The 55,172-nt window shown below is 40.4% G+C and overlaps 3 protein-coding genes across 6 annotated transcripts; 2 read left to right on the forward strand and 1 right to left on the reverse strand.

Annotated features, from left to right (window-relative positions):
- Positions 1-5,553: 5,553 nt before the first annotated feature.
- LOC307003987 (uncharacterized protein) lies at positions 5,554-31,265 on the forward strand. Of its 4 annotated transcripts, none has more exons than XR_013798900.1 (4): positions 5,554-5,639; positions 7,154-7,485; positions 24,032-25,544; positions 26,917-28,251. XR_013798900.1 is itself a non-coding variant. In XM_079622928.1 (3 exons), the coding sequence occupies exons 2-3, from the start codon at positions 7,215-7,217 to the stop codon at positions 24,862-24,864; spliced, it is 1,104 nt and encodes a 367-aa protein (XP_079479054.1). In that variant the 5' UTR covers positions 5,554-5,639; positions 7,154-7,214; the 3' UTR covers positions 24,865-26,274. The 4 variants fall into 4 exon arrangements, 2 of the variants coding, with proteins under 2 accessions (XP_079479054.1, XP_079479055.1); XR_013798901.1 differs by having other exon boundaries at positions 5,568-5,639; positions 24,032-25,019; positions 27,882-28,251; XM_079622928.1 differs by lacking the exon at positions 26,917-28,251 and having other exon boundaries at positions 24,032-26,274.
- An 8,217-nt stretch (positions 31,266-39,482) lies between these two features.
- LOC307004241 (uncharacterized protein) lies at positions 39,483-41,275 on the forward strand. Its single transcript, XM_079623343.1, has 2 exons — positions 39,483-40,135; positions 40,518-41,275. The coding sequence occupies exons 1-2, from the start codon at positions 39,818-39,820 to the stop codon at positions 40,932-40,934; spliced, it is 735 nt and encodes a 244-aa protein (XP_079479469.1). The 5' UTR covers positions 39,483-39,817; the 3' UTR covers positions 40,935-41,275.
- An 866-nt stretch (positions 41,276-42,141) lies between these two features.
- LOC307004526 (putative nuclease HARBI1) lies at positions 42,142-46,103 on the reverse strand (the record flags this gene model as incomplete). Its single annotated transcript, XM_079623845.1, has 2 exons — positions 42,707-46,103; positions 42,142-42,596 (listed from the first exon to the last, which is right to left on the reverse strand). The coding sequence occupies exons 1-2, from the start codon at positions 43,566-43,568 to the stop codon at positions 42,142-42,144; spliced, it is 1,317 nt and encodes a 438-aa protein (XP_079479971.1). The 5' UTR covers positions 43,569-46,103.
- Between the last annotated feature and the right edge of the window lie 9,069 nt (positions 46,104-55,172).

Here is a 55,172-nt window from a genome sequence, read left to right on the forward strand (position 1 = left end):
CAAGCAGCTCATGCTTCTTAGCTCCCCTCCGCAATGTTACATCAATTTTATAGTGCATGGCCACACTACACAACTGTTTAACACTTAACGCCGCAAGCAAGACCACTGAGGGAGCCTCTAAAAACGCCCCAAGTGCACTCATTTTTACACTTAAATTAGAAGTCACCACTCAACAAACAAACCCGGCTATGGTCTAAAAACACCCAACAGCAATACATCTAGCCAAAGCAACAAAACTAAGCACTTACTTCAACGTCTTTCGGGTTACTACACAAATCCAACCACACAAATCAAATCGGGCGAAGCGGAATGCAGCTCACGTTACAGGACAACAACGGAGTTTCCCCCTAAACATTTACCCCCCTACTATTCTGCCCTATCTTCACACTAAGTCCAAGAACAAGGATCATTTACTCACCAATACCGCTGGAATCGTACTGTCCCGACCGAAGTCGATTCAGCCGGCGCTCCACGGCGGTGCCCTCGTTCAGACTTCAGTGACCAGCAGCCTAAACCCACAACGCCGAAGCGCACTAATTGGGGATAAAACAAGCTCCGTAAAATGCCATCCTGCAACCTAAGTTAACCTACAAACACACTTCGCCACTCAAACTAAACAAACAAAATATGGTTGGCTAAATTGCTCTAATCTGCGCAAATACTCCTTCGCAAATAACTGTTACTCCATCAAAGTATTAAAGTAACATTGAATTCATTTCTGAACACTCGACGCGGAACTCCCCACCAAACAAACACAACGCGTGCCAGCTGATTTGATTACCACCAGCTGATCACCGGTACGTTTCATTCACAAAATGTGAACCAATGACGTAGCACTACCCACGCAACGAGACCTACACACTATTGCGAATTATAGTAGTCTACTTACAATTTGGGATCCAAATGGTCGGACGAGCCCCCATATGTCACGGCTACCTGGCTCACAGTAGCAATGACATAGGGGAGACCACAACGTTTGTTCAGTTAAATCAAAAATAATTTATTAAACATTAAATTATACGATGAAATCATAATTTAAATCAATAAGTGTATTAAGTCAGTAAACTTGAAGCAAAAGAAAACTAACCAAAAGTGTAGTGCAGATCAGTAAAGTGTAGTCTATGTGTAATGCAAAATAGGCAAAAAGGAGTAAGATGATGCTGCCACCCGCCCGGAGGCCAGAGCAAAGCAGAGACGCGCAGCACAGAGCAACCAGAACTCCAGAGCAACTGGAACTCTCGAGCAACTGGCAGGAGATGTTTTTAAACCGTCCCGCCAATCAGCTGCTGCCAGATGGACCGAAAACAGACAGCTCCCCCTTCAGCTTGGAGGGAGAGAGACGGCCCAAACAGTTACTGTTCATAGTGGAGTGAGCACACCCAGCACGGCAAAGCCGGGCGTGACATTCCTTACACGACGCTCCAGAAAAACCAACAGCATCGTTAAGGACTCCACCCATCCCTGCCACAGTCTCTTCCAGCTCCTACCATCAGGAAGACGGTATCGGAGCATCAGAGCATCAGAGCCCGCTCCGCCAGACTGCTGAACAGCTTTTCCCCCCGGGCCGTGAGCGCCCTGAACTCAAACCACCCCGCCATCCTCTGAAACCCCATGCAAACACCTACCGCTTGAAACATATTAGTCACTTTACAAACTATGCTCTAGACACTTTACACACACTGTTGCGTGTACATAAAAAAAGACTCAGCAATATATGTGTGTACATGCTCATGCACTTCAAATCACTATACAGTAAAATGTAGAAGCTATACACAAATCCGACGAGCGTTCTGTGTAGGCTGCTATCTTGAGGCGACGCCATTACTGAGCTGTTACCGGTATGTAAACAAACCTCCGTGATAACGCACCCTCGATGACAGCTACAGCCAGGCAGAATGACTTGTTGGGTTGATGATGTTAAACAGTGGCCCCCAGTCACAGATGAGGGTACAAACGATCTTACAGATTATTTATGAAAATAGCTTGGCAATAACTATGCTAGCTAGGCTAACGTTAGCTAACGAGGAAACTATAAAAAGATCTGTCCATTTGGCAACAATAAATAAATGAATGACATCAAATAAACTAATTCATGTTTTTCATTTGTGTCCATTATTTATCTCATTTTCACATTGCAAAAGGCAAGGGTAAGGTACAGCTAGAAAGTATACATAATATCGACCAATTAGTGTTTTTAAACCATGGAAAGAGGTCAATATAACAGCAGGAGAACAATTATGTCACATAACGTTACATTTAGCTCAGGAAAGCCATTTAATGACCATAGCATGTTAATTGAATAGAAAAAATAGCTAGAGAGGAGATTTTGCTGAGCACTATATTACATATTTATTATATTTTTTTTACTTATGTCATTAAATAATTGTTATTATAACAAAAACTGCATTATATTTAATTTAATTTGTTATTTTAAACCTTTAATAATACCAGCAGATTGGGCCCTCTATGTTTACAGCATTAGGTGAGATTTTTTTTTTAAATAAAATTTAAAATAAACATGTATCCAAATTAGTCAATATTGAATCAAAATCGGAATCAAATCACAAGAATGGAATTTAAATCTTGAAATCTTTGTCAAGCAATAATAAAAACTGTATCCTACCAGTCATTGTACAATGTAAACATTGTAACATGTTGTCACTAAACTTCATAAAATTCTATTTAGTTACCAAATGTTTTGACAATCTAACTTAAACAACTAAAACAATAGGAGGCAATGGCGCAACGCTACCCAGCAACAGCTCAGTTATGGAACCCGCTTACTTCCGGTAGTTTCGCCGGATTCGTCTATACAATAAAATGTAAGAAGCTATACAGTAAAATGTAAGAAGCTACACAGTAAAATGTAAGAAGCTATACAATAAAATGTAAGAAGCTATACAGTAAAATGTAAGAAGCTATACAGTAAAATGTAAGAAGCTATAGAGTAAAATGTAAGAAGCTATACAGTAAAATGTAAGAAGCTATACAGTAAAATCTAAGAAGCTATACAGTAAAATGTAAGAAGCTATACAGTAAAATGTAAGAAGCTATACAGTAAAATGTAAGAAGCTATACAGCAGCCTTTCTCAAACTTTTTTCAGTCAGGGCACCTTTCAAAAGTGCATAAAATCTCAAGGCACCCCAGTGTAAAATATAATTTAAAACACTGCATAACCCAAATATAAATGCAAAAGTCCTGTTTATTTAGACAGGACAGTAATGAACAGAGCATAATACGAACTGTAAATAACAATAATAATAATAACTTTATAGCAACTTTATAGCACCTTTAAAAACACAGGTTTGCAAAGTAATTCACAAAATAATTAATCAGAGACACAAATGCCATAAAACCGTAAGAGGTGGACCGCCCAATACAAGAACCCAACAACAAATCCAGACCAGGAGAACCTAAATGAAGTGCAGAATGCAGTTAAAATAAAATAAAAAGGGGCAGACATGACAAAAATAAATGAAATCAGATACAATACGATAAGAAAAAAATGCATGTTAAAAAATGCACCAGAGATAAGCAGGAATGTGTTTCCATATAGTGCTTGTTTTCATCCGTGCCATATGCGCATGCACACACACACACATACACATACACCCACACACACAAACAATAATCCGCAACGAGAGAGGGAGAAAGATCTACATGCGCGCATGCACAAGCCGGGGGTATTATCCCTATTATTAGGGACATTAATAGTATTAATTATTAATTAATTATTAATATAATTATTATTATAGGTATATCTGACTATACCTACTTCCAAAAAAAGAAAATAGGGGAATGATATTGCATGCGCTTCATGAGGCACACGCGCACGGTCTCTTGCTCTCTCTCTCTCCCTCTGCCGTGCACGCGCTACGCGGTTTGGAGCACAGTCTCTCTGTCTCGCGGGCGCGCTCGCTCTAGATTCCGGGAGATTTTAACGCGGGCATCAGTGAGCCGCTATCAATATGCGGGAGACTCGGGATGTCTGCATTTCTATACTGAAATGGTGGGAGCGGCGCTGTCCTATAACGTTAGTTGTCACCCTGACATAACAGTGCGTAGAATTTGCCTATAATGTTATTTTATTCGAGCTTTCTATCTATTTGCTAAAAAATAAAGTGAAATAGGCATTCATTAGGCAAAATAGCAGCATGTTGAAATGTGCCAAAATGCGTTTTCTATAAATGCATTTGCTACAATGAAAATATTGTACAGTAGCCTATCAGATAAGGTTCAGGTTTGCCGAAGTGCGTTTAATTTAGACTATTTGTTTATTTGTGTCCCTGGCCTGTGCGCCGATCGGAGACGGAGTTCATTGCTGATATTCTGAGGTAAGAGCTTTCTAGTCTCGCGGCTGTCATCAGCAGCGCTTTCTATCGCCCATCAGCGGATGGCGGGCGGGTGCGGTTTTGAAAATTGGTCAAAAACGCTGGTGCGGACGGATGGCGGACAGATGAGTTTTGTGATGCAAAACTTTGCGGATGAAATAATTGCCCATTCGCGTATCTTTAGGGCGCGGGCTCCCTAGGGGGCTAGAGCAACCCCGGTGGGGACGTCATGACAGTTACTGAGGTGAGACAGATTTTTATGGTTAATTTAATATATATAGCTATATATTTATCTAAAATGAATTTACAATTTTATTAACCCGTTCATATGTTTAAAAAGAAGAAGAATGTATTTATGTAAATTAAAATATATTTATATATGAAATGTAAATTATTTTTTTATTTTTTTTTGCCTTCGTAATTTTTTGGCGGCACCCCTGACACAGTCAGGGGGCACCCCAGTGTGCCGCGGCACCCACTTTGAGAAAGGCTGCTATACAGTAAGGTGCTCGCTGACATACTCGGTGTCTCTCACGCTCTGTCACTCGCTCGATGGTGGTAGTTAAACAAACAGGGTTATAGGATTATCTAATTACTCTAAAGATTATTTATATTACCTTTGCATATTTTTATTCATCTAAACTAAGTGCTTAATACGTGTTATACTACATACTGTAATATATGAAATATACACAATTATTATTATAAATAGCCTAAGCATTGCTAAAAGCCAGATTTTTGTCTATAAAGATTATTTGCTATGTAGTGTTATTGTTTTAGTTTTATTGACAACCTTATTTAATGTAAAAATGCATTAAACAAAAATAAAAAAATGGCTTGTTTGCATAAAAAAAATTGCAAATATGATTTCTGCACTGTTGCTTTTGTAAAAAGAATCTCACATATTAGATGTGATACACATTTTCAGCACATTATTAAACATGTATATGTAATTAAAAAATGAATACCTGACACTTGCTTTATTATACACTGCAATGTGTAAACAGGACTTTTTAAACAATATAGGAGTTAAGTTTAAAATTCAAAATGTATTAAAGTCAGACAGGAGTAATCAATTCTATGAAGCCTCTATGCGGGTAAATAAGGGGAATTTATGCCGGTTGATAGGGGTAAAGTAGTACAGGAAAGTGTTAATGGTGCATTTCTGAGATAGGTGGCGGTAATGCACATAATATGGTTGCGATCCGCCGTAAAACAAGAAGAAGAAACGGGACTTTTATTTTGGCGTGGCGGTGTGACGTCATAGAGTCGCGCTCCTGCGTGTGTTGTGATTTGGCTGGAGAAAGGTTTGTGTTTTTTAGCATTTAAATCATTGCAAATTGTTCCGATCATTTTATAGTTTTTACAAGCGATGTTAAATTAATTGTTGTTATTGATTGATCTAACATTAATAAATGTTATTTTTAGTTTTAGAAAAGTGCATCCACACATTAGTAACAGAGACCAGACAGCAAGCCAACATTGAATAACGTTAAATATTGATTTTACATCTAAATAATCATTATGGTTTATATTGAAATTTCAATGCAAAATAAATGTTGAATCACCATTCATATATCGATGAAACCTGACGTTATTAATGTTGATGGCAACAACATTGATCTATAGTTATCTTTATGATTGATTAAGCATTGATATTTGGTTTACCAGGCGATTGCCAATGTGTTGAAAAGTCATTGATTTAGAGTTGACCGGGAAACGACCTGTGGTTGAAAAGTCATCGACATATCGTTGACCGGGAAATATGATTGAAAATCCATCGACTTAAGTGCGTCTCATTTCGCTCCCTGTATCGGGAACTATATCAGTTTATCACAAACACAAATAAGGTCATTGGCAAGATATTTTTAAACCCATTGTTTCCCAAAATGATTTTTATTTATTTAAAATAAATAAATTTATTTTAAATTTCAGTCTCATACAAATACTAAACATGACAATAATCCAACATATAGTGTACAAGTATTAAATAATTATACATGACAACAAATAGGGAATATAGGCTATATATATGTTTAAGAAAATAAGAGGTATGAGATCATCCTATAAATAGCATGAAAGCTTCATATAAAGACCCAAGACTCAACACAATTAGTAACTCAATATAATTTTTCATTCCTATCTGAAATAACAAAAAGTTGGGGTGTTTAGCCCATTTTTGTTTTATGGTATTTCCCCATAATTGAACATAGATAAAGGCCACATTTGGTGGTAATCTTTGTCTGTCTATTAAAATATAAAAATATTTTTCAGAAAAGTAAATTTCATTGCTAAACATTTACAAAGAAAACATTCCAAATCTACCCAAAACATTTAGCTATATAAATGCAATTAAAAAAATAAGTGGACAACATTTTCTTTCTCAATCCCACAGAAATCACATTTCGCATCTATATCAGTTCGAAACCTAAGAAAAAGAGTTTTAACTGGGTGCATCCCAAAATGATTCAGTGAATCGAATCACCGCGCGCTGACGTCACGTGCTGGTCAAAACAGTGTAAATACAACGAGATCACAAACGTGTATAACAACTTTTACTAACAAATCACAAATGTTTGTGTTTAATTGATTGAATGTGATCTACAAATATAAAAATACATACCTAAATATGAATGTCCAATATTATTAAATTGTAGTGCCACTTTTGAATGTGTTTAGTCTAATCAGGTGATTTAAGTCCATTAACTCTCTCTCTGACTGACTCTCTCACCAGTGCACTGAACTAGAGCTGATTGAGACACACACAGAGATTTAGTGTGGATTTATTTATCTTTCTGTTAATTATTCTCATCTCAAACAGGACAAACACACAGAAAAACTCCTGGTGAAGCGACTGAGATCCACGAGACACTGTTATAAAGATGGCGTTGATTAAAGAGGAGAGTGAAGACCTGACGATTGAGGAAGTATTCAGTGTGAAACATGAAGAAACTGAGACACAAACAGATCTGGTGTTTATGAAAGAGGAGAGTGAAGACCTGACGATTGAGGAAGTATTCAGTGTGAAACAAGAAGAAACTGAGACACAAACAGATCTGGTGTTTATGAAAGAGGAGAGTGAAGCTTTCGTGTTTATGAATGAGGAGCGTGAAGCTTTCGGAGTGAAACAAGAAGATGCAGAGGAACAAACAGGTTGGTTCTGTCAGGACCACTATCGTCAAATAGCATTCACTATCGTCTTCTTTTCTTTTTTCCCAAGAACTTTATTATACAATATGAACAACCATAAATGGCCTGGTACAAAAGAGGGATGAGTCACGATATTCGATTAGTTAGCGGACTCATAAAGCTTGCCACAAAGAACCGGCAAAAGTAATGAATGTGTCATATAGCAAGGAGACATTTTAATTGTTTAAAAGTAGACATTTCAAGCATTCTATAGATATATTTCTGAGTTTCGGTTCATTTATGAGACAAGTTCCAGTTCCAAATTAAGATACAATTTATACCAATTCATTTATATTATTTCATTTTATATTATAACAAAATTCACTTTAAAGAAAGGCTTTATACAAAACAAAACTTAATGTGGTCAAAATTATGTCTCCCGATATATTGCGCATCTTACGATTAGCCTACTCATGCTGTTCACTTTCATAAATCAACATAGATGAAATAAAAAAATAACATAATATTTAAACATAAATATGAAACTAAATAAAATGTCTTTAATGGCTGCAACAGGCTTACTGAGAAATGTAATGTCGGAGTGGACTTTGAGCGAACGCCGTTGTGCCGTGAGCATGTGGGGCAGGGGTGCGTTTTTTTGAACAGCCTAATAATCAATAATCCCAGCGATCGTCGAATATTATTTTTGCTTGAAATACGAAATGTCTTAATCAGACAACAGACCAGCACCATGGCATTAGAAAAATATAAATAAATAAAATAAAAATACATTCAAGTAAATAATAAATAAAGGAATAAAAGAGGCTTCTGCAGCATTATATTATATTATTATACAAGCATGTAGTCGACAGGTGTTGTTTCTGTCACGTGACTGTCTGACTAGTCGACACGTGGGGTGATGACATCATCGTTTCACTAAATATACGGATTGGCTGTACACACGAAAACACAAGCGTGTCGTTTTCAGATTTATCCACTCTGGGACCCGGTTTAAAAAAATAGGTTTCAGTTTCTCAAAACGCCGGATCCGTCTGGACGAAACGCCAATATGACACAAAATGTGTACGTATATCTACAGCTAAACACGTCTCCGTGTGGACAGGGCCTCAGACTCCTAACGAAAGAAAATAAATACCAGTTGCTATGTGATATCCAAAGCATTCGAAAAGCACTAACACCTATTTAACAGTAGCATTCAAGTAACTAATAATTAAATGTAAAAACACTGCACAGTCCTCACTGTATGAATTAAATATACTGTAGATTATTAAATATAGATAGATGATACTTAGTTATACTAAATTTATTCAGTGCGGAGCAGTGAGTGAGTTTCTCTTTTTCTTTCGTTGCTTGATTAACATTAATGACAGACAGCACTTTAAGAACAAATGCACGGACCATCCGGTTTCCAAACAGTTAAGCCGTCTTTCCACTGCTCAAGATAACTGATAGCCGATGGACCGGAAGTCATTTGTTTTCTATGGAGAGTCATACAAGGTCTACGCATATGTATATATATTTTTTATCCGATTCAAGCTTTCGATGTGTTAAAAAAAAGTACTTGTGCGACAAGCCGACCAGATGTGAAGTATTTCAGTGTGCGCGATGTGAAATTAATACAACTTTTTTGTTTAACTTTATCAGAAACACTTTATTCATTTAAAAATTCATGATTATTGATAAAATAATGATAATTTATTTAATATTTAATGCTGTTTGCATATGTTCCTTAACTTATAGTGGAGGTCATTTGTCCTATATGCATAGCTGTTTAATGTTTGCATTAATGTAGGCTAGTCATCATCCTACCATGGGGAATAAAGGTTATTGCTATGCATTCATTTAAAATTAATTAATTACTGGAGGAGCAAAAAGAAATATTGATAGTTAGTGTGGGTAAAACACTACCTGGCTTGGAGGACACAACTCAACGCAAGGATCATCGTTTAGTGCAGAAGATGCGCTTTTAACGTGGATTATTGGCGAGATTAAAAATGATCCAAAATAAAATTGAGCAAGTACATAACCAGCCAGTGTTCAAAACTCTCTGCTTGCCTTAGCTCGATTCAAAACGGTTAGCTTGTAATAATGTTTTTAATTCCAGTGGTACTGGTGGATTTCTGCGGGAAATTCGAGCATGTCTTTGCGTCATTACGTCAGATCTGGTCACATGAAGAAGGTGTCTCGGCTAGTAGGCTATATTGCGTGTGAGGATGCTGGAGGTGGAGATGTATAGCCTTTTCTCACAGCACTTGATATAATTAAACATATTCATTTGATGGCGGATCCAGAAAGGTTCAAACGACAATCACCTACTGGAGATTCACTAGTGTTAAAATGCAAAAGACATTGTTTGGACTTCGGAGTGGCTACAGAAAATAAGACGCTACAACCGGGCCCATGCCAAAACAAGGATAAATATCGGAAGGGCATTAAATGTTTTTATTTTATTTTTTTATTTGATGTAGTCACGCAATGCTGATGTTGTTAACATGTACAATTTGAGAGCAAATTATAATTTGCACGTTTTGACGTGATATGATAAGCGATCGTTAGATTTAATCAGCGTGATTTACTGCAATGCTTTTTTCCCCTTAGTTGGACAGAACAAAAGTGCATATTACTTGTTCAGTGACTTTTTCTGGTGGAAACTCTTATGTTGGTCATACTTCCAAAAACTATAATATGTGATTCTGAATGCCAGTATGCACACCGGCGGAGACTGACACACGCACATGTGTCAGTCTCCGAGGCACAACTCGCGTAAAGTTGATAATTCCGCGAATAGCTGCAATTGCAGATTTACAGAGATGGCGACAAAGAGGAAAAACTGCAGACCGCAGCTTTAATTTAAGACACGACCGACAGTGGTGAATATTCTCCAAGGCGGGAATTTGTACACCATTTTGAGTTTCTGGCAGATGCCCGCCAAACCGCAATTCATCAACTGCTCAGATTTCAGCAACACACTCAAGTCACATACATGTAGGCCTACACGTTGTTTTAATATTACCATCATTAATGATTTATCCCATCCGACTGCGACCCACATGCAATCAATCAGAATGTTATTTTTTTTATTAGGCCTAACGTAATTTAGCCGACCCGCCCGCGGATTATCCACAGCACCCACGGATATACCTGCGATCTGCGCATCACTAGACAGTGCACGTCTCTCTTTAGCTAGTAAATCAATTCACAAGTTCTAACTATTTAACGCAAATCTTCTGTAGTAATCTTCCTTCCATTCAGTGAATAATATCTACTGATATTTAAAGCAGTTTGAAAGAGCACAAAAACGGCTGCTTTACTTCTGATCTTGTTTGCGCGGTGGAACAGGAACATGTGATTTTCTTGCATCTTGCCCCAAAACTGTGATAGGCTATTTGGTAGTCCTATTAAGCCTGGTGATTAAAGTTATTGTATATGAAAATAAAATGACATAGGTCTATTGAAGTATTTGAAATACAAAATACAGTCTCTCAAAGTATTTAAAAAAAATAATAATAATAATAATATTTTTTTTAGGGAAAATACAAATTACAAAATACACAAAAGTAATTAAATACGTATTTCAAATACATGTAATTAAAATACTTCCCATCTCTGGATGTAATAATAGAAAATGTGTAAAAGAAAATTGAACAATCAAGCCTTTAAACATAATCTAGTACACCCCAAAAAGAAAATCAAGGCTTTGTAAAAGAGCATAATACCCCTTTAATACCAGGTGTAAACGGTCATAGTTCAAGTTACGCAGTCCGTTAGTGTTCAAGAAGCTCTCCAGCTTCAGCGCATGATGATCAGTGCTGTTATTTGACACAGCAGCTAATATTCATTTTAGATGTTTCTTTTTCTAAAACATTGATGCATTTCTTTTTTTGACAAATTATTTCAGCATATTACAACAATATTATACATTAAAATAGTTACATCTTTTTTTTTTTTTTTTTTTTACATAATTTTAATAATAATAAACAATAATTTATAAAAAAAATAATACAATAATATTAATAATAAAAATAAAAGGTCAAAACCGTTACCTATACATTAACAAGAGTTGGAAATAGTCATGTATACAAGAGAAGCCAATTGTGATATAAGAAGGGGTAAATTAGGAAAAACATTAAATTAATAAATTTTCTTGCTACTAAACCATAAATAATGTGTGTGAAAATGGGAAGGTTATGTTATCTCCTTATACCTCATTCATTATATTACTGAAATCAGAGTTTGAAATAAAGGATTTAAAATGTTGCCAAATATTCAAAAAATATTGAAATATATTCAGTTTACCTTTCATAATATATGTAATCTTTTCCATCGACTAACAAAAGGACATTATTGAGCCATTGCATGATAGATGTTTTTTCCACTTTCTTCCAATACATAGCTATTAGGTGCTTTGCTTGAAGTATACACAAGTCAATGAGTTTACTGTGCTACTACAATGTACAAAAAAAAATCCCCAAAATAAAAATGTCTGGTTTCATTGGGAGATTGACAGATACCATCTGAAAAATTATTAAAGCTATCTCTTTCCAAAACTCCGGCACCTTAGGACAATTTCACATGCAGTGCAAAAGTATCAGCTGAGCATTTGATGCATGTGTCTGGAGTGTTCTGATTAATTTTGTTTAACCTAACTGGAGTAAAATATGTTCTTATAATCCAGTTGTAATGTATTATTTTGAGATAACTGTTAATAGCTTGCGATTGAGCTTTCATACTTTTCCCCCATGTATCTAAGCATGATGCATTATTAATAATAACTAGCACTCTAATTTCTCTCGTATTTATTTAATTAAACCATATTGTTGATGAAAATATTTCATTAATGTCCGTGTGAAACCTATTCCATTTTATGTATGGCATATGCATTTTGATTATTTTTTATGCAAGTAATGTGACTTGTTTGTATTATTTATCCATTGTTTTATTTCTTTGAATACAAGTGGTAATAGTCAGATAAATAGGACTTAAAATATACAGATGTTTGTCCACAAATGCAAACATATTTCTCAAGGTATCCAAGAGAATGTTGTCGTCTATGTTGCCACAAGATCTAATGAGAATAGAAGCTGAAAACAAAACGGTTACTCTGCAAAACTGAACATGGATTAAAGTGTGTATGTCAGGTTAAATTTGCAATTATGATTAACACAAAATAGTTAGGGGAAATACACGTTTGACAAGTTGATGTATTGTTTTGTATGTTCTTCGATACCTAAAGGCAGAATATAAGATGAAAAAGTTCGTTATTTTCAGTCCTCACTTAAAACTGCCCCTCCCCCCAAACGAATCGCCTGACGTCATGAGGGAGACGTCTCCCCAGCCCCGCTGAGTTGTTTTGATAATTGTACGAGTGACGACCAATGGTGCGAGAGAATTAGTGATTAGGACATTTATTTAGTTATTTAAGTTAGGTAGTTAGTATACGCAGGCGTATTTTCACGATGGTGAATTACTCCGTTTGTGCTGGGTGCAAAAACACCGTTAAAACCGGTCACAGAGTCCACTTTTCCGCAAAAAGCAGGTCTGTGTTCCGTGCCTGGGTCAACTTTGTTCGGACCAAACGCGTTGACTTCAGTGCTGCTTCGTTATCCAAGACTTCAGTTATTTGCAGCGCCCATTTCACTGAGAAGGACTAAGCGGTTGGAGATCTCATGAGTTATAAAATGGGATTTAAAACCCGAGTGAGACTGGTAGCTGATGCGGTGGCTACTGTGTATGCTACTAGGGCTGGGCATCGTTCAAAATCTTTCGTTCCGGTGCAATTTCAATACCTCAGTTTCGATACCGGTTCCTAACGATACTTTTTTCGATACCAATTTTATGAAATCCATTTTAACAAGATTACATAACATATTACCTCAGAAAAACTTTTATTTTTTATTTATTTAGTTTTATTTTTTCAGTTTGACTCATGCTCCTTAGCAAGTGCACAAAGGAACAAAAAATGTTTTATAAAGCGCTCATGCTCACCAAAGCTGAATTTTTTAATAAAAAAATACAGTAAAACTTTAGTAATTTTGTGAAATAGTATTACAATTTAAAATCGTATCTAATATATTTCAAAATGTAATTTATTCCTGTGATGTCAAAGATGAATTTTCAAAATCATTACTTCAGTGTCACATGACCCTTCAAAAATATGAAAACAGTTTGCTGCTTAATATTTTGGAAACTGATAATTTTTTTCATGATTCTTTGATGAATAAAAAATTCAAAGGAAAAGCATTTATTTAAAAACAAAATATTTTGTAACATTACACATGTTTTAATGTCACCTTTGATAACTTTAATGCATCCTTACTGAAAAAAAATTCTGACTAACACATTTTTGAACGGCAGTGTACATTCAGTAGGTTATTATTTATTGCAATATAAACACTGTCCGAGTGATCAACAAGGTATCTCTTCATTTACCAGTCGAAGACGGAGCAACTTTCTGCTCTGTTTACTCCGTGCACTGTCAAGGTTTTCATCATATTTGTCGTGGTACCGGTCTTTTGCAGCAATTATTTTACCGCAAATACTGCATCGCGCGCTGTTGGCATCGAGCCTGGAGAAATGTAGCCACACTTTTGATCGACTTTTCCACATCTTTAAGGTATTATGTGTGTGTGCTCGCGTCTCATATGAATATGTGCGCGGAGAGTTTGTGTGTGTGTGTGTGTGTGCTCGCGTCTCATAAGTATGCGTGTCGAGTTCTCTTACGTAGAGTTCTCTCGTACTGCGTCGAAAGACGCTACGGGAAAGATATTTCTTTTTCGAGATTGAAGCCTAAAAATTAATCCTTAATTTTGTAAATATTGTTAAACGCTTTTCTGTAGCATACAACCTTAGGCGGAGCAAATCGCGCGCCCATTGGCTGCTCCGCCAGAAAAGCACAGCCTATGCGAGGCCAGTGACGCTGACCAATGAGGACGCTTCGCGCCCTTCTGCGTCATCTCCCGCCAAAACGGGTGTGGTCCAGGCCTATAAATACAAGCATAGCTGTCTCCCACTCCGATTTTCTAAAATTCACGAAGCTACACGCATCGTTGGATTGGATTCGAGCCGCCACAGCCGTTTGGAACAAGCACCTCAGCAGGACGAGCCCTTTATCTGAAGCCGCCTTCAGCCGCCGTTCCCTGCTGCGCTTCTCCGGCGTGGAATATCCTTTTACATTATGTGTGTGTGTTTTGTGTGTGTGTTCGCCGTCGCGTCACACAGTTTTTCCACCACTAAAAGAGCCGAGCGTCTTTTTCAAGATGCCTCGCACCTCCTGTGGCTCGTGTAGAGCCCCGCTCAGCGACGGGGACCACGTGCTTGTGTTTCCTGCCTGGGTGATGATCACGCAGCTTCAGCTCTCGTCGATGGCGGCTGCCATCACTGTGATTTGATGCCTACAGTGACTCTGCGGACTCGCCTGGGGTTCATTTACTGAAGCTGCATCTTTCTGCCCGCTGTAGTGCCGCGCCGTGAAAAGCGCCGTGCTCAGCGGAGCCCGGAACCTCCCTCCACCACGAGGTGCTCGCCGCTGCTGCCGCCAGCTTCTCCGCCAGCTTCTCCGCCCGCTTCGCTGGACCCTCTGACGACGGACAAGGGCCGCTGTGTGCCGCCGCGTCCGTCATGGACGAGGAAGGTGAAGCCGCGTCTGTGGAGGACGACTGCTGTTCTCTCCTCGCTTCGGGTAGCAAGGGATGGGCGAGCTCCGAGGATCTCCCCTCCCCCGCCGCTCGTGAGCGTCGACGGAGAAAGACCAGCATCGATGCGCTTACCGGCTGGAGGGCTGCTTTTCTGCAGAGGAACGTACGTTACCGTCCTCACAACCCGCGCCTTTTCCTTCCTGAATTCACGAAGAAATCGCGGAGTCCCGGAAAGCCCCGTTTTCAGCCAGGATGCGCACTTCTGCTTCGAGGAAAGCTACAGTGTTAAAATCCCGCCGCGGCCGGATTTCACTAAAATGTCTCGCTCGCACAGTCCCAACATACGCGACCGTGCCAGTGTATTTTGCAGTCACCAAATCGGCATCAATGCCCGTTTGCCTGCACACAGACGCCGTTTTCACGACGCCCCAGGTAAATCTGAAAATGTATTTTCTGGTGTCCCGGCCACGGCCGATGGTGTGATGTGTGTATCCTGAATGCCCACGACCCAGTGCCCATTCGTACACACAAGCACAGCCCTACACAATACAGGGCTTGCACACATAAAATCGACTCATGTCGGTTGTGCATCACATGTAAGTTAGTGAACGTGCCCGCTTTTCAGTGCCCACAATCACTACACACTGCATGTCCCGTGGTTTCTGTAAAAACGAAACGAATGTACGGTCAGTCGGTTCTGATAGACCGTACTCTCTGTGCTACACGGTGTCCCGGCCACGGCCGATGATGTAATGTGTGTAACTGTATGCCCACGACCCAGTGCCCATTCGTACACACAAGCACAGCCCCACACAATACAGGGCTTGCACACATAAAATCGACTCATTTCGATTGTGCATTATATGTAGTGATCGTGCCGTTTTCAAGAATGCCCACAATCACTACAAGCTACATGTCACACGGTTTCTATGAAACGAAACCGATGCACGGTCAGTCAGTTCTAATAGACAGTACTCCCCAGTGCTATAAATGTACCCGCGTTCACGCACCTACATTTATTCTCAAACATGCCGAGCCGTACGGGGCTCGCACCGCGCGCTCTCTCTCTCTCTCAGCTGAGAGAGCTGAGCGCACGCGCGGGCTGCCCGCTCGATTAAGCGCGCCTCCGCATCATACGCTGCAATGGCGCCCATGTTACAGCACACGACTGCTCTCGTGTCGCCGCCATTTCGCGACCAGAGCCCGGTTTTTCAACCCGTGCAAGCACAGCCCTGTACAACACAGGGTCTGCACACATAAAATCGACTCATGTCGATTGTGCTTTACATGTAGTGAGCGTGCCCACTGTCCAGTGCCCACAACCACTACACACTGCACGTTCCGCGGTTTCTGTAAAAACGAAACCAACGAACGGTCAGTCAGTACACAAACACAGTGTCCCCGGTGTTATAAATGTGCCCGCTACCACGCGCCCACATTTATTCACAAATATAACGAGCCCTATGAGCGCGCGCGCGGGATGCACACTGTGTTAAGCATGCCCCCCGCCTCAGACGCCACGCCGTCAATGTTACAGCACACGGTTGCTCTCGTGTCGCCGCCATTTCGCGACCAGGGCCCAGATTACATTCAACCCCTAGTCACGCGTGCAGATGCATGGGAAAGACTTCCTGGGGTCTCAGAATGGGTGCTAGAGACTATAAAAAGAGGCTATTCGCTACAGTTTTATCGACGCCCTCCCCGTCACACGGAGAGAGTCGAAACCACGGTAAAAACAGAAGTAGCACATCTACTTCGAGCCGAAATAGCGAAGCTATTGAGCAAAGGGGCCATAGAGCCTTTATCTCAAGCTCAGAGCGAAGGGGGTTTGTACAGCAGATATTTCCTGGTACCGAAGAAAGACGGGGTCTCAGACCCATTTTAGATCTGAGGCATCTGAACAAAGCGCTAACAAAGCGAAAGTTCAGAATGCTCACGACCAGAAAAATCCTCGCGCAGATTCGCCGAGGAGACTGGTTTATGGCAATAGATCTGAAAGACGCGTATTTTCACATACAAATTGCGTCACGTCACAGGCGATTTTTGAGATTCGCCTTCGAGGGCCGGGCATATCAGTACACAGTCCTGCCATTCGGCCTGTCTCTAGCACCTCGTACATTTACAGTGTGCATGGACGCGGCGCTGGCACCCCTGAGACTCCGAGGCATTCGAATTCTGAATTATTTGGACGATTGGCTGATTCTAGCTCAATCGCCTTCAGAACTCATTCGCCACAGAACCCTAATACTCGATCACCTCGAGCACTTAGGTCTGAGAGTCAATGGGGAGAAAAAGTTCACTGATTCCCAGTCAAAGGATCTCCTTTTGGGACTGGAACTGAACTCGCTGTCTATGACAGCACGGCTGTCATCACAGCGCAGGCGAAACACCCTGCAGATGGCGGAATCCTTCCGCAGCGTCATATAGTGCCGCTCAGGAGATTTCAAAAAAATGCTTGGCCTCAGCCTCGGCAGCTCTACAGTTGGGCCTGCTGCGCATGCGCCCGCTGCAGTTCTGGCTGAAAGCGCGCGTACCGCGCCGAGCATGGGTTCACGGTCGTTATCGCCTCAAGGTCAATCAGGAATGCATTTCAGCCCTGACACCATGGAGAGCGTCAGACTGGTACCGGTCAGGTGTAAGCCTGGGGACTTCCTCGAGCCTGAAGGTGGTGTCCACGGACGCGTCCACCTCAGGCTGGGGAGCACTGCTCGAAGGCAGACCGTTCTTTGGCTAGTGGGCGGAACGAGTCGAACTACCGCACATAAACTGCCTAGAAATGATGGCAGTGGACTTAGCGCTGAGGCGTTTTCGTCCTCGGATAAAGGGACACCACGTCCTGGTCCGTTCGGACAACACGTCGGTAGTAGCCTATATAAACCGCCAGGGTTGCGTGAGATCCCGGAACCTCTTCAGGTTGACGGAACGCATACTGGTATGGGCCCAGCACAACCTGCGCTCGCTGAGAGCAATGCATGTGCCTGGTCATCTGAACGTAGGACCAGACAAACTCTCACGGAACAACGTTCCGACGGGAGAGTGGTCTCTACACACACAGACAGTGCGTCTGCTGTGGGAAATGTTTGGCAGAGCGGAAATAGACCTGTTTGCAACCAGGAAAACGCTCACTGCCCGGAATTCTTTTCGAAGAGCACGAACGCGCTGGCCAGTGTCTGGCCCCGCCGTCCGCTCTATGCTTTTCCACCTGTCTCACTCCTGCCTCAAGTGCTGGAGCAAATCAGGAAAAGCGGATGCTCAGTGCTTCTTGTCGCACCATACTGGACGAATCAACCCTGGTTCCCAGTTTTGATGCAACTGAAGAGTACTGCTCCATGGCCGATTCCAGTGAGGAGGGACCTCCTCTCGCAGGCCAAGGGCTCGATTTTGCATCCTTGCCGGATCTATGGTCCCTACATGTGTGGGCCATAAACGGGTACCCGCTAACCTCCCAAAGGGAGTATTAGACACGATCGAGCAGGCTAGGGCCCCGTCTACTAGACGGCTCTACGCTTCCAAATGGTCGGTGTTCTCTGGTTGGTGTTCAGACCGAGGTCTGTCTCCACTTCAGTGCGGGGAAACGGAGATTCTCTCCTTCCTGCAGGAGCTATTGGATAAGGGAAGAACCCCATCCACGCTCAAAGTCTATGTGGCAGCCATATCAGCGTTCGTTAATCCAATGCTTGGCCGTTCACTGGGCAGAAACGACCTGGTGGTCCGTTTCCTTAGAGGAGCCAGGAGGTTAAATCCTCCAAGGCCTCCTTCAGTCCCCGTTTGGGACCTTTCTACAGTGTTGAACGCTATGAAAGGGGCCCCTTTCGAGCCTATTCACTCAGTTGACATGAAGCACCTGTCTTTCAAGACCGTGTTTCTTTTGGCTCTCGCTTCAGTGAAGCGTGTAGGGGATTTGCAAGCGCTCTCAGTGAGAGCTTCTTGTATGGAGTTCGGGCCCAACGACTCTGTAGTCGTGTTGAAACCGAAGCATGGGTACGTACCTAAGTCCCTCAACACACCGTTCAGGGCTCAGGTCATCTCCCTGTCGGCTCTGCCGGCCTCTGAGGACGGAAATAGCTCCCTTTGCCCGGTCAGGGCATTAAGAGCTTATGTGTCCCGCTCTGCTGCTTTTCGACAGTCGGAGCAGCTCTTTGTTTCGTTCAGTGGGCGCTCTAAAGGGCGAGCTGCGACGAAACAGAGTCTATCTCGATGGGTAGTGGACGCCATTGCGCTAGCCTACGCATCTAGAGGTTTGGAATGCCCCCTGGGCATCAGAGCACATTCTACGAGAGGCATGGCCTCTTCGTGGGCTTGGTATAGCGGAATCTCGTTACAAGATATCTGTATGGCGGCAGGCTGGGCCTCCCCGTCTACATTTATAAGGTTCTATAACCTAGAGGTTCCTGCGTTGCAGGCTAAACTGCTCTCGGTCTAGAAGACTATGTATAGTGTTCCTGCCCCGCGCTGCGGCCCAGGTCACTCCTGTGTTTTAAGCATCACTCACTGACAATGTGTCCCATGAGTAGGGATGGGAACCGAGAACCGATTCTTCTTCAGAACCGGTGCCCAGTGAATCGATTCCTTGGAACCGTTAGCATGCCTGCGTATCGATTCTGCGTATCGGTTCTGCTCGTTGCAAACGTGTCATGACGTCACACACGCGCTGCGTTGTTTTGATTCAGAACGCGGCAAACATGGCAGAGGCAGAAGTTTGACGCAGAAGTATAATGAGGCCTTTAACGGGACGCCACGTTGCTTTCCGACCAGCCATCGCATGCCGTCTCACACGCACACATACACACTCACTGCGCACACACACACACACTCGCGCTCACTCACTCACACAAACGCACACATGTTCACTCACACACACGCGCGCGCACATATACACTCACTCACTAGCGCTCACACGCTATCTCGCGCTCACGCACACACACACACTCTCGCTCACTCATAAGCGCACATACACACTCTCTCGCGCTCACACGCACTCTCTCGCGCTCACTCACTCACACACACACACACACACACACAAACGCACACATGCTCACTCACACACTATCTCGCACTCACTCACACACACACGCGCGCGCACACACTCTCGCTCACTCACTAGCGCACACACGTTTTGTTTCAGGTTGAATCCAAATGAGCACTGTTAATATTCCAAAAGGCACAAGCTCTACCTTGACTGTTTTCAGTCTGTGTTTTTCGTTTTTATGGCAGATAAATGGCAGTTTTTTTTTTTGTTTTTTTTTTGTCTGGACCAATGAATGCGAAGGCACTAAGGCACCCTTCTTGATAATCTTTCAAGGCACACACAAGCGTGCCATGGCAAACTGGTTGAGAAACACTGCGGCTATACTGCCCTACAAAGTAAAAAGGCAGTAACTACGCAGAGTGCAGAACGAAGTCATGAGAAAAATGACTTTAAATTTATCCTGTGTCATCCAGCCTAAGTAGTTGTATGTAGATTATTACCATTTTTCTCCAAAACGACACACATTTGAGATAAGATGTTTTGTCACATAACAAAGGATGCCCTGAATGTCATGAAAAAGATAATAACTCATTTTTGACCAAAAATGCAGTTACTGCTTTTTTGCTTTGTAGGGCAGTATAGGTCCCTGGACTTTCCTTTGAGAAGTAGCTCACCTACTTTTAGGTTTGTTCTGAGGTTGCTACACATAATTTGTGTATATGTGCTCTGTGCTGTGTCTTCTGATCAGATATTAAAGCGAGTTAATACAAACAAACAAATTTGTTCTTATTCCCTCACCCAATGAGAATCGATAAGAGAATCGATAAGGAATCGGATCGATAAGCAATATCGATAATGGAATCGGAATCGTTAAATCCTTATCAATTCCCATCCCTACCCATGAGCATGCTATTACCCCTCATATATATCTATTATTACATATATATGTTATTATGCCCTTAGGGGCACTACTATAGAGGGATGATGCTAATTTTTAGCCGCTCTCCCTATACATTCTTGGTGTAGGCGCTTGTATACCAGGGCGTGCGCGCCCTCGGGTGTCTGTGTCGGTCCAAGAGCACGCACGGCGTGTTACAGGGGTTCCCGTAGCGACTTTCGACACAGTACGAGAGAACTCTACGTAAGAGAACGTACTCGGTTACTAACGTAACCTCGGTTCTCTCTAGGAGAGGGAACGAGTACTGCGTCTCAGGCCGTGCGTGCCCACACTGCGTCGCTTCTGTGACGAAAATCGGAGTGGGAGACAGCTATGCTTGTATTTATAGGCCTGGACCACGCCCGTTTCGGCGGGAGATGACGCAGAAGGGCGCGAAGCGTCCTCATTGGTCAGCGTCACTGGCCTCGCATAGGCTGTGCTTTTCTGGCGGAGCAGCCAATGGGCGCGCGATTTGCTCCGCCTAAGGTTGTATGCTACAGAAAAGCGTTTTACAATATTTACAAAATTAAGGATTAATTTTTAGGCTTCAATCTCGAAAAAGAAATATCTTTCCCGTAGCGTCTTTCGACGCAGTACTCATTCCCTCTCCTAGAGAGAACCGAGGTTACGTTAGTAACCGAGTACGTTTGTGCGTGCGCATGCGCGTCTCATATGAGTGTGCGCGCATTCCGTGTGAATAGAGTTTGCGTGTATGTGCGTGAGCGACTTTATGTGTGTCGTTGTGCATTTCATATGTATTTGTTTGAGCACTGACGTTGACGAGTTAACTCCTTAGGTATCGAAATCTGGAACCGAACAACATGTCATTTTTCGATACTCGATAGTATCGAGGCAATTCGGTCGGTACCTAAAAAGTATCGAGACTCGGTACCCAGCCCTATATGCTACTGTAGTAGAAGCAGTCGATCGCACCCGCGCCTCTCTCTCTCACACACACACACACACACACACACACACAAACCAACATATTCCACCATTGCAATCTTGACACCGCAGCCTGTTCATTGTAGCCACGGAGCTACAGAGCTAAGGCGGAGCTACAGATTAGGTGTCCCTAAATAACCCGCGTATAGTTCCGCATTAATTAATTTGCACGCGAGTTTTATTTATTTTTATACCGTGTATTCTCCGTGTATATTCATGCACCGAACCGTGATGCCCGTACCATTTCGGTTCAATACGAATACATGTAGGGGGAGAGTGGGGTGATTTGTACCAGGGGGGGGAAGTAGTTCCACCCCTTGGTTCTGGAAAACCATAGGAGAAATTGGTCATGTGACCACATAATTTTGAAAAGCAATCAATTTTACTCATCCTCCAAAGAAGAAAGAAACATGGCATGAGTGTAAACACATTTTAGCTCAAAAAACTGTCAAAGTAAAATTTCTATGATTAAGGTTTTTTTGATTGTAGTGTCTGAACAAGTATAGACACGTTTGAAAACATTTCACATATGTTTTAGTGCTTTAGCAGGCTATACAATGAGTCTATACAGTTAGCATAAAGTTAGCTCTTAACTGCTGGATCATGTTAGTTTTTCAAACTTGTGGGTCTGGGGTGATTTGTGCCAAAGGGCCTGGGTTAAGTTGTGCCAGATCCAGACCACCTATACCTACATACTGACAGGGGATAATCTGTAGAAGTGAGGAGATGGGCATGCCTCATCAGTGTTTGACTTAGGCCTACCTACCATTTGTTTAATTTAGCTAACACTGATTTCAGTTTTGAGTTTGCACTATGTTATTAAAGAGAAGTTTTATTAAGTTTTTAAGTGGCCTAAATCACAGGATGTTTAGAAATTAGCCTAGTCATTTTATTCTTATATGTTACATAATTGACAGACAGCATTCTATGTCAAAAGGCATCTATTGCCACAGCCTTTTTGCCTGAAATGATTCACAAATATCATAAATTGTGTTGCTATGGTGCTCTAAATGGTTGCTAGGGCGTGGCTTGATAGCTTCACAATGATCCTTAGAGACTGATTGGTCGTCTGAGTAAAATGAGCCCACCCTCTTGTCTCTGTGACACTGTGATCCAGAGTTATGTTCAATACAAAATCCCTATGCAATTTACCATATTGGAAAAACGCATGCTATGGTATTCTAACAGTTTAATAGGGAGACAATATCTAAATAAACCTTAAATTAGTAATTTTGTATTGAATTTGTCTTGCTTTTATATAGCATTACAGTTCATAACATTAAAATGTTCTGTTTTACTTCAGAAATCACTGGCACAATTTACCCCCAACATATTCCCCCAAAGGTACAACTTACCCCGCACCAGGGGCAAGTTGTGCCACGAGACCACTTTTTTTCCAAAAGCTACATTTCTGAAACAATTTATTTCAGATCCAAAGTTATTGTTCTCAGGGATGCACCACATCCTGAAATATATGTAAATCCTTAAGTTGAAGGCATTACTGTCATGGCCTCACTTTAAAGGCACTTTGAGTAAAAACTGGCACAACTCACCCCACTCTCCCCCTACCCTTACGCCTATACTTACCAGACACCTGACCAACTCTCCACTGGTTCTCTTCTTCACACAAGATATTTATGTTTCTTCGATAGGAATTATTTACATTTCTGTTTGGCTCCTCATCTGTCTCCCGCTCAAAATTGTATGGCTGTGGGCCATCGTAGGTTTGAGGGGGATTTTGCATCTCCTCAGACTCAAAACTCTCCATACTTGAATAGAACTTTGTCAGCACGTCTCCCTCATATGACGTCACAGCTCAGCTGTGTTTTAAAAATATGATCTTGACAGAAATGGCTATAAAGCTTATTGTAGAGTTACAGTAATAATTTTAATGATAATTACATTTTCACTCAGACATCTAATCCTTATTTAATTTATCAAAAACAAAAAATTAACCTGACATACACACTTTAAAGGACGCTATTTTAGGCCAAATTTTTTTAAGTCTGTTGCTTTGTGTCATTTAGACTGGGTTTAACTTGTATGTGTCCCTGTTCACCATAGACCTGATGGCACTGAAAGAAGAGAGTCAAGAACTGAATGAAATGAAAGAGAAAGATCAGTTTGACAATCATCATGATTTCGCAACTGGAGAAACATCTTTAAATTTCTCAAAGACCGACAAGACAACAACTAGATGTTATTTCACCTGCTTTCAGTATGGAAGGAGTTTTGATCAACAAGGAAATCTTGAAATCCACATGAGAACTCACACTGGAAAGAAGACTAACACCTGCCAACAGTGTGGAAAGAGATTCACTGTAAAAGGAAACTTTAAAGCCCACATGAGAACTCACACTGGAGAGAAGCCATTCACATGTGATCAGTGTGGAAAGAGTTTTGCTCAAAAAGGATCCCTTAAAGGCCACATGAGAACTCACACTGGAGAGAAGCCATTCACATGTGATCAGTGTGGAAAGAGTTTTGCTCAAAAAGGAACCCTTATAGGCCACATGAGAATTCACACTGGAAAGAAGTATTTAACTTGCATTCAATGTAGACAGAGATTTTCAAGTAGAAAAACCCTTAATGTCCACAAGCAAACTCACACTGAGCTTTACACCTGCGGAAAGTGTGGAATACAGTTCAGCCGAAAAGGAAAGCTTACAGTCCACATGAAATCTCACACTAAAGAGAAGCCTAACACCTGCCAACAGTGTAGGAAGAGTTTCATTAAAAAAAAACGCCACATGAAAATTCAAACTGGAAAGAAGTCTTACACCTGCAAACAGTGTGGAATAAGTTTTTCACGTAAGGCAACCTTTAATGCACACAAGAGAACTCACGCTGGAGGGCAGCTTTACACCTGCAAACTGTGTGGAATACGTTTCAGCTGAAAAGGAAACCTTAAAGTTCACATGAGATCTCACACCGGAGAGAAGCCGTTCACATGTGATCAGTGTGGAAATAGTTTCAGATGGAAAATATCCCTTAATAACCACATGAGTCACACAAAAGGAAACTGTTTTATGTGTCATCAGTGTGGAACGAGGTTCACAGACAGGAAACACCTCAATAATCATAATCAAGAAGCCTTTCACCTGCCTTCAGTGTGAAAAGATTTTCACAAATCAAAGAGACCTAGAACATAATTTGAAAACCTATCCTGGAAAGTAATTGTAGTGTTCTTCGGTGTGGCAAGAGGTTTACAAAATAGAGCAGTTTCACATTACACAATCACTCTGGAGGAAGACCAATTCATTTGAACAGTGTAATAAAACATATTCTGTCGTCACACTTACATATGGTCATGCAGATGTAAGACCCTGTGTGTTTGTGTGGAATGCATTTTAAATAATAATAATTTGTTACATTTATGTAGCGCTTTTCTGCGTACTCAAAGCGCTTTACATAGAAGGGGGAACCTCCTCAACCACCACCAATGTGCAGCATCCGCCTGGATGATGTGACGGCAAAGAACGGCCACCACACACCAGCTTATTGGTGGAGAGACAGTGATGAAGCCAATAAGTATATACTGTATAGGGATGATGGACAGAGGCCAAGGGGCAATGAGGTAAATGGCTTCATAATTTAAAATGGCACCAGAAAATATGCATCTTTGTGAAAGTAATTTTAATCAACATATTAAAGTCACTTCCATCGTGTTATAAAATTACACATCATAACAAATATTCATAACCTAAAGAGCAAAATTCTCAGTTAAAAAATACTGCTCAGTGTACATGTCCCACACTAGAGAGTGTTAAAATAACACTGAACCAGTGTTTAAGATAATGAGATATTTGATTAATCGAGTCATGATTGAGCATTAGTGATGAACACCTGCTGTTAACAAGCAGAATCACTGAAGGAAAGTTTAACAAGAACAGAAAAAGAGAAGAGATGGAAACAACAGATTTACAGCTACACAGCCTTGAATGAAATCAATTGCAAATAAAATGACACATTACATCTCTCAATCTCAGTAGAGAATGATTAAACTAAAAAAACAGCATTACCAGCTTCACTTATTACAAACAATTTTGTAATAAGTGAATATCTCCCGCCTCGTTCCCCACAACACTAACACACCTGCTAACTTTGTGATGAACACTCCGACCCCGGGAAACATTGTTCCCACCACTGACATTGGGCAAAGGACCATCTACATTGGGCAAAGGATTCACCGTTTGTGCTTGGTGTAACGTACGAGCTATACTTTCACTTTCATAATCACGTCAACTTCTGAAGGCAGATATTCCCCTTCAGAATTAGGGTCTGCGAATAGAAGACCCAACACTTCATTGTGGGTAACATTTATTGATGCAATTAGATAATAATAATAATAATCTAATGCAAATACTCGCTGACGTTGACAATATTGCTCTGATAAAATGGCTCACTCGCACACTAGCTCTGCTTTTGTTCGCAATTCAATGCGCTCTAGCTCGAAGATTTTGTATAAAAGCATTGTTTTTTTGAGTCAGGGATGAAGTATAACATGTCTGCCAACTAGTGGATGGGAGGTTGAAGGAAATTTGACTCCCTATTTGACAAAATCGGCCGTTTTGTTCAGTGCCGCATCTTGTCGAGTAAACTCGACCGTGGCGCCTAGAGGGTTAATGTCCGTGTGAAGCCTATTCCATTTTATGTATGGCATATGCATTTTGATTATTTTTTATGCAAGTAATGTGACTTGTTTGTATTATTTAGCCATTGTTTTATGTCTTTGAATACAAGTGGTAATAGTCAGATAAATAGGACTTAAAATATGTTTGCATTTGTGGACAAACATCTGTATATTTCTCAAGGTATCCAAGAGAATGTTGTCATCTATGTTGCCACAAGATCTAATGAGAATAGAAGCTGAAAACAAAAAGTTTTTTTATGTGTTGCTTTGTGTCATTAGACTGAGTTTAACTTATATCTGTCACTGTTCACCATAGACCTGATGGCGCTGAAAGAAGAGAGTCAAGAACTGAATGAAATGAAAGAGAAAGATCAGTTTGACAATCATCATGATTTCGCAACTGGAGAAACATCTTTAAATTTCTCAAAGACTGACAAGACAACAACTAGACGTTATTTCACCTGCTTTCAGTATGGAAGGAGTTTTGATCAACAAGGAAATCTTGAAGTCCACATGAGAACTCACACTGGAAAGAAGACTAACACCTGCCAACACTGTGGAAAGAGATTCACTAGAAAAGGAAACCTTATAGCCCACATAAGAACTCACACTGGAGAGAAGCCATTCACATGTGATCAGTGTGGAAAGAGTTTCACTGTAAAAGGAAACCTTAAAGCCCACATGATAATTCACACTGGAGAGAAGCCATTCACATGTGATCAGTGTGGAAAGAGTTTCGCTCAAAAAGGACACCTTAAAGGCCACATGAGAATTCACACTGGAAAGAAGCATTTAACTTGCATTCAATGTAGACAGAGATTTTCAAGTAGGAAAACCCTTAATGTCCACAAGCAAACTCACACTGAGCTTTACACCTGCGGAAAGTGTGGAATACAGTTCAGCCTAAAACGAAACCTTACAGTCCACATGAAATCTCACTAAAGAGAAGCCTAACACCTGTCAACAGTGTAGGAAGAGTTTCATAAAAAAAAACGCCACATGAAAATTCTGCAAACAGTGTGAAATAAGTTTTTCACGTAAGGCAACCTTTAATGCACACAAGAGAACTCACGCTGGAGGGCAGCTTTACACCTGCAAACTGTGTGGAATACGTTTCAGCTGAAAAGGAAACCTTAAAGTTCACATGAGATCTCACACCGGAGAGAAGCCGTTCACATGTGATCAGTGTGGAAATAGTTTCAGATGGAAAATATCCCTTAATAACCACATGAGGATTCACACAAAAGGAAACTGTTTTATGTGTCATCAGTGTGGAACGAGGTTCACAGACAGGAAACACCTCAATAATCATGTAAAAAATTCACATCAGTGAGAAGCCTTTCACCTGCCTTCAGTGTGAAGAGATTTTCACAAATCAAAGAGACCTAGAACATAATTTGAAAACTCATTCTGGAAAGTAATTGTAGTGTTCTTCAGTGTGGCAAGAGGTTTACAAAATTACACATTCACTCTGGAGGAAGACATTCATTTGATCAGTGTAATAAAACATTCTGTCGTCATACTTACATATGGTCATGCAGATGTTTGTGTGGAATGCATTTTAAATAATAATTTGTTACATTTATATAGCGCTTTTCTGGGTACTCAAAGCGCTTTACATAACCACCAATGTGCAGCATCAACTGGATGATGCGACGGCAGCCATATTGCGCCAGAACGGACACCACACACCAGCTTATTGGGCTGGGCGATGTCGATTATAACAGTCGTTTCTAGACGATAATCGTCAATATAAAAAAATTACATGGCCTATATTTCACATAGCCCTATACACATTTATTCACATGCAATAATATGAATTAAATATTTTTTATAGGCTAGTTAGGATTAGGAATAGAAAATCGATTCTTCTTGATATAATTATTTAAGCGCAAGACGAAAGAACTTGTCTGCATGCGCAATGTTTTCTGAGCTGCGCACTCAAACAACGAGCCGCCACTCACATAGTGCACAGCCAAATACATACAGAAGTATATCTCACAATTATCCTTAGTTAAAGGTAGGGTAGGTCAGAATTGTCTAAAAAAAACTTTTATTCAAATTGGTTTAAACTGTCTTTATATACCAATACATAATTAAAATGCAAGTACTCTGAAATAGAGAGTATAAAAAACTGAGTGACTCTAGTGTATTTAATCTTCAATAAACACAGCTCATTAATTCCATTCACTCCCACCTAAAAACGGGTGCGCGACTGCGCGCACGTGGGCAGAGCCAGTAATAGCGGCGGTAGTCATGGTGACAGTCACGCAAGCCAATCACTTGTTTCGTCCCGGTAGGAATTAATGAGCTGTGTTTTTTGAAGATTAAAATACACTATAGTCACTAAATTTTTTTACTCTCTTTTTCAAAGTACTTACATTTTAATTATGTATTGGTATATAGAGACAGTTTAAGCCAATTTGAAAAAAAGTTCTTTAGACAATTCTTACCTACCCAACCTTTAATTTATAGAATCAAATAAACACAGTCGGTTTTGTCTTCGGTTGAGAAAGAAAAACACTCGCTGCCACCATTTAATAATTATCAAAACACAAAGGAAAGAGAAAATAACTCACTGAACTTTTGTAACTTTAACTAGCTTAATATTTTATATGCCCGTTTTTCGGCGCTGCTCTAATGGCAACATGAGTCTGTGTAGCCACGACCTTGAGATGTGTTTCCGGTAATACATCCTTTATCCTTACTTTCCTAATTTTGTTAATAAATAAAAAAATCAGGTCTTTTATTTTTTTTTAATAATTTACATTATTTTTATGTTATTCATATGCTATTCGTTTTTATAAAATGTTGTTCTGCAGACGAAAAAAATAAACTATCCTATTAATTCAGAAAAGCAGACATATATCCATTTAAAACAAAATAATATAGGCTAATCAAGTAGCCTAGGCCTATTTTATTTTGGTTTGCAAGCTAATAAAGTTAATCAGAAAAACAAATAGTAGAAGTAGGCTAACTTTACCCTTTTCTGAATATTAATTTACATATTGCACATAGCCTAATAAATAGGCCTAATCAAAAAGCACAAACATGACCATTGTAATTAAAATTACATTATATTGCAAACGGATGAAGAAATTTAGTTGATTTGAATATCTCATGCACGCGTTCGGAGGTTACAATGTTGGCAGCTCCGTTACAGTACGGCTATATTGGAAGCGCTACTTTACTTTAAATTAACAAAAGAAATTAACAAAAGAAACAAAATAATACCCAAATATAACTTTTAATGAGTTCTGTCTCTGAATAAATAAACCTATAATTTTTATTTCGTAAACGGCTTAAGGTGACCTTGGAACTAGGAGGAGGAAAAAAATAAAATAAGTTTTTGCCCTTATTTATATACCAAGATATTTAGACCAATAACAAATCTAGTATAGTTTAAATACAAGTTTAAAAACAGCGCTACATATTTTTAGGAAATTAAACTGATCAAATAAGGCGATAGGTAGGCTTACCAGCAAAAAAGAAAGAAAGAAAGAAACATCGGACCTTATGAAAAACAAATAGGCAAGACACCTTGCTATAACATCAACATGCATTCACCATTACAATCACTAAATTGTCTTCTGTTCAGTTCAAATGTAGCCTATTGAACATTTCTCCTCGCGAAACGAACAATGTGTGTGGTAATGATTAGCAACACTAACATAACAGCAAAGCTAATGTTTTATGCTCGTTTAAGCTCAAACTAACCAAAGTAAAACCTTTAATTTTTCGATCATTCAATTAAACTAATTAAATCGCAGGCTATCATTAGATAAATGCAGCCAAACTCGTTGTCTCCGGCGGGGCGTTTTGGGGGCAGGACTTGAGTAGACCATATAATCGGATATCGCGATATTTTTTTAAGGCGATTACCGATAAAATATTTTTTACATATCGCCCAGCCCTACCACACACCAGCTTACTGGTGGAGAGGAGACAGAGGCTGCGTTTACACTTGGCAACATGCGGTCACCATGATCCGATCAAGCAGATCGGATCAATAGCCAATCAGGACACCGTGCGTTTACATTTGTTCATATTATGTAGCCTCTGTATCTGGATAACCGATCTGATTGGTTGACATTTGTGCTTTTTTCAGTTATTTATAAACATGTTAATGCCAAAGGTGTAAATTCACTCTATATAGCACAAACGGGGCTACCATAATATGTGAGCAACATGTCATGTTTGTATTTTTAAGAGAATAATGTTTATGCATGGTTATTGAAAAAAGTAAAAATGAAAGTTGCTGAAATAAGACCACAAAACGCTTACTAAATATGTGTTCCCAAGACTTTTGACTAATGGATGTTGTCGCTTCGAGTTCTGGCTTCAAAATGATGTGGAAAAACATCCTGCCTAATCGTTCACATAAAACAATACATTGATTTAAACTTTGTAAGACTGTTTTTTTGTCAGAAGAGGTTTATGCCTGGGAGTGGTAATGGCCTATCAATATTAATTAGATTCAGACCCAGGGTGTGACAGACACTCCCCCAATGGCCCATCATGAGGCAAGCCTAAACAAAGAGATTCAAAGGTTTTGTTTTTCAATCTGTTTTATTGTAATTCCTCTATGTGGAGGAACTAAATGTTCAACTGAAGACACAAGTGAACATTACATGCCTGGCATTTCCAAGGTGTGTCCTGCCTGTTACCAAGCTGTCCTTTGCTAAGCACACAGATCTTGCGACCAACTGTGCAAAAAGGAATATTTTGCAAAACTGCAATGGAAACAGTTTTTGAGCATTTACAGTCACCTGACTTAGAAGACGCGGTGTGTTTGGGGTCCGTGTACGCAAATAATAATAATAATTATCATCATTATTATAACATTTATTAGGCTACATATTTAGAGATGCTTTTATCCAAAAAAGGAACAAAGCAATTCATCAAATGTCATTCATAATACGGGTTAGACAATAATAATACAGTACTAAGATTATCACAAATAAACACAAGATTTTGACGCATATCCAAGGGTTTGTGTGGAGTGTGGAGCGTGCACTATATGGCACGGAGGCGAGCGCGTGAACACTTGCATTTTCCTATCAACAGTGGAAACAACTTAAAATACTCAATCATTTCTGGTCATACAGAAAATAATAATACATTATTTGCAACTACTTTTTTTGTGTAAACTCACAATAACAAGAAAACGTTGTTTTGTAAAAACAAATCAGGCGCGCTTTCATGATCTCCGTGAACTGTAACACGAGAACTGAAACAAAATATAGCTAGCCTATGTAGGCTAAAGCTTGAAATGTCCACTTTAAAACGAACAAATTCGAATCAAAAGCTAATACATTCTGATTAGGGACTGTTCGTTATTTATTCAATAAATTTTTCTATGACCCTCCAAAATGATTGTGAAAAAAGGCATGACCCTCCCCGATCATTTATTGATTAATACTGGTAATTGCGCTTGGCAAATATGTTCAGATCAGTGTTGTATAAAGTACTAGAAAGCAATACTTGAGTAAAAGTACAAGTATGGTACTAGAAAAAGACTTTGGTAGAAGTAAAAGTTACCTTTTAGAATATTACTTAAGTAAAAGTCTTAAAGTATCTGATTTATACTGTACTTAAGTATGAAAAGTAATTTTCTGATATTTAATGTACTTAAGTATTTTAAGTAAAAGTAAAAAGTTTTTTTTTTTTTTTAAAGCAAGCGGTTAACTTTGATTGTGAACTTTATTGTGGATTTCTTATACTAGGCATACTATTAACTGGTACAACCTGCTGTTGTTTGTGTTTTGTAGCCTGTAGCCTACTGTACTTGTGTTATCGTTTATCTCGCACTGCATGTAGGCCTACTTTAAGTTAGCTGCTCTACTAAGAAAAAATCAGTCTGCAATAGTGCACTGTTCTGTACAGCCTTATAATTCATTGTATTTTTCAAAAATATAATTTTATATTCAGTGCAATAGCCGTACACAGGGTTTTATAAATACAGAGGTCCCAAAAGTGATCTTGCTAGGGCGTTCGGGGGCATATTATTTTTCCACTGTCATTGGCAAAAAACATATGTATATCTGTGTTAAATAGGAATCCATTGTAATAAAGTTATTCTCATTCTGGGCACAGTATGCAAAAGGCTATTGCTCTACCTGCTCTCCTTTCTCATCTCCATCTCTCGTTCTTCTTCCCTCAGTCTCTTTATCTTTACCTGTAAATCTCCCCTTACTGAAGATGAGCTTTGCAAACTGATTATTTATGTCGGTCGTTTAAAACTTCTATCGTAAATCAGCGGTTTAGTTTAGCCACTTGCATCTTATCTCGTGAAGCGTCGCGTTTGGGATTCGCGCGCGGCTCGCGCTTCGCGCTTCCACGGGTTCAGTTGTGCATCCTCCTCCATGGCAACAAACAAGCTTTACGCTGAAATAGAGCGTGCGTCATGCAATCTAGGAGCAGTGATTCGCCAAACCTCAAACCCACATTTCTTTTGATTTTATTTTGTAGTAACGAGTAACGAAGATGCTTAGTGGAAATGTAGCGGAGTAAAAGTATACATTTTATCTAGGAAATGTAGTGAAGTAAAATTAAAAGTTGACATAAATTTAAATAGCGAAGTAAAGTACAGATACGTGAAATTTCTACTTAAGTACAGTAACGAAGTATTTGTACTCCGTTACATTACAACACTGGTTCAGATATCTTTATGCCTAGACCTACACCAAACGTTCATTAAAAGGCTCCTGTACACCTGCCTTTTTCAAACTGGCGCAGCGCTGACTCGCAGTAGAAACTGCATGATTTGATTTGTTAAACATGAGGATTATCCGCCTGGCATCACCGCTCACTCTAACATTAACCTAGATAATTGTTCGCTGTTCTTAGGCGCATAACCAAGTGTGTGTGCGGAGTGTGTAGCGCGCACTGCATGACATGGAGGCGCCGATGCGATCAACAGTGGAAACAACTTAAAATACTCTATTTCTGGCCATACAGAAAAGAATAATGCATCTGTCGCAATACTTGTATTTGTGTAAACTCACAATAACAAGAAAACTTTTTGCTTTCGTGAAATAAAATAAAACAGCCAGGGCGCGCTTTCATGGTCTCCGTGAACTGGAGCGCGTCAAAAAAAAAACAAAAAAAAAAACAGAAACATATCGTAGGCTATATAGCATACTAGCCTCAAATATATGAAAAAAAATATCTATATAAAGGCGCACTTTACAGCGGAGATGTATGGAGACATGTTTGCAGCGGACACTGATTTAGAAAAAAAGAGTTTATTAATAAACAATTAAAATGCATCATTATTTTTAAATACATATTTATTATCATTAGCCTACTTTTGCGGCAAGATTATACATGCGCTTGAGCGCAGACTGGGCTATAGCTATCCCATGCAGTAGGCTATAAGCAGAAATTAACGTACGACTAGTCAAATATTTAGTATGGCAACAATACATTTACTATATTTGACATTATTTAATTAGTAAGTATCCAGCTCTTTACATTACATTTTTTGAGTTAACAATTAGGCTAGTTAATGAACTAATAAAATAATAGAACAAGTTAAGATGCTAACTATAATTCTATTTAGCATGACTTGTTCCATCACGCAAATGACTGTTTTTAAGGTGACAATCTGTTTTCACATCTTCACATTTGAAGATTTACTGTATCTTGAAGATTGTTGTATTGTGTTGTATCTTCTGTTATAAAGATTGACATTTCGTTAATTAAAAAAATAAGCACATAAGGTTGTTAAAATGTTCTGTTAGATGTTCTGTGTTTACTACTTTTTAAATTTTGTATAATAATATATCTAATGAGGATATATTAACAAAAAAAAACCGTATATATTATATATAAAACATAGCCTAGGCTATATAAAAAAAAAAAAGGTCCTCATTGGTTAATTTTGCCTGGGGCCCCCACTCAGTGTTGGTTCTGTCTTGCGATGAATAAGGGGCTGTTTACACCTGGCCACTTCATGCGTGTTCTGTGATGGGATAGCTATCCGATCGTGAAAAGACCAGGTATAAATGCCCTCCGAAACGCATTCGAGACGGATTTGAATCCGATCGCTCAAACCACTTCAGGGGAGGTCTGGGCCACATTCCCGACAAAACTGGACAAGTGTAAATGCATCTGGTTGTTGAAACCACATATGTAAATTGTACTCCTCCCAAAAAATGCAATAAAATAAAAATAAACGTGAGCGTGTTATAGGCTTTATGTCATGTTATAGCCAGACATGACGACGCTACTGCAACACGCATCACTGCAGATGAGCCAACATGCAAACTATTTGAAGAATTGAAGATAGGATTTAAATCCGTTTTGCAAAAACGCATTTATGCGACCACACCAGGTGTAAATGGAATCGTTTTGATAAATCAGATAGCTATCCGATCTGAGAAAACGCATGAAGTGGCCAGGTGTAAACAGCCCCAATCTAGCACGCATCATTTGTGTTTGTTTTCAGACATGATAGCGACGTAGGCTACATCACATGCAGCGGTAGAGTTACACTCACAGGACACTGCTTGTGATTAGCAATTGTGAGGGACCAAGCAGTCAAGGAATGAGGGCCAGAGAAATAGGTTCCCAAAAAATATATTCTTTACTGAATGCAAAAATCATATACAAAAGTTTCAACAAAAAAAAGGAAAACAAAGTCCAAATTATCAAATAAATGTTAGGCCTATAAAAGAGATCAACAGAACAAACTAAACTCAACAACTGAGTACATGTAAAGACAAACTGAACTGATCTGCCAAGCTAAACATCAAGGACACATTTATACAAATGGACTAGTCCACAATAACACATAAGGGAAGACAAAAACAACAACTTCACTAATACAACGACAAAATCAATCCCAAAGCTAGTTAAACATTTACACTATAATTAAGTGCATATTCTAACATGAATAATCAATCTTGGAAAAAGAACAAGCAATTAGGAAAGGAAAATACCAACACAACCATTCGATAACCCCCCCCACAGTTAATCTGCTGGTTGGTAGCGGCAAGCGGAACTAAAATAGCAGGTGAAGCGGCATGCCGGCCCTTAATTCGTGCGGACCACAAACGGAACCAGCCGATCACCATCCAAAGCTCCAGTCATCCACTCCTCAGCAACACAGCGGTAACTTGGACTCAAAGAAAGCAATATTAATAAATGTGTGTACTGCACAACACCAACTAGATTGTGTGCACTTCAACCAGTCAGGGATGTACTGCAACTCAAATAAATATCTTAATGAGAAATAAACAGTGTCTAAGTCTTATTGCCAAATAAATATATAAACAGAAACTATTGAGAGATAAAATACTAAAGAATGTGCAGGATAAATTACAAGAACATATGAGTAATGGGTGTTTGTAGGTATGTGCGTGCGCAACATCACCGGTCACTGATGTGTGGCTGCATCGGGGCCATCACAGCAATCACAAAAGTTTATTATTTGCTCGTGGTAAACATTTCATTGGCGTTCTGTTCTTTTTCTGAGCGCGTGCGCACTGTCAAACAGCGCCAAACTGGACTTGATCTTTCCATCTTTCGCGTCTGATTTTTGTTGGGTCAGACCCATCTGCTAGCTATGGGGGGACCGAGACTGAGAGAGCTACATGGAAAAATATGCACAAAACAAGCCACTTTGAAAGTTTGTTGTTTTTATGAATACAAAAGTTGGGTGACCCTCCCCCTTGACTAAAAAAAGTTGGATGACCCTCCCCTCAACAAAGAATAAAAAGGCATGACCCTCCCCTATTTTCCTCCGGTGGCCCATTCCATAAATACCGAACGGTCCCTTATGTAATGCGTATGAAAGGTGCATTTCTCTCTAAAAGCGCATCTGCTTAACAGCGGAGATGGAGATGTTTTTAGCTGACTTAGAAAACAATAGTTTATTAATAATATTAATGGCTCTTCTCATTCAGCACTGCAGGAAAAATATAAATTCCAGGTTATAATTTGACCTTAGAAAACCAGGAAAATCAACATGTTTTCTATATTAATTAGTGAATATTTTAAATGTTTAATAAAGGGGCAAAAAGTCATTAAACAAAAATCTGACAATTCGTCGAGATTTACTTTTTTTGCGCAGCAGTTGGTGTAGCCAGTTAAAATAAAAATTTTGGTGTTTAACTTTAAAAAGACAACAAGTGTGTGGTCTCTAGGTGTCGTCTTAATTTGTTGGGTCTCATACTGTCTGCTGCTAGCGGTTTAAGACACAGAACACACATCGGTCTCTCCTCTGCCCCCATCACTGCTGCCGTGAATCCAAGAGCAAGATACCCTTCATCGTATTTTCTTTTCGGTTGGCTTTTTGGTTGATTAGGCCTGTCTGGTTTGTCGCTCTCTGCTGGCGTTGGCTCGACAACTTTTGAGGTCCGCGTCACAAATTTATCCATGTTGTGTGTTATTGCCCACACTAGCCTGTTGTACTAGCGGTCTAGCGCAGGGAAAAATGGTAAATGGACTGCATTTATATAGCGCTTTCATAGACCCATGGCCACCAAAGCGCTTTACAATTTTGCTTCTCATTCACCCAGTCACTCATACATTCATACACCGACGGCGGTGTCAGCCGTGCAAGGCGCCACTCAGCTCGTCGGGAGCAGCTGGGGTTAGGTGTCTTGCTCATGGACACCTCGACACTTGCTCCAGTGGAACCGGGGATCAAACCACCAACCTTTCAGTTTGTAGATAACCTACATGAACCACTGAGCCACTGCCGCCCCGGGGGGTGGCGGTGGGGTTACCCGAGCCTGCTTGAATGCTGTGGGAAATGTACCAGTGTGAAGAGATGTGTTTATGATGTGTGTGAGTGTGGGTATAACAGAGGAAGAAATACCTTGGAGTAGGTTAGTGGGAATAGGATCAAGCAGACAGGTAGTAGGGCGATTGGAAAGGAGGAGTTTGGAGACTTCTGTCTCTGAAAGCAAGGAGAAGGAGGGTAGAATGTGTGTGTTAGCTGGTAAAATGTGTGTGTTAATTTGTGGATTAGTAAATTGGCCGCTGATGGTGGTAGTTTTGTTTATGAATAATGTGGCAAAATCATCAGCTGTTTGGGTTGATGGAGGAGGAGGAGGGTTAAGAAGGGAGGAGAAGGTTTTGAAAAGCATGCGAGAGTCAAAAGAATTGTTAATTTTGTTGTGATAGTAAGTAATTTTAGCAGTAGATATGTTAGCAGAGAAGGAAGAGAGGAGGGATTGATAAAGACTACGGAGACTGATAAAGATTGATAAAGACTACTGTTCAAGCTAATTAAATAAAGTTTAAGTTTGTCATGCTTTGTTCCGATCGTTCCGATCGCATTTCTGAATATTTCGCTCCGCTCGGTCAACCCAGAATGGTGACCAAAAATACGTGGAATAAGGGCTGCCCCCGACTAAAGTTTTTTTCTAGTCGACTAGTAGTTGTTCATTTTAGCCATTAGTGGACACATCGCCCCTTTGTATTAATTTAATTACTTAAATAGGCTAGCTAGCCTATATACAGGATGAGCGTTTACGTAGCTAATATAGCCACACTCAAGCGCACGCCCGCACACATAAAGCTTGCCACAAAGAACCAGCAAAAGTAATAATTATGAATGTGTCAAGCAAGGAGACATTCAATTGTTTAAACTGGTGTTTTCTGTGTCCCTGCAAAGATGACTTGACGATGCGGACTCGCCATGAATGCCAGAGAGAAATGCACATTTCATATGGATTAGGCTGCTACATAATCAGAGAGTAGCCTATTTCTTTTCGTGTTGAATAGTTTCGTTTAAAATGAGACATTTCAAGCTTTTTATAATAGATAAATTATATTTATATATAAATATATTTCTCAAATCTGCGAGGCACAAGCTGAGTTTCGGCGCCCCTTCAAGTGACCGTGGGCGCCTTACATTGTCTGCTATATATTTGCTTCTTATTTATTAAATACAAGCATTTGGTTAATAAAACATTGATCAAAATTAAGATACAATTTATACAAAACAAAAAAAGAAAAGAAAAAAAAAGTATTTCTACAAAACAAACCTCAATAAAGTGAGGTTTGCTCTCCTGGAGATGTGGCTGCCAGAGGCAATAACATACCAAGTCACAAACTCTTGAACCTATTAATGAATAATTGTGTGTTGCAATTATCACAATGCACAAAACAGAGAGTGCAACAAAAGTACAACAGTGAAAACAGAAAGTGCAACAAAGATTTTATCTCAAAAACTTTATGCCATATTCAATTAATTTTTCTCTCTATTCTTCGAAATAACGATTGTATCGCATAAGTAAAAGTCTTTCGAATCTTTTATCTGACAGCCTGTTCCTCCTTGGGGTCAGAACAATACTGCCCAGGCCGAAAAGCCTTTCTACTGGTCCACTTGAAGGTATTGGAGTGTTGTACTGCTTTGCAATTTCCTTAATTCTGGGGAACCTGGAGAGAACCTCCCAGTCAGATCCAGGCAATTTTAAGTACTCCATGACTTCAGTCTCTGCTGTGTAGGAAAACTCCTCTTCAAATTCAAAAAAGTAATTGTGACTGGAGGTGGCAGGGCTCTGAACTGCTCGTCTCCTCAGTGGCTCTTCAGGAACCCGGCCACGGCACTCAGAAATTAACATGGTTTTAACAGCATCTCTTCTCTTCTCATCTTTGAGCCAACGGATCTTGAATTTGGGCATTGTGGCAGCAGCCATCAGAGCATCCTTGCTGTCCAAGACAGATGCAAATCTGTCTTTGATCGCCTGTGATGAGATATTAGGCTACATTAGACTACATCCCAGTGAAATGCTCTCAGACAGCAAGTGCAGTGAGTTCGCTTCTTTCTTCTCTGAGAAAATCAATAATATCAGAAAGGTGATCAGCACATCATTGAGTTGCACTGGGGTCAGACAGATCAGACCACAACCTGAGAAAGTAGTTACTATGTCTGATTTCAAAGAAATTGCACCTTAAAACATCAACCTGCGCCCTTGACGCTCTTCCCACATCTTTCTTCAAAAGTGTGTTAAACAGCTTAAGGCCTTTTTATGCTTCTGCGTCATATCGACGGCGTACCCCCGCGGACCCTTCTGCGTCGACGCGAACCCCTCCGCCGTAGACCTCCAAAAAATTGTAACTACGCGTCGAGGCGACGCAGACCACAAGGGCTGTGATTGGTCAGATTATACATCATTTCCGGAGTGTAGTTTTTCCGGTTTCCCCCTGCCGCTATAGCGCCATTTTTAAAGTGACCACTGCACTGTTTGTGTTCAACGATGGATCAAGTTGAGGAACGTTTGATCGAGGAAGTACGAAAGTACGACCATCTGTACAATTCCTCTTCAGCGCACTACAAAGACTGCCAGATGGCAAACAATTCATGGAAAGAGATTGCTCAAAATGTTGGCTTGGACATCACCGACTGCATGAAGCAGTGGAAAAACCTGCGAGACAGTTTTGTCCGTCTCCGCAAAAAGCTGGCGCCAAGAAGCGGTGATCCAGGCGGCAAAAAGGTGCCTGCATTTTACCATTTTCTGTCCTGGCTGGCACCCCATGTCAAACACCGAGAAACCGAGTCTAATTTCGAACCTAAGGTAAATATAAGTTTGTTGTTGTACCTATTTTTGTGTGTGCTAACGTTATTAAGCTAGCTAGCTAGCAGGTTGTCCGAATGCATGTCGTCATGTATAGTCTGTAACGTCTGTGCAAACAAAATTAATGCATGTCGTCATGTATAGTTTGTGCAAACAAAATGTAACATAACATGCTAAAAAAGTTGTTTTGGTGTGCTGCCTGGCGCTGCTAATTCCATTTCTTATACCAGACCTCTGGTCGTAAATCAGACTGCATAGACCACACTGTAATTACCTGCACAGACAAAGACCAACCAACAAATCATCATTGTCTTTGTACCGGTAACGTTACTCTGCACAATGACAAAGTTGAATCTAATCTAATCTGCTCTGTCTTTAACAGGAACAGACCTCACCATCTTCTGATTCCGACACCATGCCATCCACTTCATCTTCTGAGTCATCCTCTGTGTCCTCTCAGCCACCAACCTCACCTGTACGGCCATTCTCTTTGTCTACTCAACCACCACCTGTGCCTGCTGTGTGTAGCCCACCATCTTCAATCCTTGCTGAGTCACCTGTGTCCAGAGTGGGGTCTAAACGGAAGAGGAACCAGGATGACTGGCTAATAAAGCAGATGACGCAGCTGGACGAACGCCGCATGGACCTGCAAGAAAAGCTGGTGCAGGACACCAGCGACGAGTGTAGCCGGTTTGGCCAGACAGTGGCTGATCTCCTGCGAAGAGTGCCAGAGGGGCGCAGGGCTGATGTTATGTTTAATGTTCACAAGATGTTGTATGAGAGCAGAGAGCAAGACTGAACATTTGCATCCTCGTACTGATTCAGTGCACTTTTGTAAATATTTGTAAATGGTTATTTTTTGTTTATTACTCTTATATTTTTTTTATTGTACTTAAATAGAACTTAATGTTTACAAGATGTTTTATGAGAGCAAGACTGAACATTTGCACCTTCATACTGATTCAGTGCACTTTTTTAAATATTTGTAAATATTTAATTTTCTTAGATGTTTTATATTACAGTTAACTTATATTGTGTTTTATATTGTGTGTTTCTTGTGCCTACTACTCTTATATTTTTTTTATTGTACTTAAACTTTTGCCCTTTGTTCTTGGCACTTTTTTACTCATTGAACATTAATAAATTACCGTTTGTTTAGAAAAAAAGTTTGTTGTTTATTTACAATACAATGTTCAGTTACCTTCAAGTGTTCACAAGATGTTGTATGAGACTGAACATTTGCACCCTCGTACTGATAATTATAATACACTTATAAAGATAGTAAATAAAGAATTAGTAAAACTAAAAATATGGATAATAAATTATCTTTGTATTTAAATAAAACTAAGGTAATGTTTGGTAATTATAAAGAAAATGAAGAAATATTAAGTATTGATGGTGTTGCTTTAGAAATAGTATCAAATTAAATTCTTGGGAATAACTATTGATAGTAGATTAAGCTGGAAACCACACATCAGATACATACAAGGTAAAGTATCTAAAAGTATTTCTATAATTAATAAAGTTAAATGTCTTGGAATATAATGCACTATATATATTGTATTGTTCACTGGTTTTGCCCCATTTATCTTTTCGTATAGAAATTTGGGGAAATAATTATTAAAGTTCACTACATACCGTCTTCTTACTCCAAAAACGAGGAGTTAGAATTATACACAAGGTGGGATATTTTGATCACTTATTTCACACAAACATATTTCTGCAATCAAAAATGTTAAAACTTTATTTAGTTGATTTTTTTACTGCTCAATTCTTGTATAAAGCCCACAAAAATATATGCGCATGTATATCGGTGATAAACTGTTTTTTTATTATTATTTTTAATTTATTGTTAATATAAGTATATATTTATTTATTCTTTTTTTGTTGTTGTTGCTCAAAATAAACTTAAATCAATCAATCAATGAATCAACGTGTGTTTTGAAAACAAGTTTGTTGTTTATTTACAATACAATGTTCATGGTTACATCATGGATATACAGTAATTAACCAAGTCTACCACGGGACACTACATTATCCTGCCATGGCACAGTTCCATGTGGAGACTGAAAAAAAGCCTTCAAGTCATTCCGAACAGCTATGGCAGCTCGGGTGGAACGGGCCCTGGACATCCGTGTTGGTTCTATGGGGACAAAGCTCGTGTCGTCTGCCACCATTCTTCGCCACTCTCCAGGCTGCACAGTCCCTTCAGAGTCACAGTCTGGAAAATGTGGTGGTACATATCGGCTCTCTGGAGTGTTCACTTCGTCGGTGTAGGTGAGGTAGTTGTGCAGGACAACACACGCTTTAACGACACTCACAGCTTTGTCTGGATGGAACTCAATTGGTCTTCCCAGAATTCTCCACCGTGCAGCCATGATACCAAAGGCATTTTCAATCACCCGCCTTGCTCTGGAGTGGCGGTAATTGTATATTTCCTTGTCCCTGGTCATGTTCCCCCCTGTTTCCGAAAACACAGAGTATTAATCACTGTACCACAATCATAGGCATAAACACGTTATGAAGACACAATGCAGGCCTACTATGTTTTAATTCATTTCATTTACATACCTGGAAATGGACGCATGAGATTGCAGTGTAGGGGGAAGGCAGCATCAGCAACGATAACGTGAGGGATTTGTACACTGGTCCCAGTCAGTTCAGTTGGTTGGGGCAGATTCAACTGGTGGTCCAGCAGCATCGACCCAAATCTACTTGCTTTGAAAACGCCACCATCGCTTTCCCGTCCATATCCTCCCACGTCCACCATTGTGAACCGATACCTGGCATCACAGGTTGCCATGAGAACAATGGAGTGATTCCCCTTGTAATTAAAATAGTCACTCCCTGCGTTTGGTGGTGCCTTGATGTTAACATGTTTCCCGTCGAGGCTTCCAACGCAGTTTGGGAAGTTCCAAAGCCGCCAAAAATCTAAAGCAATAGCTTCCCACTGGCTGGTTGAAGGGCAGGGCAAAAATTCGGGCTGCAGCGCAGTCCACAACGCTTTGCAGACCTCCGATACTATGCGGGACACCGTGGTCGCACCCATTTTGTAGCCCAATCCGGTGATCTGTTCGTTAGCACCTGAAGATAAAATCTTCAAAGTCACTGCCAGTCTCTGAGCGAGGTCAATAGGCATACTGTGTGTACTCTGATGCTGTATTAACGGGTTTAAACGATGAACAAGATCGTCAAATCGACCTTTCGACATCCGAAAATACTTAAAGTGCATTTCTTCGTCCAAGTCCCTCAGCGGTCGAACAACCGTAACATATTCGCCATTCCTTTCCCTGTCTTTGTGCACTGGTCGTACAGACCACCTTCGCTGACGTCTTCTTTTTCTTCTGCGATTCAGCATTTGCAATAAAATCATTTGTTGTTCAACGTCGATTAGCTCTAGCTGCAACAACACTCTCTCTCTTTCGCTCGCCATTTTCGGAAATGAAAAAGCGGAACCGGCGTACGGAACCAAAACAAACGAGCAAAGAGATTCGTGAACCACACACCCCCCTAGCGCTCTGGCGGTGAAATGCACCGCGATACAACACAACCCGACGCAGAACCATAAAACGGCCACGACGCCGTAGGAGTGACGGCGTAGCTACGGCGTGGAGTTGACGCAGAAGCATAAAAAGGCCTTTAGAAGCAGATCTCCTAGAAGTGGTAAATGCCTCACTTCCCTCTGGAAGTTTTCCAAACTCCCTGAAAACTGCGGTTGTCAAACCCCTCCTAAAAAAGAGTAATCTTGATAAGACTATATTAAGCAATTATAGACCGATCTCAAATCTTCCTTTCATAGGCAAGATCATTGAAAAAGTTGTTTTCAATCAGCTGAACAAATTCTTAAGCTCGAATGGATACTTTGACAATTTTCAATCTGGTTTCCGATCGCATCACAGCACAGAGACAGCGCTCATAAAGATAATTAACGATATTCGCTTAAATACTGATACAGGCAAAATATCAGTGCTGGTACTACTCGACCTCAGTGCTGCATTTGACACTGTTGATCACAACATACTTCTTGACAGGCTGGAAAACTGGGTGGGGCTTTCTGGGATAGTCCTAAAATGGTTCAGGTCATACTTAGAAGCGAGAGGTTATTATGTGAGTATAGGTGACCATAAGTCTGAGTGGACATCCATGACATGCGGAGTTCCTCAAGGCTCAATTCTTGCGCCACTCCTATTCAACCTGTACATGCTTCCAATGAGCCAAATAATGAGAAAGAACCAAATTGCTTACCACAGCTATGCAGACGACACACAGATCTACTTAGCCCTATCGCCAAACGATTACAGCCCCATTGACTCCCTGTTCCAATGCATTGATGAAGTAAACAGTTGGATGTGCCAAAACTTTCTTCAGTTAAACAAAGACAAAACTGAAGTCATTGCGTTTGGAAACAAAGATGAAGTTCTCAAGGTGAATGCATACCTTCACTCTAGAGGTCAAACAACTAAAAATCAAGTCAGGAATCTTGGTGTGTCTCTAGAGTCAGACCTTAGCTTCAGTAGTCATGTCAAAGCAATAACTAAATCAGCATACTATCATCTAAAAAATATTGCAAGGATTAGATGCTTTGTTTCCAGTCAAGACTTAGAGAAAATTGTGCATGCTTTCATCACAAGCAGGGTGGATTATTGTAATGGACTCCTTACTGGCCTTCCCAAAAAGACCTTAAGACAGTTGCAGCTCGTACAGAACGCTGCCGCCAGGATCCTGAGCAGAACCAGAAAATATGAACACATCACACCAGTCCTCAGGTCTTTACACTGGCTTCCAGTCACATTTAGGATTGATTTTAAAGTATTATTACTGGTATATAAATCATTTAATGGCCTAGGACCTCAATACATTGCAGATATGCTCACTGAATATAAACCCAACAGATCACTCAGATCATTAGGGTCACATCAACTAGAAATACCAAGGGTTCACTCAAAGCAAGGAGAGTACGCTTTTAGCTATTATGCCAGCCGCAGCTGGAACCAGCTTCCAGAAGAGATCAGGTGTGCTCCTACTGTAGCCACATTCAAATCCAGACTCAAAACACTTCTGTTTAACATTGCATTTACTGAATGAGCACTGTGCCACTGTTCGTCCGACTGTTTGCACTGTATTTTATTTTTTACTCTAAACTGTTTTAATTATTCTTATTTCTTTTGATTATTTTAATTTCTTCTATGTAAAGCACTTTGAATTACCATTGTGTATGAAATGTGCTATATAAATAAACTTGCCTTGCCTTGCCTACATTAGACAAACATATACAGTTCAATTAATAGTTTTTACAGCCTCATAAATTTGGGCTATATCAGCTATATTAAACTGTAAGCCTATAGCCTACACTGCAAGCTATTATTTATTATTATATTAATAATAAAAACTATTAATTGTATTATTCAATATGCGTTTACCTGTACAATAGCACCAGGCATGCCTGCTGTCATCTGGGAAAGGCCATCCTTCAATGCAAGCAACTTTGACATGAGGATCTCCAAGGTTGGCAGGAGGGTGCCGTAGTAGCAATCATCTTCTCCTTGTAGTATATCTAATGCGGCAGCAAGAGGTCTTGACACTGCACAATATTCCTTCAGGAACTGATACTCTCGCTCAGTGATGCCCTTTACACTCAGTCTAGAAAAAATGGTGTTTAAATCTCTGATTGGGATTTCTGTGATGAGAGATAAGGCGTCATGAGTCGAGTTCCAGCGTGTAGCAGTGGGTATGATGAGCTTTCTTTTTAGCACATCCTCAACCTGGTCTGAAGCCACAGTAGAGCGGCTAGTTTTTGTCCAGAGAGCTGCACACTTGGCGGGAGCACTTCTGTAAACTGCTTTACAGTCATTGTTACTAGTCAGCCATTTCTCCAGGTCATTTCTTGAGATCAATTCTAGTGTATGTGATACACAGCGCAGATGAGGTGGCAGTGAAAATGTCTCATCTGATTCTGTGGAGAGTGCTTCAGCAACATCAGTAAAAGTGACCTCCTCCTCCTCCTCCTCCTCATCAGATTGCTCATCAGAGTCAGACACATCATCAGGATGGGATTCAAATGTCACGGTGTGACAAAAATCAGAATGGGACTAAGTTCCTTGTGAATGCAGTGTTGTCTAGAGATTTTCAGTGAACATTCCGTCTCTATGCACTGCAAATCTGTTGCCATGGCAGCAGGGCCAATTGCCCGATTGACAGCAGGTGTGGATTAATTACAGGGAGCACTGTGAGAGGGACACGCAGCTACATGGGGCTTTAAAACAGAGAGGAAGCAGACTGAAGAGGTGGTTCTCCTCCCGTGAGATACTGTGTTTGTCGGCGGGTTGTTCTGTTTATTGAGGCTGGGCTGTGGAGCGGGTGAAGGTCGAAGCTGAGAAGTAGAAGGAAGAGAGTGAATGATTTGTCAGCGAAAACCCAAGGAATATCGTCAGCAGTGGGAAGGACGCAAAGTGATGAGTATTTGATCCGTTGTTTATATGCACTAACACTGAAGTGGTGTTGAGAGTTTGGAAAGTGTGTGGCACGAGTGAACTAGTACACCGAGTGAATTGTTGATCTGTCTCCAACTTCTGTCCTCTCCTTGCCGAATGTGACAATCGCTGCACCTTCCTTCTGCTTCCCCGGAGCGAAATCGAGCCCTGGCCAAAGACGAGATCCGATCTGGTGGGAGAAAGACCGGTGGGTGAGTGCTGGTCCGAATGCACGGTGTGCGAGTGGAACTGCAGTGCCTGAAGTGACGATTCACACGGTTTGTGCTGTGAAGTGAAAATTGTTGTGTGGAGAAGTAATAGAAGTCTGCCGTGCACTCTCCCCCTACAGTCTTCCACCCGCTGTCTCCAAGGAAGGGTTTTGATACAGCCAGCGTCCAACTTATTACTTCGAGACAACCCGGCTCCGTTAGTGTGGACTGTTTCATATACTGTGGAACAGTTAAACTTTGCTGTATTGTTCCAGTGCCCAGCCAAAGTGGTGCGTTTCGCTCAAAGTGTCCTCCCCGCCTGGTGGTCTCCACACGCCTCTGTTGAAGCCTCTGCCCCGTTCAGAAAGAAAGACGGTATTTCAGCTGAATGCTTTATATCCTGTTGAACTGCTTAAATCTTGCCGTATTGTTCCAGTGCACAGCCCAAGTGGAGCGTTCCGCTCGAAGTGTCCTCCCCGCCTGGAGGTCTCCACACGCCTCTATTTGAAGCCTCTGTCCATACACTGTGGAACAGCCAAACCTTACCGTATTGTTCCAGTGCACAGCCAAAGTGGAGCGTTCCGCTCAAAGCGTCCTCCCATCTGGTGGTCTCCACACGCCTCCATTTGAAGTATCTGCCCCAATCGGAAAGAAAGTATCTCAGCTGAATGTTTCATATACTGTTGAACAGTTAAACCTTGCTGTATCGTTCCAGTGACTCGCTTGCCCCCACACCTGAGTACCTACCTCCGGAGTAACACCAGTGACTTGCTTCGCCCCCGCATCTGCATCCCTACCTGGTTTCAGTCTGAATGGGGTTCGTATGACCACGACCCCTCTTGAGTCCTGTAAAGGAGTACTTACCCAGTGACCTACCTGGACGGCGCGAGTATCCCCCCTGATTCCCCTTCAACGAGCCTCCGGCCCGCCACGATCGTTCCCCTCCTGCTGTTCAGGAGGTCCAGAAGACTATTGAACTGCCCCTGGCGGCAAGAAGAAGATTTTAATTAGGACTTTTCCAATTGACCATTTTTAACTTAATAAAGAAATTTGTTATTCCTTTTACTTCCTTGTCTGTCAGGTCCTTGAGACGTTCCTCGAGGTGGTTCCCGGTTTTCAGGGGTGGGTGCAGTCTGGCTTGGCCCGCCCCGACCTGTGACACAAACATTCTAAAGGCTTTTACAAAATTGCTGCCATTATCTGTGACACATGCTGTTACTTTATGTGATAATCCAAAGGCTGAATGAACCTGTTCCATTTCGCTAGCTATGACATCATAAGTGTGTCTTCCTCTCACCCGCTTGCAGGCAAGGGCAGCCTTCTCGCGTTTAAAACTAATGCTGTGAATCCAGTGCACTGTCATTCCTAAGTAACTTTTATTGTTTGCGGACCAAATGTCCGTGGTGGTAGACACATGATCCAGGGACTCAAGTTCTTTTTAGATTCGATTCCATGTCGGAAGTTGGCTTGCGAGTCGCGGGTATTTTATCTAGTATTTTTCTAAACCTGGGCGATTCAATGGTCGACAGGGGAAGCATGTCTTCTACAATAAACCCTGCAACTAGCCTGTTAATTTATTTTTCTGTTACCTGTGCTTCAAGACTTGAGAAAAGCTTAGCTTGTTTAGGCGCGGTCGGCTGCTGAGTGACTGCTTCAAGTGACCGGCGAGCAGGATCTTTCGCCACAAGTTTTTTATTGCCATGCTGGGCTGACAAATGCTTAGACAGGTTGCTCATTGAGCTGGCAGCAGTTGAAAGACACTTGTCGCCTGGGCATAGAGTACATTTCACACTTATGTTTTTGTCCTTTCGATCAATAAACTTAAAGTAATGAGAATCTCGCCACTGGCCAATACCCCCTGTCACCGTCTCTATTTTCCTCTCTCCTTCGCACCAGCAGTTACGTCACTCAAATCGATCTCTATGGCAACGTTGCCCAGGCAAGCAAACACAGACACACACACACACACAAACACAGGCATGCACGCATAAACAGATCGAAGTTGACACACATGCAAACACGGCATGAGTAACGCAGGAAAGCGCGTTCCTATAGTCAAGTAAAGTAGTGTAGTGTAGTTACCTATATTTTTAGTGTAATGCGTTACTTTACTTCGTTACCCAAAAAAGTAATATTACTTTGTAACTCGTTACCCCCAACACTGATATACAGTTAGGCTATTTTAAATTGTAATACTATTTCACAATATCACTGTTTTTTTTCTGTATTTTCTTATCAAATAAACCTTGATGCAGAGTTGATGAGCTTAAGAGACTTCTTCTAAAAACATAAAAAATGTTTGCAAACTTTTGACGGATACCTATATAAAATTCTACATATACCTATATAACCTATATAGACATATATAACTGTATAAGCTGCTATATAACCTGATTTGCCGCCAGTAGTCCTTGATGGAGCTGTCCTTCACCATGGCCATGTAAAACAGCAGCCCAATATAGCGTGTGAGATGTCTACTTTTGTATGTGTCCACTTACAATCAAAACAAAACATTGTGCTTTTGTAAAATAAAGAAATTAAACAGGGTGTGCTTTCTGCCACTCCGTCTCGTGAACTTTTTTTTTCTTGAGCACGTCTCTAAACATAAACAAAACTCAGTGAATACTTGTCACACATTTATGAGCTCTATATCTTTATAAACATTTAAGTGTGTAGTTTTAAATTATCTTATTCAAAAAGAAAACAAATATTCTCTGTTTAAGTAATTTGTATAAAACCAACAAGATATCCAGTTTCTCAAACCCTTGCTCATTAGTTTTAATATGACCACACCCACACACGCAAAATATATTGACATGCAAATATTCCACGCGCTTATTGTCCTGCCAGTTTAAGCTACTTCCCTCAGGCCTTAGGTACTCCATGCCCAGATGCAGGTCCAATAGACTCAGAAACTCTCTTATCCCGACTTCTATTTAGATTTTAAACAATTTGCCAGAACTGTTTTAAATGCATTTCTTTAATATTGTGTTTCAGAGACTGTGGGTATTTTATGTTTCACTGTTTTGTTGAGTGTCTTGTCCTTGTGTTTATCTGCTGGCTGTACAAACAATTGCCCCTCGGGGACAACAAAGTTACCTTGATTGATTGTTTTTATAAAAAACATTTCTAATAAATATTGTATATATCGTTATGGTCTTCTCTTGTCATTTAATATATATATATATATATCAACATAACCAGTACATTTCTCATTACTGTCCATTCTATCCGTGAAATAGCCTCTACGTGCCATCTAAATTTTTCTTATAGAATGATAATTTTCATCAAGCTTGTATATTTAAGTTCAGTAATTTCACTTAAATTACTATCAATAGGTAGCCTGGGAAAACCCAGATCACTTCCGGCAAATTTAGATTTGCTCTGCAAGTGGGTCTGGCAAAGAGCCCATTTGAAACCCATTTCCAATCCGTTGAAATCGCGGCACCAATCAGAAACGTTGGGGCGGGCTTTACACGATGACGACAGAGCAGAGACGGTGACGCAGATTCTGTACATTACAAAGATGGATGCCGCCGTGGATGGGCATTGACACAAATTTCACAATTTGATTCGATATTGATTAACTTGGGTCCTATCAGGAACAGGACATAGAAAATTGTATTTACTGTACCATGTACGGGAGGAGGGGATTTTTTGGTGGTGAAAAATATATTAATTCTGAAGCAATATTTTCTGATTTTACATACTTGAATCTTCATATTTGTGGGGAACTGTCGTTTTTAACTAACGTTTTTAACTAGGTAAAGTTGCGTTTAATGACATGCTTTTATTTCATTAAAATGAATTAACCGCAAGAAAAGTATGGTTTAATACAAAATTGGTTATCATGTTACTGTATTTGTCGAATTCATTGTTGTGATAACGCTGCGCAGTTTTACGTGTTCTAAACAATTGTTGTAAAAGTACATTCGAACATACCCACATCATTTGCCAAAAGACGGATTAATCTTTATGTATAACACATGCTATATTTATTTACATGGCCATAAACACCAGACGTGATAAACAATGTCAATAAACTAAACACAAGCCTAAAGCAATAATACTTTCGTTACATAAACATAACTATTATGGTACCGAATGCTACATTTGGAATATATAAAATATTGACCCGTACGTTTATGGGACTTGTCTTTGTCGACAGAACCAGCTGCAATCGGTAAAGAATAATTGTGTTCCATAACAATTGCTTGATAGACACTACAACTACAACTTCCGCATTTGTCCAGGACTCCACGCAGTACGAGCGGAAACCGAGGGTAACGCGGATATGACGCCATTGACTGGCGACTCCCAGCTCACCCCCGCTCACACGCCCCGTTTCCTTGGTTAAAATCTCAATTTTCTCACGATTTAAAAATAGTTGGAAACATTTGGGATATTGTAAGTAATCAACTTAACAAAATTGCACTGGCCTTGTGATTTTGGGATATTTTAATGCACAAATATTACATATTGTACCTTTAAATGACACGTGTACCTATTTGCAGAGAAAAAAAACACAAAGGTGTGTCACACAGCTGGATGCTTGCAGAAGCCAGGAAAAGAGAATACAAACGACTATGGCAAAGGGTGCAGAGAAAATTTTGAAATGTACACATTAACGAAGCTGGTCCTAGTACTGTGCTAGACAGTGATCACACAATCCCAGGGACACTATGCCACTCACTATGGGACTCAGGCCTAAACAATGCAATGACTGGAGAATGTGATATTGACATCGATGAAATGTCGTTTGTCAATACTGACATGAATGCAGTCAAATCGCTACAAAATACAATGGCTGAAGACAGAGAATATGGTTCTTGAATATTCCGGTAGCGACATGGATGGAGAGTTTTTTGAGAATACTGCCAACATTGATATATAAGTGGATCAATGAATATAATATCAAGCACAATGCTGCTGACAAACTGCTCAAAATTATCAGGGATCAAGAGCATAAACACCTGCCATCTACTACTAAAGCATTATTAAAAACGGATCATGTTGAAAGCCAAATGGTGTCTGGTGTGGAATGCATTAAATTAGGAGTGACTGAACAATTAATCATGTGCTTGAATCGGTATCTCAACAATTATGCAAAAGACATCACTGAGCTTGAGATTTCCCTCAATGTAGATGGACTGCCACTCTTTAAGAGCACTGGTAAATCTTTCTGGCCTGTACTCTGCACAGTACATCTAAAACCAGCAAGCACATTTCCTTTGACCATTGCCCTTACTGAGGCCAAGCCCAAATCACTGGACTTCATTAAAGTCATAGCAGATGAACTGGGGCCAGTTGCATAAACATAGCCATTATGTTAAGACTGTGTCTTAAGAACTAGTATGACCAACTAGTTAGTTTGGGGTAATCAGTCTTATTTTTTGGTATCAAATTAGACCAATCTAATTCAATGGATTCAGTGTTGTGGAATGAGATCGCGGGAGCTTGGTGAACTTGCTTACCGGTAACTTGTTGGACTCGCTGGCTTATGTTAATTTAGCCTATTCAGCCTCCCAGGTATATGTTCTTTATGCTATTGTGTAGGGTTTCTCGCAGAAAATGTGTTAGTTAAGGTGTAGTCTCAGCCTCAGACGTCAGACCCACGGAACGTTGGCTAAACGTCTGATGCATATGGTACACTTAACTGGAAACACTTCAGGAATGTCGAAGTTGTCATCTGATTGGTTGAATTTTATCGGATTTCCGGGGGGCGCGAGTGTCGCGTTTATTTTCGGTCCGCCGGGAAACAAAGCGCAGACGTGTGATTGTGGAAGAAAAACTGTTGTGTTTACATGAGTAACAATGAGCATTTATCAAGATCAGCTAAATGTAGGATTCTCAAAAGTATGCGAGGTTCACGGCATAGACTCTTTAAGAGATGTCCAGGAGTTTTGTTTGAGGCACTTAGTGGAGACTTGTTGCACGCCAGTCTGTTGTTGTGGGGACATTCCCACGCCCCGAAACATGACGCTGAACGAAACGAACTGTAATTGGTTGTTTGACATGTCGGTCAAACGGCCTTATCGGCGGGCCTTGGCCAAAGAAAGCTGCTATGAATTCCAGACCTTCAGCCGTCAGTCTGGGTCTGGCTACGCGAGACTAGTTAAGGTGTAACTTAACTTTGTGTAACTTAACTTAACTTTGTGTTAGCCTACGTGTCGCCATACACATCAGCATAAATGCTCCTGATAAATTATTTGTTATTAAAGCATTAACATTCACATAAAAGCAAGCAGGCTGCGTGCATGGTTTGCCATGACTGAATGTGACATCAGTTCATCGCGATCTCATACATCTCTGTTATTATCAATGAAGCTGACTGCATAATGAATCTTTCATAATGTCTTCTATAATCAGAGGATTTGCCAGCATGCAGAATTCAGCACTGAACAAAAAGTCAGTTTTGAGCGGTGAGGGGATTCTATCTTAAATGCTTCTGATTGGCCATTGCGTTCAAGAAATCAACACGTCACATGTCTGTGATTGGCTACATCGCTCAACGCTGCAAACATGTTACAAATAGAAACTCTGGCCTGTAAATCGTTTCTATTTTGTTTTAGTTGTTCGTGTTGCTTTTCTGCAACAGATGAATAACAATTTATTAGTTTTTATATGTTTTATTCATAGATATTTCTATTTAATCATTTTATTATCCCGCACACACAGAGTGAGTGCATTAGGTTACCGCCCACGCTCGCACTCGGCCATCAAATCTAGTCCCGCACCGCACGTCTCTAGATCACGGGCCCGGCCCGAGAATAGCGGCGGGAAATATCAGGCTCGGGCAGAGAATCTGAGCTCTAAACAGGACAGAGTAACACGGCGGATATCGCTCATATAAAATTTTTTGACGCCGTAGTTAAGGCGGCAGGCGTGTGTTGCTTAGGCGGCCACCTTCCAAAGTGCTGCGGGAAACCCTGTGTTGCGTTAACATGCCGGACACCTATTCAGCCTGTTGTTCTGTGTGCTGTTGTGCTGCTGAATAACTTGCCTTTCCAGATTAAATGTCTGTTCTTGGTCTTGGATTTTGTGAAATAAATTTCTAAATAAATGCGACTTATAGTCCAGTGCGACTTATATATGTTTTATTTCCTGTTCATGACACATTTTTGACTGATGCGACTTATACTACGGAGCGACTTATAGTCCGGATACTACGGAGCGACTTATAGTCTGGAAAATACGGTAAGTTACAGTGTCTTGTCAAAGTGCTCAACTCCCCTGAACTATACGTTTATCCCATGCTTTCAATGTCTGTTCTTAGACAAACCACCTACTGACATCACAGTCACTGCTAATGCACCTGGGTATAGGGTTGCACCAGCTGTTCGTAAGTTCTTACTTAAACTGGAACGTAAAGTCCACACTAGAGGCTTGGTAACTACTAGCTAGTTTGTAACTAACTCTTTACTTTATTCCGTTGCACCTTTTGTTCGTAAGGCAGAACGTAGCTAGTAGGTTATAAACTCTCCGTAAAGTTACGCGATGACACATAGAATGAACTCTATTTTTCTTAAGCCAATCACAAGCCTTCTAATAAGTAAACAGGAAATAGTCTGAACAGCGCGTAATTTCAAACTCATTCTTGATTTACTAAAAGTTTAAAAAAGACGTTAAAACAAACATTATCAAACTCAAAACATTAAACTTTTAATTGAAAATATCTTAATAGCCCACTCATGGAGGAGAAAAGAATCAGGAAGAAAAAATTCAGTCATGAAGAAATTATTATTTAAATTGATGGATACAAGGAAAATAAAACAGTCCTTGAAAGCAAATTAAACTCATCTATCACAACCCGAATCTTTAAAAAAAATATTTGGCAGGACATAATAAACCAAATAAATGCAAAAGGCTGTGAGCAGAGGGAGATAAAGAAAGTTAGGAAGAAGTGGAGCAGGATTTTCCTCGTACAAAACATGTCCCCACTGGAGGTGGTTCGAGACCTGAGCCTGGCCCATATTCAACAGTTATCCTGGAAATAATTGCCGATAACTCACATACCGTCTGCAGAATCACTGGAGTTGAAAGTGGAAGTGAAGCCACAGACGACATTACTCAAAGTATTTATAGTTTCTTGTTTTTATTCTTAGAATGTTTCCTAAAAATACTTATGGTGCCAATGAGCAATAAAAAAATAAAATAGGCTACTTTTCTGTCTCGCAGTTAGGACTCAATAATGTAACGTTTGAAAAGCGAGTTCTTATTTATTCATCGGCAGGTGTTATTGCATCGAGTCAGCCAACTCCCGCAACAGAAACTTGCGCTGAAAACACTGTAGCGCCAGCATCAGCGGGAGATCTGCCTGTCCTTCGTCCAGAGAGCACACAAGATAAAAAACCGCTA

Source organism: Phoxinus phoxinus, assembly GCF_949152265.1.
Source record: "Phoxinus phoxinus genome assembly, chromosome: 9".
In the NCBI taxonomy this organism is placed as follows: domain Eukaryota; kingdom Metazoa; phylum Chordata; class Actinopteri; order Cypriniformes; family Leuciscidae; genus Phoxinus; species Phoxinus phoxinus.

Bases quoted from the DNA above. Each gene is read 5' to 3' on its own strand.
- LOC307004241 (XM_079623343.1), top strand. From the start codon at position 39,818: ATGGATCAAGTTGAGGAACGTTTGATCGAGGAAGTACGAAAGTACGAC. The intron at 40,136-40,517 runs GTAAATATAAGT...TGTCTTTAACAG, and splicing joins AGTCTAATTTCGAACCTAAG to GAACAGACCTCACCATCTTC.
- LOC307003987 (XM_079622928.1), top strand. From the start codon at position 7,215: ATGGCGTTGATTAAAGAGGAGAGTGAAGACCTGACGATTGAGGAAGTA. The intron at 7,486-24,031 runs GTTGGTTCTGTC...TGTTCACCATAG, and splicing joins AGATGCAGAGGAACAAACAG to ACCTGATGGCACTGAAAGAA.